Source organism: Geotrypetes seraphini, chromosome 3 (genome assembly GCF_902459505.1).
Source record: "Geotrypetes seraphini chromosome 3, aGeoSer1.1, whole genome shotgun sequence".
NCBI lineage: Eukaryota > Metazoa > Chordata > Amphibia > Gymnophiona > Dermophiidae > Geotrypetes > Geotrypetes seraphini.
The window spans coordinates 36,103,141-36,175,229 of NC_047086.1; positions in this window are offsets into that span (position 1 = coordinate 36,103,141).

Consider the following 72,089-nt stretch of genomic DNA (forward strand, 5'->3'; position numbering starts at 1 on the left):
GCCTTTCAGCATTTTAAAAAAAAGTGCTGACCGCTGCAAGCTGAACAATGACTAGAATGGGCTTTTTTTTTTCCTTGACTTTGCTGAGTTGAAATCCGAAAGCTGTCCCATCTGTCCAGAAAATAAGGACATAGCAACCCATCAAGTTTCAAGATTAATCACTGTAGACTTAACTCCCAGAGCTTACACAAAATGGGCAATTCTACAACTGCATATATGCCTTGTACATTAACCCCTACATTGTGTCAAAAGCACCCAAAATTGCACGTATGGTTTTGGTCAGATACCCGAATTATGTATACAATTTTAATGGAAAAAGCTAATTTGTGCTGACAATTGGCATTTTAACAAGCAAATTTACATCTGAGTCAAAAGAGGGAGTGCGGAAATGGGTGGCTGTCGCTTTAAATTACGCACGTAATTATAGAATAGAGGCATCCATACTGGACTCAAATCTTCAAACTGGCTATTGATGAGAAGTAATTAAGCCCAAAACATCACTAGCCAGACTCATGTGCTTTAAAGATAGATGTATTCACTTTCGTGGCCTTCAGAAGCGGCATTCAAATAACATGAATTCAATGGGCTGGGCAACGGGTCAAAAGGACACTACTTTAACGCCCTCTTTTACTAAGCGATTAACACACGCTAATCTAATTAGCGCACTAAACACTAAACGGAGGAGTGTGTGGCGCAGTGGTTGAAGCTACAGCCTTAGCACCCTGGGGTTGTGGGTTCAAACCCCACGCTGCTCCTTGTGACCCTGGGCAAGTCACTTAATCTTCCAGAGCCCCAGGTACATTAAATAGATTGTGAGCCCACCGGGACAGATAGGGAAAATGCTTGAGTACCTGATTGTAAAACCGCTTAGATAACCTTGAGAGGCGGTATATAAAATCCTAATAAACTTGAAACTAACGTGTCCATAAACTAACATGCATTAGTGTTTACCATGCACGCTAATCAGTTAGCGCACCCTTAGTAAAAGAGGGCCTAAGAGTCAACTTACTCCTTCTATTATCACTTTAGATCAAGTCTTTTATTTAAAAAAACCCAAAAAACTCCCCAGTTACTTTTGGACCAAGTTTCTGTAAAACCTTTTAATATCCCTCCTGATGTTGTTCTTCCCTAAATGTTTTTTCTTTTTGGTTATTTTATTTTAAACAAATGTAATTTATCCTTGTATTCTTTATGTATCTTCAAATAACTATAGATAAGATTGTATGTTTTTATTGTTTAAATGGTTGTTATTTGTCCCCCCAAAATTACTATTGTTAAACGCATTGAATTATTTGATATTGCGTTCAAATCAAAACCTTAATAAAACTTGAAACTTGAACATAAGAACATAAGAAGTTGCCTCCACTGGGTCAGACCGAGGTCCATCTCGCCCAGCGGTCCGCTCCCGCGGCGGCCCATCAGGTCTGCGACCTGTGAAGTGGTTTCTGCCTACTTCTATAACCTACCTCAAGTTATATCTGTACCCCTCTATCCCCTTATCCTTCAGGAACCTATCCAAACCCTCCTTGAACCCCTGTACAGAGTTCTGGCCTATCACATCCTCCGGAAGCGCGTTCCATGTGTCCACCACCCTCTGGGTAAAAAAGAACTTCCTAGCATTTGTTCTAAACCTGTCCCCTTTCAATTTCTCCGAGTGACCCCTAGTGCTTGTGGCTCCCCACAGTTTGAAGAATCTGTCTTTATTCACTTTCTCTATGCCCTTAAGGATTTTGAAGGTTTCTATCATATCCCCTCTAAGTCTCCTCTTCTCCAGGGAGAACAGCCCCAGCATTTTTAACCTGTCAGCGTATGAAAAATTTTCCATACCTTTTATCAGTTTAGTCGCCCTCCTCTGCACTCCCTCGAGTATCGCCATGTCCTTATTGAGGTACGGCGACCAGTATTGTAACAGTACTCCAGGTGCGGGCGCACCATTGCGCGATACAACGGCATGATGACTTCCTTCGTCCTGGTTGTGATACCCTTTTTGATGATGCCCAGCATTCTGTCTGCTTTCTTTGAGGCTGTCGCACATTGCGCCGATGGTTTCAGTGATGTGTCGACCATCACCCCCAGGTCCCTTTCAAGGTTACTCACCCCTAGCAGTGTTCCCCCCATTTTGTAGCTGAACATCGGGTTCTTTTTCCCTACATGCATGGCCTTGCATTTCTCTACGTTAAAACTCATTTGCCACTTTTTTGCCCAATCTTCCAGGTTCGTTAGGTCCCTTTGCAGGTCTTCACAGTCTTCCGTGTTTCTATCCCTGCTGCAGAGTTTGGTGTCATCAGCAAATTTGATAACCTCACATTTTGTCCCTGCCTCCAGATCGTTAATAAATATGTTGAACAGTAGAGGTCCCAACACCGACCCCTGTGGAACTCCGCTCGTGACCCATTGCCAGTCTGAGTATTGGCCTTTTACTCCAACCCTCTGTTTTCTGCCTGCCAACCAGTGTTTGATCCATCGGTAGATATCCCCTTGCACCCCGTGGTACCACAGCTTTTTAAGTAGCCGTTCGTGAGGTACCTTGTCGAAGGCTTTTTGGAAGTCAAGGTAAATGATGTCTATGGATTCCCCCTTATCCATCTGGCTGTTTATTCCCTCAAAGAAGTACAGCAAGTTCGTGAGGTTCGTGAAACCTGATAACTGAGTTTTTTCTCGCTCCCTTCTCCCCCTACCTCTCTCTTAAGGCCCTCCTGTTATGTCCCCCCCCCGATCCCCTTCTAACCTCCTCTGTAAGTCGCCTAGCGCCTGAATAGGTATGCGCGAAACACAAATGAAAGATTAGATTAGAACTTTAAGACAAGTTTATGTTATTTCACTGCTTGAAAAATAATCAATATTAAGACAACTGGTGAAATGTGGCCAATGAGAAAGTTAGCAGTGAAGACGTTCGTATAAAGAATGTATGTTTGTTTTTTTTTTATTATTTATTTATAATTTTATACATTATTCCCAAGCATAAACATCTTGTACAGTAAGATTGTTTTAAATATACATAAAGAAAAAGAAAACAAATTACAATACGATATAGAAGATATTAAATATCATAACATCTTCTCCTTATAGAGACAATCTCTAGTCCACAATAATTGGATCCTAGACTTCAATAGGGTGGATTAAAACAAAAAGATCATAAGATTAATCTTATACTTAAGAAAATCTAAATGGATGAAATCGCGGGGAGCTAATCATGTATTTCTGTTGTTACTTCTATTTTTTCACCTTTCTCAAGACGTTTCAATGCCACAAATTTGGTTAGGTGTGTCGGATCAAAGAAAACATATTTATCAGAACCATAATGAACAATACATTTACAAGGAAATCTAAGGAAAAATTTCCCTCCCACTGAAATTACACCAGATTTTAATAACAAAAACTGCTTTCTTCGTTTTTGAGTCTCTTTGGTAACATCAGAGAAAATTTGTACTTTCTGACCCAGAAACTCTTTAGTTCTATTTTTAAAGAACATTTTCATAATCCAGTTCTTGTCTGGCATCAATACAACTGTTACCAGTAATGTCGCAGGTTTAACTAATTCTTTCATTGAACTTTCCAATAATGTAGTAATGTCCAATTTTGATTCCTGTTGTCCCTCGTTGATCAATTGCTGATCCAATTTTCTATCAGGCAGGTAAAATACTTGTGTAAATGGTGGAATTAATTCTTCTGAAACTGAAAAAATCTCCAAGAAGTATTTTTTTAACATTTCCCTAGGAGACATAGAAGATATCCTGGGAAAGTTTAGGAACCGCAAATTATTGGCTCGTTGGCCATTTTCAATCATTTCCAGTTTCATCCTGATATTTGTACTATCTCTAATCATAGTTTCTTGTACTTGTTTGACCCCTACTATCTCATTTTTATTTTTATCTGAGGTAGCTTTGACTATAGTCAATTCTGATTGCATTTGAGTCAATTCTTGTTCCTGCTTATCAACTTTCATTTCTAGTGCTTTAAGTTGTGGAGTCAATGAATTTCCCAGTTTGACTACTAAGTCCCAGAGAGACTCCATTGTAATTTCAGTGGGTTTTTCAACCAAAAAGAAGGAAGTCTCACCTGCCATACTTGTAGTAATCGAGTCTTGTTGTCTCTCTCTTTCCTTTGATGTTCCAGCCGCAGTATCTCTCTCCAGACTTAAAAAGTCTTTTGATAGTTCTAATACATCGCTCGAAGGTGAACCAGCCTCCTGGGCTACCGGCACTGCCTCTATGGACGTGCCTTGTGCCTGCGGTGAGCTAGTATGCTGCGGTTGGGGGGGAGTATCTCTTTCTTCCGGGCTCAGCGTGACCTCTAGCCCCTGGATTCTGGCGGCGTCACCCCGTACCGCCAAGTCCTGTGGGCGATTCCCCGAAGTTGCCGGCTCCCTCTGAAGCCGCGTCAATAGGCGTTCAATAGTGAGAGGAGGAGGAATTACAGAACGCCGCGAGGCTCCGGCGGCACTTCTCCCTCTCCTCTTAGGCATGAGGAAATCTTCAGAGCAAGCTGAATATCCAGACAAGGTAAATTATGAAATCTACCGAACGCTCAGGAGACGCTCCGAAATTCAACCACTCGCGGCCATCTTGGATTCCCAGGATTTTCTATAGGAAAACCTAAAGAATGTATGTTAATGTATAGAGTGTTTTGGACTCCAATGAGATTACGAAGAACAGATTCGACACGTTCTAATAAATGTTGGCATTGCCAACCGGAAATTGGAACGTTAGATTATCTTTGATTTCACTGTCCTTTGATATTTGGGTTTTGGAAGTCCATATGGAGCAAAATAATTTATATTCTTGAAGTTCCTATTCCGTTACCATATGGAATAATATTGTTCGGTGCTTCAATTATGAATAGCTCCAAAGATAAACTTCTTCTCATTATGACAGGTGTGGCTTTGCAAATGATTAGAAGAAATTGGAAGAATTGAGACTGGTTAAATATGCTGTTTTGGTGGGAGATTCTTTGTATTTATTATTGATATGAGAAAATGTTAGCAGAGAAAGTGAATGAATCACAAAAATTCATAGGAATCTGGGGTCCATTAGATTCTTTTGTTAAGTAGCTTTAATAGTATTTTTGAACCTGCCAAATCAAAGATTTCCTATTCTTCATACAAATCCAGAGAGGGAGGGAGGGAAGTGCTTTTAAGGAATATTATTGATGGATAATTTGTTGCACTTTCATAAGATGTTTTTACAAAACCAATAAACAGTTTTTTAAAAAAGAATATTTGCAAAGAAAAAAAAAAAAGAATATGTTATCTGAGTCTGCTTCTGAAGGCCATGAAAGTGAATACAATATGGGGCTTATAATCAAAAGATAAAAACGTCCAAAAACTGGCTTAAGTCGGCACGTGGACAAACATTTCCAAAATACGTCCAAGTACCGATAATAAAAACGGGTTTTGGATGTTTTTCTAAATGACCTAAGTCTTCATAGTGCCGCTGAATGACCAAAGCTAAATGGGGCGTTTCGGGAGGAGTGTCGAGGGTGGGAGTTGGGCGGGACATGGGCCGGCTTAGACTTAGTCATACAGCATGTATAACCGAAAGTTATACAGCCCAGGTTCGACGGAACTTGGACGTTGTGACTTAGACCAGTGTTCTTCAACCTTTTTACACCTATGGACCGGCAGAAATAAAATAATTATTTTGTGGACCGGCATCGGTCCGTGGACCGACGGTTGAAGAACACTGGGCTAAGTCGTGGGCCAGACCCTGCCCATCTCTACCCAATCTCCACCCCCATAATAGTACTAATTGTAACATTATTTTTTCCATTCATTTTTCACAGATACACAATATAATCTTATTAACAACACATAATGATTAAATCACAAAATTAAACTACACAAAGCACACTGACAGCAGATGTAAATTCTCAAAATTGACATAATTCAATCACTAAATTCAAAAATAAAATCATTCCCCCCTACCTTTGTTGTCTCCCTCTCTCCATGATATACCTTACCTTCTGGCCTGCTCCCGCCTGGCCATTTTATGCCGCACCCAGTGTTATCTTCAGGCCTGCTCCCTCTTCCTTATTGATGCAGTGCACAAAGCTGCAGGCAGCAGCTCCTTGCGTGTCCTGTGCTTCATCTGGAAGCCTTCCTTCTGATGTTGCAACGTCAAAGAGAAGCTTCCGGTTCAGGCACAGGATGCGCATAGGAGCCACTGTCTGTGATTTTGTGCACTGAATCAGTTAGGAAGAGGGAGCTGGCTCTAAGATAATAGCGCATCGATCACACCGTGGACCAGCGGTTGAAGAACACTGTTTTGGGCATGATGCACATGCTGGCCCTGTGGACCGGCAGAAAATTTCTGTGGACCGACACCGGTCCACGGACTGGTGGTTGAAGAACCCACCTAAAGTGACCAAATAAGCACTGCAAACACATAAAATAGACCCCCACAAACTACCCCAGTGATCACCGACCCCCCCCCCCTAAAAATATTAATCACACCTTTAAAATTCAGCCTCCAGACCATCATCATCACCTGGCAGCCTGGCATAGGAAAGCCTAGTCGTCCAGCACAGAGGGGTGGGTTAGGGAGCCATGGAGAGGAAGACCCATGCCCATAAGCCCCTGTAATCACTGCATTGATACTTAAACATGTGCACTCCTCTATACACCCCAAAACCCTTTTGCACTGGTATATAAGTGGCTCCTGCAGCCATAAGGGCTATTGGGGTGGTAGATAAGTGGGTCTAGGGGATTCTGGAGGTGGTTTTAAGGGGCTCACCATGACCTATAAGGGAGCTGTAGTGAGATGATGACATTGCACCCCTTTTGTGAAGTTCACAGCAGTGCCCTGTAAGGTACCCCACTATTTAGGTGCCATGTCTGGGTGTGCAGTCCATCACTTTGCAGACCCCTCCCACGTCCAACAGGGCTTGTTCTAGGCATTTTTCACTTAGACGAAAAGTTGGACGGAAATGTGGTATAAAGATGGACGATTTAGCGGCTTGGATGATCAGATCGGCAGGACGTATAATTAGACGATTTTCGAAACAAAAAAAATTTTGGACGTATTTTTAGAAAATGTGTCCTAGGCTGTTTTTTACTTTGGACGACTTGCAACTTAGACGTCCCTTTCAATTATGCCCCTCCACATCTTTAAAATATATGATACTGGCTAGTGGTGTTTTTGGATAAATTTAGACATAGGCATTTGAACTGTGTTTTGGTTGGTGCAAATGTCTGCACCAATATTTAAACAGTTCCTGGGATTAAGTGCTTTTCTATAAATTGCTTAGAGAATAGCGCTTTTTCTTTGCTGATTTTTTGAGGACCATATATAGAATTTAGCCCTAAATGCACAATGTGTTATAGACATTATTAACGGGTAACTGCAGAGGGGCATATATGTGGGTGGAGTATGGATCGGACACATCTCCCACCCATGTACGTACTTGCATTATATTATCATACAAGGGGGTGCTGAAAGGTTCTCAGCCCAACCAACCAACTTCCTAAATTCTGAGTGTTATTTTGCCACTGTAGCTGAAAAGAGTGTTATCAGATCATTGATTGAACCCTATCCATGTCATTCTCTTCTTGGTCGGGCTGAGAACTTTTCAGCACCCCTTCATAGTGTGAAGACTTTCAGTCTCTGGTAACCAAAGCTGAGGTTGTGATGTCATAATGCCTCATTCCATCAATAAGAGCCAACCTCATCAGTGACGTCACAATGGCTTGATTGTCCTATACTTGGCTCACTTTTATTACATACAAGGGGGTGCTGAAAAGTTCTCAGCCTAACCAACCAACTTTCTAAATTCTGAGCAATATTTTTCCACTGTAGCTTATATTGTGAAGTGCCAATTTGCAGGAACAAAATTCTATGTTTTAACATTGTTTCAGATCGTTGATTGAACCATATCCAGGTCATTCTCTTCTTGGTTGGGCTGAGAACTTTCCAGCACCCCCTCGTATCTCTTCTCTTCTCCCTTTCTTCCAAAGTATACATCTTGAGATCTTTACTCTTCATAATGGAGACTATTGATCATTTTGTAGCCTCCCTCTGGGCTGACTCCATCCTGTTAATATCTTTTTGAAGGTGCAGTCTCCAGAACTGTAGAAAGGAATCTTCATAGGGCCTCACCAGGCATTTATCCAGAGGCATGATCAGCTGACCATTCCCTTCCCTATGTTTCTGGCTTTTGCCATTGCCTTTCTCCCTATTTGGCTACTTTAAGCTCAACAGATATGATCTCCCCCCCCCCCCCCAGGTCCTGTTCATCTTTTGTAACAGAAGTTCTTTACCCTCTAATGCTCCCTCTGATTTTGCAGCCAAAACACATGGCCCTGCTTTTTTTTTTTTCTTAGGGAAAACACAGTGGAGATGACCAGGGGTGCTATAGATGTTCTATTGTTCAAACTAAAATGACTTAGAATTAGGCCTCACTATGCATCCTAATTTTTAAGCAAACCCTATGACATTTGTCATAAATAGGCACCAAACCCCATTAAAGACGACTATGATCCTTCCCTAACCACGCTGAAAGGGGGAAGGTTTAGAACAAACGCCAGGAAGTTCTTTTTCACCCAGAGGGTGGTGGATGCATGGAACGCGCTACCGGAGGATGTGATAAGCAGGAGCACGCTACAGGGCTTCAAAGAAGGTTTGGATAGGTATCTGGAGGACAAAGGGATTGAGGGGTACAGATAGGAGTAGAGGTAGGTTATAGGGATAGGATTAGAGGATTAGAGGCAGTTAGAAAATTAGTCAGGGGCACTGTTCAGGCAATTAGGCCTGATGGGCCGCCACGGGAGCAGACCGCTGGGCAAGATGGACCTCTGGTCTGACTCAGCGGAGGCAACTTCTTATGTTCTTATGAATGCTCTGCGCTACTCCTACACGCTCAAAGAGTTCCAATGAGTGTTGGGAGGAGTACCGAACATTTAGCGTAGCTCCCTGCGCTGATAACCGCTCATGTGTTTTAGTAAAAGAAGTTCAGCACTTTTAGTCTGGCATGTCTTTGATCAGGACCTGAACTTGTTTATGCATCTTTATTTTAAGAAATCTGCCGATATTTTTTTTTTCCAGACCGAGAATATGGATGTACAGCGCATTCTCGTTATTCGCCTGTTGCGAATTTACGAATCTGCCTGTTCATGCAAGATAGGAGTCAAAACCTGGACTAACCTCGCAGACAATCAGGACGGAACCCAACCCCACCGCATTTCGGAAGAAACCGAAGACCCTTCTATTTGATGACTGAACTCTCTTCAACCAATCAGGGAGTGTATGGTGCAGTGGTTAGAGCCACAGCTCCAGCACCCTGAGGTTGTAGGTTCAAATCCCCCACTGCTCCTTGTGACCTTGGGCAAGTCACTTAATCCAATGCTCCAAACAGCTAGGGGATATGTTCACTTGTTCCCTAATTAAAAGGGATTAACTTTCAATATAGTGTTATGCTAACACTATATTGAAAGTTAATCCCTTTTAATTAGGGAACAAGTGAATATATCCCCTAGTATCTTTTAGCAAGCATGTGTGCTTCAGTTGAAACCATGCCACCGACTTAGTAGAGTGCTGTACTGGCATTGCCGTGGGTTAGGACCCTAAATAAATCTGTCATTCTAAACTCTGTGCTGAGGATTTATAAAGGAAAGCACGATTGGTTCTTTGGTTTTTTTTTTTATTTCTTTGAAACATTTTGATGGGAGCCTGCCGCTGGCTACTTTTCGGGAAGGGGTAAAACGTGGACCTCACGGACCTTATGGACCTCGCGGATCTAAAACCGCACGTCCTTAAAAATCCAAGGTCCATTGACAAGTCCACCTTCGCTTACCCTGCAGCTCAGCCCATGCCCCCGGCTCCCTCGCGGACCTCACGGATCTGAACTGCACGTCACATCTTTAAAAATCCGAGGTCCGTGCCACTTTTAGTCTCTGGCTCTGACAGAGCTCGACAATTTAACTCTGACGGATCCTAGCATAGGGAGGGAAAAGCATTAGGATCCGTCAGAGTTAAATTGTCATAGAGCTCTGTCAGAGCCAGAGACTAAAAGCGGCGCGGAACTCGGATTTTTAAGGATGTGACGTGCAGTTCAGATCCATGAGGTCCGCGAGGGAGCCAGAGGCCTGGGCTGAGCTGCAGGGAAAGCGAAGGCAGACTTGTCAATGCACGGACATAAGAACATAAGAGCTGCCTTCTCCGGATCAGACCTTCGGTCCATCAAGTCCGGCGATCCGCACACGCGGAGGCCCTGCCAGGTGTACACCTGGCTTAATTTATAGTCCCTATATTATAAAACCCGTAGTGGGAGAAAAATGATAATAAAGACTCACAAAATCCCACTATATCAGAAAAAGTGCAAGCACTACTATTCTCTAACTAGAGGGGCCTCAGTTAAGGAGCCTACACAAGTCATAGACTCTGACCGCACAAGTCTGCGTAGATTTCCAGCTCCTTTGCTCCAATCATCGGCACCCTCCAGTCCCTAACCTCCACTCTAATTAAAATTTTAAATTTTATTATGTATATATTCCTAAGAAGTATTTTATCCTAATTTTCGTACAAAATTGTTACTACTGTTCTATAAAATCTAAATATTAAATTCAATTGCACTGTTTCTTGGAAATGAGACTAAATTTTAACGTTAAATTATTCATAGTAGAATTTAAAGGTACTTAGCTCTGCATTTAATATATTTTCACAGCAAATTGCTTCAAAACATGCCAACGTGGCCAACGTTTCGTGGAAACTCATTAAATCCACTGCTTCAGGGCCGGTTAGTAGAGCATGCTGTAGAAAATAGAGCAGAATTAACCAGGAAGAAATCAGTAATTGTTATTCTATACTAATCAACTAAGAAACCACACTTGCCTGCTGGAATGTCTCTACACAGAGAAAGTCTCAGTATAGCAAAAAAATGGCGACAGCCTCTTTTTCAAGGGAGTTGTTGGCGTACTGACGTCATGAATGGGATCAAATTACATTAAAGTCACATAAGCCATGGGAAAAAAACGGAAAAAACCATTGATAAAGTTGAAAAAGGATATTAATAGAAATGTTGCCATTCTATGTGTTTATTAAGGCCACCTGGACATAAAGATTGTAAAGATTATTCCCTGAGGATAGCTTATCGTAGGAATAGGAATCTTAAAGAAATACTATGCCCTTCTATGCTGAGAGAATGTAGAAACACCTACACATCTGGAAATGTAGGGCACCATATGTGTGGGAATTGCCAAATGTGTCCCCTTATGGATTGTAGTGATTTCTTTATAAATCCAAAAGATAATAGAAAATATGTGCTGCAGCATTACTCAGATTGCAAGACTCAAGGGGTTGTTTATATTTTGAGATGTCCGTGTGATCTTCTTTATGTCGGTCAAACTTCGCGTAAACTAAATGTTCGTTTGACCGAACACAAAAGTAACATCAAGAATTTAAATAGAAATGCCCCTTTAGCGAAACACTGTATAGATAAGAAACATGAGTTTTCCTCTTTAAAGGTTATTGTTATAGAAATAGTGAAACCAGATAAAAGGGGCGGGAATTTTCGCCGTAGGCTCGCTCAACATGAGCAACGGTGGATCACCCGTTTACAATCTTTATGTCCAGGTGGCCTTAATAAAAACATAGAATGGCAACATTTCTATTAATATCCTTTTTCAACTTTATCAATGGTTTTTCCCGTTTTTTTCCCATGGCTTATGTGACTTTAATGTAATTTGATCCCATTCATGACGTCAGTACGCCAACAACTCCCTTGAAAAAGAGGCTGTCGCCATTTTTTTGCTATACTGAGACTTTCTCTGTGTAGAGACATTCCAGCAGGCAAGTGTGGTTTCTTAGTTGATTAGTATAGAATAACAATTACTGATTTCTTCCTGGTTAATTCTGCTCTATTTTCTACAGCATGCTCTACTAACCGGCCCTGAAGCAGTGGATTTAATGAGTTTCCACGAAACGTTGGCCACGTTGGCATGTTTTGAAGCAATTTGCTGTGAAAATATATTAAATGCAGAGCTAAGTACCTTTAAATTCTACTATGAATAATTTAACGTTAAAATTTAGTCTCATTTCCAAGAAACAGTGCGATTGAATTTAATATTTAGATTTTATAGAACAGTAGTAACAATTTTGTACGAAAATTAGGATAAAATACTTCTTAGGAATATATACATAATAAAATTTAAAATTTTAATTAGAGTGGAGGTTAGGGACTGGAGGGTGCCGATGATTGGAGCAAAGGAGCTGGAAATCTACGCAGACTTGTGCGGTCAGAGTCTATGACTTGCGTAGGCTCCTTAACTGAGGCCCCTCTAGTTAGAGAATAGTAGTGCTTGCACTTTTTCTGATATAGTGGGATTTTGTGAGTCTTTATTTTAATTTATAGTCCACCATATCCTTATATGCCTCTCTTAAGGAGATATGCATCTAGTTTGCTCTTGAAGCCTAGGACGGTCGATTCCGTCATAATCTCCTCTGGGAGGGCATTCCAGGTGTCAACCACTCTCTGAGTGAAGCAGAACTTCCTGACATTAGTCCTGAACCTGTCCCCCCTTAGCTTCATTACATGTCCTCTAGTCCGTGTCAAATTGGACAATGTAAATAATCTTCTCTGCTCTATTTTGTCGATTCCTTTCAGTATTAAGGACGTGCGGTTTTAGATCCGTGAGGTCCGTAAGGTCCGTGAGGTCTGCGTTTTACCCCTTCCCCTACTTTTCATAAGGTTCTGTTTCTGATCCAGCTCAGTCTGAAACAGTTTGCTTCACTGTCTTTTAAAAACAAGGGGCCTGATTTTCAGCCGGCAGAAGTCGGTGTTTTGATGGCCGCCATCGGTGTTATACCCAGAAATGCAAATGCTGGGCTATATCTGGGTTCCAGCATTGAATTTGTGGGTATACGGGGGGGGGGGGGGGAGACAGCAAAAACAGCCGGTAAAGTGCAGTATTCATAGGGTTACTGTATGGCTCCGGAAAAAGGAGGACAGATTGAGACATCCGGGTTTTACTTCCATTACTTTCAATGGAAGTAAAACCCAGATGTTTATCGATTATTAAAATTTGCTATACTGCCTCAGTTGCAGCACAATTCAAGGCAGTTTACAATAAAATACATTAAAAAAAGAACGCCATTAAATATAGGAAAGTGCACCACTTTCATACAAAGAAATAAAACCCAAACACGGTCCATCACTGCAAAAAGTGTTCTCTGCTGCTTAACAATTTAAGAGAAAGCCTGTTCAAAAAGATGAGTCTTCAAAAGGACACGGAATCAAATATATGAAGGTTCCAAACGTAAATTAGTCTAACAAATATCGATCGAGCACCCCCGCCCAAGCTCCGCCCCTGACCCCACCCCCATAATAATAGCGTTTACTTATTTAAAGCATTTATAATCTGCTTTAAACCAAAGCGGCTCACAATTTACATGCACAGCTTTAAGCGTATTCAGTTATAACAAACCGAATATAAAACGGACAAAAGGCCGGGGCAAGGGTTTCAAACCCTTTACCATATTCATCATAAAGAGGGGCATATGATGATAACTGAAATCATGGGCAATTTTTTCCATCCATTTTTCAAATACACACAATATAATCTTATTAATGCATAATGGTAACCACAAAATTTTAAAAAATACTAAATACACTATACGCAGAGAAAATGTTAATTATCATTTCTATTCTTTTTTTTTAAAGAGGTCAAGGCAGATGACTTTAAAATATGCAATGTCACCTTAGGAACAGCTATTAAAAAATAGACAAATATAGTGCAAAATATAGACAGTAGATATAAATTCTCAAAACTGATGCATTTCGATTACTAAATTGAAAATAAAATCATTTTCCCTACCTTTGTTGTCGGCTGATTTTATTAGTCTCTGGTTGCACTTCCTTCTGACTGTGCATTCAACATTTCTTTCTTTTTGTCTCCTACATGCTTCCTCTCCTCTGGACATCATTCCCTTCTCCAACCAACATCTCTTTCTCTGTCCCTCCTTGAATCCAACTTTTCTTCCTCTCTGCTCCACCCCCATTGTCCATCTGTCTCTCATTCCCTCCCTTGCTGCAAAGGGAGTGGGGAAAGAGAGAAATCCATGGTGCATCTTTCCCTCCCCCCCCCCTCTACTGCCACATCCAACATTTCTCCCTCTCTCATCCGCTGGATCATGTGCAGCATTTTTCACCACAGCCCACCAGAACCATGCCCAACATTTCTTTTTCTATCACCCCTCTCCAGCACATGCCACATCTCTCCCTCCATTCCCTCCACCACTATGTCTAACATTCCTCCCCCTTGCATCCCTTTTAATCTGTCCCACTGTTCCCTCTCAATGACCATATCCAATATTTTTCCCTCATCCTTCTCTTCCCCATATTTCTCTACCTCGCTCTTCTCTCTCTCTATGCCCAACAGTTTTCCTCTTTCTTCCTTTCCCCATTGGCACCATCTCTTTTCCTCTCACTCACACACCCATGCCCAATAATGCTCCCTTTCTAGTCCCTCCCTCTCTCCCTTCTGTGTCCCAAGTTCATGCCCCTCCCTTCCTCCATCCACATGCATCTTTTCTCCACTTCCTTTTCCCTTCCAGTCATGTGCATTTTTTCTCCCTATTTTCTTCCATTCCACTTTATCCATGTGCATCTTCTTCCTCTCTCTTCTTTCCTCTTTATCCATGTGCATATCTTCCCTTTCTCTTCAGTTCCCCTTCCCTCTCCTCCATCTATGTGCATTTTCTCCTCTTTCTTCCCTTCCTCTCCATCCCATAAGCATATCCCTTCTCCTTCATCCATGTACAGCAATTCTCCACACCCATCCAGCAGCCAGCCAACCAGCCAGCCTTACCAACTCTCTCCATTTCCCCACATCCCTCAGTCTAACATTGCTCCCTGTCTTCTCCCCCCTCCCCCCAGCAAGTCAAGTGTTTCTCCTCCTCTAATCTTCCTCCTTCTACCGCACTACCACTGCCTGACCTGGAATCTGGATTCCATGCAGGACCCGACACCGGTACTAACTTCAACAAAGAGCCTTCATGTCCACGTGCTCAGGAAGGCACTGTCAGCTCCACCCATTTTGACCCATTTGCATCAGAGGGGTGGTACCAACAGGGCCTCACAAACAGACAGACTTGAAGGCTCTGCGTCAGTTAAGCTAGCGCCAGTGCCAGGCCTTGTATAGACTCTGGACTCCCTGACAGGCTGTGGGAGGGAGGCAGAAGATGGAGAGCTCTTCATTGCTGGAGTTAGCTTGCTGTTGCCCGGACTGTAGGGTCACCCCAGTTGACAAGATGTGTTTTTAATAACTTCTTAAAAGATGGCAAAAAGTAAAACCAGAGTGGGGGGGGGGGATTGCCATTCTGTTTTTGTAGGGTTTGGGTTATTTTCTTTTGATACTTCTATATTCAGATATTGCCATAAATGTTAGTGCAGGGGTTTGAGCTACAGCTACAGGCTGTGGGTTCAAATCCCTCGCTGCTTCTTGTGACTCTGGGCAAGTCACTTAATCCCCCCCCCATTGCCCCAGGTACACTAGATAGAGTTTGAGCCCACCTGAATGTAAAACCACTTAGGATATAAGTGGTATATAAATAATTAAATTAAATAAATAAATATTGATTTATGTTTATGTTAATTTTTTGGTGAACCCCCTCTAATATTTTGTGCACAGTTTTTATTGCATGAGCCTCTTAATTGTCTAAACTATGAGGCTCTGCCCCAGTGGCTTTAGCATGACCCACATTGGTTATGAACTGAGATGTTGCAAGGTTTCTGAACTCCAGTCTTTGATTTTATTTAAATGACTTTGAAATGCATTTTCTTTTGAGGCATTTGAAACAAAATGTACAAGAAGATAGCATTCTGTTTGAAACCAAATTGGAAATGCATTAGTGGAGCTCTACATGAGATACTAAATCTACAATCATGCACAAAGTATCGTGCAATAATTGTATGGTGCAGAAATTACATATGGTTATTATTCTGATTTTGATTCTGCCCGGTTATTAAGATGCTACTAAAAAAACACAAAGCCTTCTGATTAAACAACAGCAGAGGGTTATTTTCTGCTATTATGAACAAAACTCCAAAGTACCATGAAGTTAGACATAAGTTGATTGATTGTGGTTTGAAGGGTTTCTGATTAATACAGAGAGATTCGGCACATCGTCAGTCAAAAATCTCAAACTCAACCTTATATTCTTACTTTCTTCTGGCTTTAGAAAAGGTCAGTGTTGAATGCCCAATTTCTTTACTAAAATAGAACATATTAACCTACAAAGTACAACATCCAGCCTAATCTCCAAGAGAAGCAATTTGTATCCCAACAATGAATATTTCAATATTGGTGCTTCTTAAAAAAGATCAGTAGAGTTAAATGAACATTAGTCATTACTCTTCCCATTAGAAAGTGCAAGAAAAAAAATGGCATTGTTGGGCCAACCTGCTGAAGTAGTATTACTGTGCAAGAGACTTGGGTTTAATTCCAAGGCTGATGATGGTGGTGTTGAAGCAGCATCCAGAACCCCAGAAGAGAAGAGAAAGGATAAAGAATCTTGTACATTGCACCACTGAGTAAGCTTGCATACTGTATTTCAGATGGAGCTTTAGTCTGTGGCTCCAAGACTCACTGTGATAGGCGACCAGACGTTAAAAATGGGGATCGGTAGCATGGAATGTTGCTACTCTTTGGGTTTTTGGCCAGGTACTAGTGACCTGGATTGGCCACCGTGAGAACGGACTACTGGGCTACATTGACCACTGGTCTGACCCAGTATGGCTATTCTGATGTGTGCCAAGTATAGGACAATCAAGCCACTGTAACATCACTGATGAGGTTGGCTCTGAGGCACTGTGGAATGAGGCATTATGACATCACAATCTCAGCTCTGGAATGTTGCTCTCATTGGGGTTCTGGAATCTTGCTATTCTTTGAGATGCTACTCTTTGAGTTTTAGCTAGCTACTAGTGACCTGGATTGGCCACCGTGAGAACGGGCCACTGGGCTTGATGGATCACTGGGCTGACCCAGTAAGGCTATTCTTATGTTCTTAACCTGGATACTTGTGAGTCTACACACATACCGCAGGAATGTCTCCTTCATGACTCTGTACAGCGCTATGTACATCTGATATTTATTTATTAAGTTTTCTATACTGTTCTCCCAGGGGAGCTCAGAACGGTTCACATGAATTTGTTCAGGTACCCAAGCATTTTTCCTTACCTGTCCCAGTGGGCTCACAATCTATCTAATATACCTAGGCATTGGATGACCAATGCCACAAGGTGCAGCGTGGGTCTGAACCCACAATCTCAGGGTACTGCGGCTGTAGCTATAACCCCTATGTCATACCCTCAGATACAGCGTGGTAGGAGATAGCTGGGCAAGCATTATCTGACAGAGATGGCAGACACGGCGGCACTTTATCTTCTCTGTTACAGCTCCTCAAACTTGGAACTCCCTCCCTATTTATCTCAGAGAAGAAAAGAACTTAGATAAATTTAAAAGTAAACTTAAGAGCTTTTTTTTCAAAGACGCTTATGATATTTAGGAGGATTTTGCTTATTTTCATAAGGCTTCTTCTTTTATTTCCCTCCTAGTGCTTTTTACCACAATCGTCCTTCTTTCTATCATTATTATTGTATTTCCTTACCCTGCCTTTCCCTTTGTTTTCCTTTTCTGTTTATTCTGTTAGTCGTTAATTTAATATGTTTTGTTCAGTGTCCATCTGTCTTTTATAACCCCTGTATTATCTGTAAATTGAACGATTTGTTCTTCGCTTAGATATTTGAGTAAGCAATTAATCAAATACTTAATGAACTTGAAACTTGACATAGTTAACACAGCTTGGCAAAACATAACACGACAAATATGGTGTGGTGAGACATAGCACGGTGAGCATGACTAACATAGTATGACATGACTTGGCAGAAATGGTAGGGCAAGGGTGCATGATGAAGCATAGCATGGAACACATGGAACAGCAAACAGTGTGTGGCATACATGGTTTGAGAGATTGCAGCGCTAGAGATTTGATTAATAGTGGTAGTAATACTGCAAATTCTATAAACTTGCATGCACAATTTTAGGATTAGCACCAAAAAATTGCAAGAACAGGTTATAGAATTCTACTAATAATAATCACTTATATAGCAATGAAAGGCATACGCAACACTGTACATTTTGACATTTATAGATGGTTCCTGCTCAGAAGAGCTTACAATCTAACCTGGACAGACAGATGTGACATATAGGGTTGGGGGTGCAGAACGCAAGGTGAGAGGAGTCAGGAGTCAAAAGCACTAAGAGGTGGGCTTTTAACTGAGCCTTGAACACTGCCAGTGACGGAGCCCACCGTAGGAATTCGGGCAGCTTTTTCCAAGCATACGGCACAGCAAAGCAGAAGGGACAGAATCTGGAGTTGGCAGTTGAAGAGAAAGGCACAAATGGGGGGGACGGGGACTTACCAGCTGAGCAGAGCTCACGGGGAGGGGGGGAACATGGGGGAGATAAGTGAAGAGAGATAGTGAGGGGCAGCTGAGTGCATCTGTAGGTCAGTAAGAGGAGTTTGAATTGTATTCGGAAATGACTGGGAAGCCAATGAAGTGAATTTGGGAAAGCTGCTCTCCCGGAATATGAGTCATGCAGCAGAATTCTGGATGGTTTGGAGGGGAGTAAGATGGCTAAGCGGACATAAAGGGGAAACGACCAGCGAGGGAGGAGGTGGGGCCGTTGGACGATGGGGATAGGAAGGGAGTGATTAAGGAGGATAAAGAGGTAGCTGAGAGGTTGAACACGTTCTTCTCGTCGGTTTTCACGAGAGAGGACACATCTAATATACCGGACTCAGAGGAGCTCATGAGTGGGGAACAGGCTGAAAAATTGGAACACATAGAGGTAAGTAAGGAGGATGTCCTCAAACAGATAGACAGGTTAAAATGCGGCAAATCACCGGGTCCGGACGGGATCCACCCAAGGGTTCTGAAGGAACTAAGACAGGAAATAGCGGGCACAATCCAGCATGTTTGTAACCTATCCTTGAAAACTGGAGAGGTACCAAAGGACTGGAAATTGGCAAATGTCACACCTATCTTCAAGAAGGGATCGAGGGGTGACCCTGGGAACTACAGGCCGGTGAGCCTGACTTCAATTGTAGGGAAGATGGTGGAAGCTATGATCAAGGACGGCATTTGCGAGCACATTGAAAGAAATGGTCTACTGAGAACAAGCCAGCACGGATTCTGTAAGGGAAGGTCGTGCTTAACGAACCTTCTGTACTTCTTTGAGGGAATAAGCAGTCGGGTGGACAATGGGGAACCCATCAACATCATTTACCTCGATTTTCAAAAGGCTTTCGACAAGGTGCCACATGAAAGACTGCTTAGGAAGCTGTGGAACCACGGGGTGGGAGGAGATGTGCACAGATGGATCGAGCACTGGTTGTCGGGTAGACTGCAGAGGGTTGGAGTAAAGGGCCAATATTCTGACTGGCGGGGAGTCACAAGCGGTGTGCCACAGGGATCGGTGCTGGGGCCGTTACTCTTCAACATATTTATCAATGACCTGGAAAAAGAGGCAAAGTGCGAGGTCATAAAATTTGCAGATGATACCAAACTGTGCGGCAGAGTTAGGTCCAGGGAAGAGTGTGAGGACCTGCAAAGGGACCTGGAGAAGCTGGAGGACTGGGCAGACAAATGGCAAATGCGCTTCAATGTGGAAAAATGCAAGGTCATGCATATAGGGAAAAAGAACCCGTTGTTCAACTACAAAATGGGGGGGGCATTGTTGGGAGACAGCAGACTTGAGAGAGACTTGGGTGTGCTGGTGGATGCGTCACTGAAGCCATCTGCACAGTGCGCAGCAGCCTCGAAAAAAGCCAACAGGATGCTGGGCATCATAAAGAGGGGCATCACAACCAGGACGCGGGAAGTCATCATGCCATTGTATCGAGCGATGGTGCGTCCGCATCTGGAATACTGCGTGCAGTATTGGTCGCCATACCTCAAGAAGGACATGGCGGTGCTTGAGAGAGTCCAAAGGAGAGCGACGAAACTGGTAAGAGGGCTGGAACACTGCCCATACGCCGAGAGGTTGGATAAGCTGGGGCTCTTCTCCCTGGAAAAAAGGAGGCTCAGGGGAGATATGATAGAGACCTTCAAGATCATGAGGGGCATAGAGAGGGTGGATAGGGACAGATTCTTCAGACTGAAGGGGACAACAGGTACGAGGGGGCACTCGGAGAAACTGAAGGGAGATAGGTTCAAAACAAATGCAAGGAAGTTTTTTTTCACCCAGAGGGTCGTGGACACTTGGAATGCGCTGCCGGAGGAGGTGGTCGGGCAGAGTACGGTACAGGGATTCAAACAGGGATTGGATGGATTCCTGAGGGATAAAGGGATCGTGGGATACTGAGAGAAGTATCCAGGAAATAAGTATAGAAACCCGACCAGGTCGTGCATGTGCAAAACCGGAGGGTTAGGACTTCGATGGGAAGATAGGACTTCAATGGGAAACCAGGGTGGCAAGGGGGCCCCTTCTGGTGATTCAGACAGGTGACCTGTTTGGGCCGCCGCGGGAGCGGACTGCTGGGCATGATGGACCTATGGTCTGACCCGGCGGAGGCACTGCTTATGTTCTTATGTTATGTTCTAGTGTGCTACATGCCTAATTTAATTGTCCAATTGGCGCCAATTGTCTGTAAGTACCAATAACGACGGACAATCAGTGTTATTTGACACTAATTTGAAGTTATGCATGCAACTGCACTTAGGTGATATATTCTGTAAACATCGGGGCCTTTTACTAAAGCTTAGCACATGCTAATGAGCATTAGGACGCACTAGGTGCTAAGAAGCACATCATATAACTATGAGCTTCTTAGGATTTGGTGCGTGCTAATTCTGTTAGTGCATGCTAGGCTTTAGTAAAAGGGCTCCATAGTGTCTAAATGCTATAGTGTGCAACTGCAAAAGAGCACATGGGCAGATCAGGGGCATGTCTTGCAGTTGAGTGTATAAGGCAGGGGTGCCCCATACGTCAATCGTAATCGACCGGAAGCTCAGGAAGGCAACTTGAGTCAATCGCGGAGCCCATCCCGGGCTCCGAGATAGACTCGTGTTGCCGTCCTGATCTACTGAGCCGATCAGCCTTCCTCTGTGTTCTCCCTAGGGCCTTTTAGCTGGGCGGTCCGCCCAGCTGTCATCTGCTGCTGCCGCCGCTGCTGAACATTAAAAAAAAAAAACCAGCTTGGAGATTTCAGCCCATAGCGAACTTATGCTCCGGGCTCTAACGTGTGCGTGCCGGCTTCTCTTCTCTTCCCTCTGAAACCGGAAGTTATGTCCGGGGGGGGGAAGAGAAACCGGCACGCACATGTTGAGAGCCCTGAAGCAAGCGCTCGCTACGGGCTAAGGCGGGAGCAGGTTAGTGAAGCATTTCCTCTTCTTGCTGCCGGTTCCTGCCTACTTTCTGTTTCCGCAAAGGCAGGACCCAGCAGCATTTCCCCCAATAGGTCGATCGCGATGCTGGTCGGCTGAAGCAGGAAAAGCTTGGGATGGCGAAGGCTTTCGGGCCTGTTATTGGTGGTGGTTTGGGTCCTGGTCCCCGATGGCAGTTTGGGTCCTGGTCCCCAATGGCAGTGGCAGTGGCAGTGGCTTGGGGGAGGGCAGGGAGAAAAAGAAAAAGGGCAGGCAGGGAGACAGAAGGAAAGAAGAGAAACCCCCCACCCCCACTAAGATCCAGGCAGGAGGGATCCCAAGCCCTCCTGCCCTTGGTGCACCCCCCTCCCACAATCACCCCCCCAAACCCCGATTGCCCCCCCCCCACCTGCCGACCCCATGACCCCCTGCTGACCTCTTGACCCCCCACCCCACCCCAACTCCCCTCCCCATACCTGTAGATACATTGGCCGGACGGACGGGTCCCAAGCCCATGTTAATATATTGGGATATACCATGTCAATATATTGAAGAAAACATCATCAATATATCTCATCCACTGTTGCACTTGTTCTTGAAATGGAGAACTTTTTAGCTGTAGTTCTTCAAATTTTGACATGAAAAGATTAGCCACTGACGGTGCCATGGCGGCACCCATGGCGACACCTGAAGTCTTTTTAAAGTATTCACCATTGAACATAAAGACATTTTCACACATGGCAATTCTTGCCATATCAATAAGGAAGTCTGTGGGTATCCCTTCCCTCTATTATCTGCATTTTGCTTTTTCTCGAGAACCAAAGTCCTTTCTGTTCTCTGTCTTCAAACTGTTATATTCTACAAAGTATGTGACCTGCTCTCACCAGCTTTCCTTGTCTCTCATTCTTTGTTATTAATGGAGCAAGAGGCATTATTCTCTTAAGGACAATTGGAGGATCCGTTTCTTTTTCCCCCTTCCCCATGTTTTTCCCTTTTATGTTCTTTTAAGATTGTAGTTCTTCCCTTTTTTCCTTTTGTTTACGTACGTCCAAAATGTACTGTTCTATCATACAATTAGCACCTAGTGCCGTCTGTATCTGTTAATTTTAACTATAATGCATGTATGTTATTTTAATGTACACCGCCTAGAAGCCTAATTAGGCGGTTTAACAAATTTTGAATAAACTTGGAAACTTCTCTACAATTTTGCAAAAATTTGGTTGGATTTCTATTTTTTTGCTAGGTTGTAAAAACAAAATAAGAAAGCAAAACACCAGGTAGCAAAGTACAGGCAAAGAGATCACCTCCCCCCCCCAACCTTTCAACTCTACCACCACTGCCTAAGCAGCAGCGAAAAATAAGCAGACAGAAAAGGAACACAAACATTAAACGTAATCCCAATTGTTGCTTCTCGGAACAGCTTCACTTGAAGAGCATGCCATCAAATGCTGATAACAGAAAATTGCACATACCCTCAACAAATCAAAGAGTAGCGGTCCGTGCAAGAGGAACCGACTTGCCTGCAGGTTGGAATATTTTCTTCGGCATTGGCAAACTCATCCATCAAGGGACTATCTGCAGTGCTGATTATAACCAGCATCTCACTCCTTTTTGTGTGTGTGTGTGCTGATGGGCTCAGAATTGCTAGTTTCCTTTCTGGAAGCAAAATACATTAAAAAAAAATATATAATATAGTCTGGAAAAGAGAGTGCAAATGATTGAAAATGAGGCTTTCAAACTTTTGGCAGAAATAATCTTCCTCCCTTTCCCCTCTGCCATAATTATGCATTGCTTTCTGTTGTGAAATTGTTACTTCTCCCGTCCGTAAGCCATTCTGATCAAAGTAAGTGCCTTGCAGAGCCGGTGTTCTAAAACTCACCACGCTGTCATAGCTGTATCAGAGGAGTCTATCAATTCTGCGTGCATTCATTGTTTTTCTTTTGGAACATATCCAGGAAAGAATAGATGTTTGGGGAGAGGACAATCTTTTCTCGGGGCTTTTGGAACACAATGAATGCATCAAAGCTTCCTTTGATACCATATATTTTGATACAGAGCATAGGATGTATTTTTATCTGATGGCCAGCTGTATTCCCCCTGACGTTTACCACCTGGTATTTTTTTCTCTTTATGCATTATTTTGAGCAAATAAATGAACCAATATGCACCACCAGCCCACTTTTCTTTTAATTCCATGAAGCATCTTAATGGCAGTAGGCTCTAGTGCTAGACAGAAAACTTATCCTGCTTCTGAAGGAAACCAGAACAGATATCAAGGAAATGTTCTAGTAAGGATAGCTAAGTCCCTTCATATTACAAGGGGCCGCTGAAAAGCTCTCAGCCCAACCAAGGAGAGAATGATGTGGCTATGGTTCAATCAATGATCTGAAATAATGTCAAAATTGGCACTTAACGAAATAAGATAACACTCTTTCCAGCTACAATAGCCAAATAGCACTCAGAATTTAGGAAGTTGGTTGGTTGGCCTAAGAACATTTCAGCACCACCTTGTAAGTCCCTTCATATTAGGTTCACATGCCTCAATTCCAGTCCTTAAGAGCGACAGGCAGGCCAGGTTTTCAGGATATCCATAATAAATATGCATGAGATAGATTTGAATCTCAAGGAGGCAGTGCATGCAAATCCATCTCATACATATTCATTGTGGATATCCTGAAAACCTGACCTGCCTGTGGCTCTCGAGGGCCAGAATTGTCTAGACAGAGGGGAAAAAAAAGCATATATGAGGCTTGCCAACTAGATCTGTTATGACATGATAGACAGATCCAGTCCTGGTTTTACCCTGCTTCATGCAGAGCGTTTAAAATGTTTTATTTTATAACATTTTATTGAAGGAATCAAATATATATACAATAAAATTAAACAAGAAGATATTCATTACAATTTGATTCACAATTATAATATATCCATACATATTTCTATCATTCCTCCAAAATATATTTCCATAAGACCTATTTTATTCCTCTCTACACCCCCCCCCGGTCCCTTCCCCCTTCTCCCCCCCCCCCCATTCCATAGTTTAATTTTGTTTGAGGTTCGTAGATTTCCTAGACAAACTCGTCTCTTTTGGAAAATTTGGGACCCCTATATTCAAAATCTTTCCTCTAGACTAGAGCATTTACATTGAAGCTTTGGAAACATTAATTGCATTCCAACATCTGGTAATTGGTGTCACCATCCATTCAGGGGGAGGGGAGGGAATAGGGGGGATGATTGTAATTTGTTTGGAAATATTTGAATGGTATATTTGTTTATTTCGTTCAATACAATGCAGAGCGTTTTAAAATGGCTTTCCCTAAGAAAATTGGAAGCATAGGAGAGAAGGATAAAACCAGAACTGGACATACCTTTCTAGATGATATACACGTGGCTTCCTGCATTTTGCCGACTGTATTTTTGCCTTCCTTCTGGGCTGGCACAGGCACTGCTTGATTGGTCGTCTTTTCTTCCAACACTAATTGCATGCCAGAATTTTGGCTATTGTTTTTGCTTCTATTTCCATTGCAGGAAAAGTGTTTTTGCACATTCCTTTCTTCAACTTCTCGTTTGCCATTTTGGGGAATAGAAGCCTGCGCCGGGCCACGTGGTGCCACGGCAGGCATGGGTACTAGAGGCCGGCGCCGGGCCACATAGTGCCAAACTTGATCATTCGCGGCCGCCGCCCCCTCCCGGCGTGAGGGATTGAAAGTACGGAGTGGCGATTATAAGTAGTTTAGAGGCCGCGAGCTCCTCGCTCACTTACCAGATTTTTTTTTTTTTTTTTTGCACAGAGAGGAGGAAATTTGGTGTCTCGACGGGCCTGGCTTTCAGCACACGTGGAGGGCGACTTGATAAAGTTAGTCGCGCCGCTCAGCCGACGATGCTGGAGATGGGATGTGCAACCAGGTAAGGCGAAAAAACGCTGGAGGTGGGCTGCTGTTCAAGTCGCGTCGATCTCCCTGGATCGCTGTCGGGAAAAGGGGCGACCTCCCTTCCGCTTCCCCCTCTTCTCCTAACCCCCCCTCCCCCCAGCTTCCCTCGCTGATTGGCGTTTCCCTATCCTCCTCCCTTCCCCCTCCCCCCCCCCCCCATCTTCTCGCTCCGGCTTCGGCCGATTTGGCCTCGCTCCTCCCTATACGGAATCGGAGCTTGTTCTTTCTTCAACTTCTCATTTGCCATTTTGTGGAAAATGTTACCTTCTTGATTTTATTGAATGTTTATACTGTATTTATTTATTTATTTTTTTATTTATTTATTTGGATTTTTATCCCGTCCTCCCAGTAGCTCAGAACGGTTTACAAATGAACATACACAGTGGGGAGTAACTAGACATATAAGTAGTACAACAGGTTTAGTGATTGGATTTATAGATTTTGGAGAGAATTAAATACAGGGAGAGTATAGCAGAAAGAGAGAAGGGGGAAATACAGTAGTTTAGTTTAAGGAAAGTTATATGCGTTTAGGTACAATTTGTTAGTGGGTAGAGTAAGAGAGGGTTATACTGGAGTTCGGGAAAGTGATAGGAGAGTGGAGGGGTGGGGCGTAAGGGGGGGAGAAGACAGAGGAGATCTTTAGTTGAAGAGGAGGGTCTTTACCGATTTACGGAATGTTAATAATGAGTTCTGTTGTCTAAGTTAGTTAGTTCGTTTTCTATACCGTTCTCCCAAGGGAGATCAGAACGGTTTACATTAATTTTTTCAGGTACTCAAGCATTTTTCCCTGTCTGTCCAGGCAGGATCACAATCTAATCCCTCCTCTTCTTATTCTTTCTGCTAGATAACACCTTTTTAGCTCTTTGATTTTCTTTGTGTATAGCTTATAACATTTTAGAGACTGTATTTCTTATCTCTTCAGCTCTAATCTACAGAAAGACAAGTCAAAGCAAATTGAAAAATGAAAGATTCTCAAACAGCATGCAGAATAGTTGTAAATAGCCATACAATTTTCAAAACCTATTTCAGAAAAGCAAGCCTACTGTAGACGTGGTCTCCACAAAGAACACAGTACAGTACTCCCCCCATATTCATGGGGGTTCCGTTCCAGGAACACCGGTGTATTTAAAAAAAAACACGAATACGGTTTTTCAGCTAATCAAAGGCAGGAGAGGGCAGCTGGGGTGCCGGCGGGTGCTTAAATTGTACTTATGAAGCTAGGCACTTTTTCCAACCGCCTCTTCCTGGTACAAAAGTCATGGTTACACCAATCAGGAGCTGCTTTGATATGCCAGATAGCGTGTCAAAGCAGCTCCTGATTGGTGTAACCATGACTTTAGTACCAGGAAGAGACGGTCAGAAAATACCTCAAATTACTGAGTTCGCGATTTGCGAACCACAAATTTGTGGGGGTTTACTGTATTCAAAATGGGTCTTACCAGAGAAATAGCATTACTTTTCACTTTCAATTAGCGAAACCCCATTTTGGGGGCCTATTTACTGATTATGGTTCTTGGTTCATTTATAATTCAGAAGAGCATGGGATGAACACAGAGGATCTCTAATCAAAAAATGAAGAGTATAATTGAAAGAACCAAGGCCAGTACGGGGCAGACTTGAACAGTTTGTGTACTGTATATGGCTATTCAGCTTAGGATGGGCTGGGGAGGGCTTTGATGAGAACTCCATTGATTTGGGATGGTCTAGATAGGCTGTAGTGATCTTCTATGGCAGTTCCAATAGTTGGAACCTAAGCACATTACTGGGCAGACTTCTACAATCTATAACATGGGTGTCAAAGTCCCTCCTCGAGGACCACAATCCAGTCGGGTTTTCAGGATTTCCCCAATGAATATGCATGAGATCTATTAGCATACATTGAAAGCAATGCATGCAAATAGATCTCATGCATAGTCATTGAGGAAATCCTGAAAACCTGACTGGATTGTGGCCCTCGAGGAGGGACTTTGACACCCCTGATCTATAACCTAGAAATATCAATGAACAAAGAAATTGAATTTGATAACATAACATAAAATTGAATTTCTAGACTGCGTAACCTTGAAGTTCAAAGCGGTTTACAAAATATTAATAAAGAGATAAATTGAGTGAACATCATCTGGAGGGAAATCTAGTTAGCTATAAATCTAGAAAAAAGAAAAGTTTTTCATTTTATTTTTATTATCAAATTATTCACAAGTAATACCACTTGTTAAAGTAAAGCAGAGTCATAATCCAACATACAAATAACAATCAAAACAGTAATCAAATCAAAATAGAATCATAATGGAGATAACTCTTTCTTAGACTTCAAATTAACAGGGAGAATGATCAAAAATACAGAGATATAGGGCTCCTTTTACGAAGGTGCGCTAGCAAGCAAACAACAGTCCTGGTTGGGTAATTATATCAGCGGAGCCATGGTGTCCTATGGCGCTTTCAGAAAAGAAATTAAGACAGTATTATTTGACAAATTTATCCCTCAATGTGTGCTTTTATTCCTAACACAATAATTTTACTGCATTAATTTTAAATTTTTAATGTCTTTTTAATGTAACAGGCTGTATTCCTTTTCTTATTATTTTGCATTTCACTGATTGTCCAGTTTTTCTCTTCTGTGGAAACCGCCTAGAATTCTTTTGATTAAGGCGATATAGAAAAATAAAGTTATGTTTTTAGCGCACGCGCTAGCTGAAAATCTACCGCCTGCTCAAAAGGAGGCGGTAGCGGTTAGCGTGCGTGGCAATTTAGCGCACACTATCCGCGCATTAAGGCCCTAGAGCACCTTCATAAAAGGAGCCCATAATCTAGGTATACTGAAAAAAAAATTTAAGTAAAGGCTTCAATATCTAAAACCCCCGGATTTTAACTTTTGGAGCTAGATTCTCCACCCCGGATTAACCTCTTGAGATCCAGAAAGGATCTTAGATGATCAGGTACATAAAAAAACATATTTTAAACCCATATATTAAGGGCTCCTTTTGCAAAGGTGCGTTAGGGCCTTAACGCGCGGAATAGCGCGTGCTGAAATGCCACGTGCGCTAGCCGCTACCGCCTCCTCTTGAGCAGGTGGTAGTTTTTCGGCTAGCGCACGCTAAAGACGCTAGCGCACCTTTGTAAAAGGAGCCCTAAATCATGCACTTGCAAGGATCGGCTAACGTAAAAATAGCCTCCCAACTTCTTTGTCTCTTCTCGCATTGCTAGGAATAGTTCGCACCTTTCTTGTGTAGGTCTTGTAACATCATGGTATAACCATGTACGTTCTCCAAAGAAAAGCGAATTTTAACTTTTTTGACGAATAGTCTCATGATCAAACTGAGATCCTGCTCATAAATGAAATTTACAATTAGTGTAGCTCTTTCCATAATATCAGCGTAAGACGTTTTCAAAACTGCTGTTAAATTTTTGTAGGTCGATATCAGCTGGTAAGTTTTCCACCATTGGCAAATCTTCTGACCCACTACTTTTTTTAACAGTTTGTAAGTAGTAAGCCTTATTTATAGGTGGTATTTGTTCTGGTGGGAAAGATAAGTTCTCCATCAGAAACTTTTTGAAAACCTATGTCGGCTGCAAAGTTGGAATTTTAGGACAATGTAAAACTTTCAAGTTCAGCCGACGGTTGTAATTTTCTATCATTTCTATCTTACGTGATCTAGAAGATTGCTCTCTAATTATAGTTGTAATGGATTTTTTTAAGAGGAATAGTCTCAGAGTCTATTTTGTCTAGGCATTCCTGTTTCACCTTTTCAAAAGTAGAAGTAAAGGGAGTAGCACAGGGGTTAGAGCTTCAACCTCAGCACACTGTGGGTTCAAATCCCTCGCTGCTTCTTGTGACCCTGGGCAAGTCACTTAATCCCCTCATTGCCCCAGGTACACTAGATAGAGTTTGAGCTCACCAGGACAGATAGGGAAATATGATAAAGTACCTGAATGTAAACCACTTAAAATATAAGTGGTATATAAATAAAGGAGTCAACTTTCTTCATCAATACCTGCACATCAGAAGCAGTTTGTTTCACCTTCTCCTCTCTTCTCCGTATGGCCGCAAGAAGAATGTCCAAGGTGTTTGTAGGGGTTTTTGCTAAGCATTCAACTCCCTCAGCGTCCTTCCTCCCCTGCTCTCCAGCCAAGATTGTAGCTCCACCTTCAACTTGCTCCGGAGTCACTCCCTCCTCCCCTCCGGAGAAAGAATCGCTACTCTGCCCGCCTGCTGGACAGAGCGGGGCAGAGATCGGTGGCGACAGAGATGTCTGTAGCTCTAATGGCTCAGGTGCTTCCTCACTCTGAGCCAACGCGAATGTCAGCCACCATTGAGAAGACCGGGGGTCAGTGGCAATCCGTGGCTCAAAGAAACGCTGTAGCATCTGCTGTATCGGCGAGAACGTAAAGGCCACAGGCTGCGACACTCTCATGGCTCCTTTCCTCTTAGTATGGGGCATATTAACAAGAAGAATAGTAGCGTCCCAGAGCAGGCAGATGCAAGCAGAGGAACCAGAAAAAAAATGTTTGGATTGTCACAGCTAGACGTCCACCATCTTGGATGGTCGAATATATGCCTAGATAGACTTTCCAATTGTTAATAAGATGAAGATAGACGATGTTGAAATTCCTTATCATAAAAAGCTGCCTGAATAGCAAGAGTACGATCGTGATATTTATCTCTTATACAGCCCTTAACATATGGAAATACAAAAAGGGCATTAGATCTTCTAATATTTCTCAGCGAGGCAATGGAAAATGAACTAACCAAATAAAGAGAAGCTTGACCATGAGCAACTTTATAATACAAAAAGTCTAATTTGAAATTTATACAGACCTCCACAGGGAGCCAGTGCAGTTCCCGATAAAAAGGGAATTTCTTTAAGCCATAAATAAACCAAACTGCAGTATTCTGAATGATCCTTAGTCTAGCAATATTTTTCATAGTGGTTGCGAGTAAGATGATGTTACAATAGTCCAGTTGACTCAATAACAAAGACTGGACCAGAGATCTGAATGCAGAGATGTCAAAATAAGGTCTGATGGTTCGCAGTTTCCATAACATATGGCATTCCTTTTGGACCACAGCATCAACCTGGCTCTTCATAGATAATTGTTAATCCAAGATAACACCTAGAATTTTAATCGAGGAATGAATTTGATATTGAATAGTATTTAAAGTTAGAGATGGTTCAAAAAACATCTTTTGAGGCGAAGCAAAGAAGAATTTCGTCTTTTTGTGATTTAGTTTTAGCTTAAATTCTAACATCCAAGCATCCATTAATTGTAATGTCGTCGGCATAACTGAATAGTTTTATGCTGAGATTGCTTAGTCTCGAACCGAGGGAAGAAAGATCATGGATTTGTAATGCATGTACCTATTGGGCAGACTGGATGGACCATTCAGGTCTTTATCTGATGTCATTTACTATGTTATAGAAGATATAAGTACTGATAAACTTGGAGTATGAACACTATGGGAACAGACACCCAGAAAAATGTTGTGTCATTTTCATTTGGAATTTTTTTCTTTGCCAATGAAGAACAGAAGAATAGCCTTACTGGGCCAGACCCATGGTCCATTTAGCATGGGTTTGAGCCCACAACCTCATAGTAACATAGTAGATGACGGCAGACAAAGACCCAAATGATCCATCCAGTCTGCCCAACCTGATTCAATTTAAATTTTTTAAATTTTTTCTTCTTAGCTATTTCTGGGCAAGAATCCAAAGCTCTACCCGGTACTGTGCTTGGGTTCCAACTGCCGAAATCTCCGTTAAAACCTACTCCAGCCAATCTACACCCTCCCAGCCATTGAAGCCTTCTCCAGCCCATCCTCACTCAAACGGCCATATACAGACACAGACCGTGCAAGTCTGCCCTCAGGGTGCAGTTAGATCACAGTTTCAAATATATAGTTACAAGTACAAGTAGGTCATTGTTGGTTCTTTGTTTTGTCCAAGGAGTTGCATTAGACAGTTTGGAAATGGGCTTTTACAATTATCATTTAACACATTAAAGGGGGCCATTATTAACGTGAGCTACCATTAAATTGTGCTATTTCACTGTTAACCCAAGTTGTTGGTTTTTGGGTTTTTTTTACTAGATATCATTGTATAAAATGGAACCTGTGGTAAAACAAAACAAACAGGGAAAAACAGTACGACTGGACAAAAAGCTTTCCACAAGAGCCAGCGGGATGAAATCAATTATGTTTATTTCAGTCCAACGTATAAAGTAGTGATAATGGCAGGTGCCTCGTATAGAATCAGCCCCTTTGAGTGAAAAGTAAAAGAATTGTAACTACAATGAATTCAACTATTATTGATGTTTTAATTCCAATAATTTTATTGCTCTACAATTCAATCCACTTTGCTTTTAGTAAAACTAAATTTTGAAAATGGCTGTCACTCATGCAAGTGTGCTTGCGAGTCATTATTAAACCAGCACAGCTAAAAGGTGGTTCAGCTACTGCACTGGCAGAAAGTGGATTGTTCAGTCTAAGTAGAAACATCCTTCAGATCAGGTCAGGCTGCAATTTGATTGGTCTTTTGACTGGGTCTGCAGATATTGATCAAGAGAATCTCTATCTAAAACACGTGACGTCCAAGAATGGGAGCTTTTTCTTGTGCTGGTCCAGATGCGTGGAATGCCATTCTCCGTGTGTCCATACTCTTCATTGTGTCTCCTAAATTATAAACTGCTTTTCAACTCTGGCAAGTAAAATGTAATATGAAATATACAGTGCAATAGGTTATTCTATATGTAAGACTAACATACTGAGTGTGCTAAAATTGTCGAAGTTTTGCCCTTTTCTGAGCTTACTGTGGCAAGAAAATTAGTCCTAAAGGCTGTGTTTAACGATAATTTCTGCTCTTTTATCACCCTTTTTCTTAACAAGGTATGAAAAGAAGACAGAAGTAGGTCTATTTACTCATCAAGTTCATGTTCTGTCATCTCAGCAGCCAGTTCCCTTGGAAACAAAGAGCTTAGGTGTAAATCTGACCTTGTTCGGTTAGGATGGATAGATAGATAGATAAGAACTTAAGAATAGCCTTAATGGGTTAGACCAATGGTCCATCAAGCCCAGTAGCCCGTTCTCACGGTGGCCAATCCAGGTCACTAGTACCTGGCCAAAACTCAAGGTGTAGCAATACCGATCCAGGGCAAGCAGTGACTTCCCCCGTGGCTTTCTCAATAACAGACTATGGACTTTTCTTCCAGAAACTTGTCCAAACCTTTCTTAAAACCAGCTACGCTATCCGCTCTTGCCACATCCTCAGGCAATGCGTTCCAGAGCTTAACTATTCTCTGAGAGAAAAAAAATTTCCTCCTATTGGTTTTAAAAGTATTTCCCTGTAACTTCATCGAGTGTCCTCTAGTCTTTGTAATTTTTGACGGAGTGAAAAATCGATCTACTTGTACCCATAGTAGATGACGGCAAATAAAGACCCGAATGGTCCCATTCTACTCCACTCAGGATTTTGCAGACTTCAATCATATCTCCCCTCAGCCATCTCTTTTCCAAGCTGAATAGCCCTAACCATTTTAGTCTTTCCTCATACGAGAGGAGTTCCATCCCCTTTACCATCTTGCTCGCTCTTCTTTGAACCTTTTCCAGCGCCACTATATCTTTCTTGAGATAAGGAGACCAGATACACATGATGCATTTCTTTCTGGTGAAAAAGTTGTTGGTACTCAAATACCAGACCATTCTTCAGGAGTGGGGGTGATCACTGAGGGCCAGGCCCCTTGCAACCAACCACAGAATCCATGAAAAGGCAGGACTAAGAGTGCAGAATCTAAACTCAATACTCCTGAGTATCCCCTCAAGAAAGCTATACAGTATATATTATATTATATGCACGTAAACATATACATATATATGAGGGTTGATTCATAAGTCATGGGAACAATTTTTTTTTCTCTAGAAAATGCACCAGCAGCACTGCAAATCTAATGTATACGTTTTAATATATACAGTATATAGCAGTGGTTCCCAACCGTGTCCTGGAGGACCACTAGGCCAGTCGGGTTTTCAGGATAGCCCTAATGAATATGCATGGAGCAGATTTGCATGCCTGGCACCTCCATTATATGCAGATCTCTCTCATGCATATTCATTAGGGCTAACCTGAAAATCCGACTGGCCTGGTGGTCCTCCAGGACAAGGTTGGGAACCACTGATATACAGTACATTTGAAAGTGTGTGACGTGTACTTCTTAATGCTGCCACCAGAAAAAATTTATTTATGTATTAAATCTCCTTGCTACCACATGAGATTCAGTGTGAACTTTTCTGTACCTCTGACTTAAATATACTACTACTATCCCTTCAGTCATGTCCAACCCTTTCTAAAATCTGGAACACTCTCTTACGTTTATTCACCTGGAAGACAGAGACGTGACTTAAATGTAAACTTCTAGTTTATACCTACGCATTTGTACCTTCCGCTCCCCTGTCATGGTTCTCATTCATACACCTGTGCCGATGACTTATTTTTAGTTTTCCCTGTCTACCACAGTTCCCCAGACTTCTCTAATATTCAGTTTTGCCTAAAGTCAATGGCCTGATGGTTTCGTAATCAAACTTGTTCTTGATCCAGGAAAAAAAAATCGCCTGTTGCTAGACAAAGAGATCAGCTGGTCAACCAATTTCGGTTTCAGGTCAAAAGTGCGCCGAGACAAAGGCGCACCCAGACAATTGAGCGCAGCACGCGCTGCTCTAAATTACTGTTTTTAGTGCTCCGATAGGGGGGGTGTGGGGGGGGACCCCCCCCCACTTTACTTAATAGACATCGTGCCGTGTTGTGGGGGCGTTATGGAGGGTGTGGGGGGTTGTAACCCCCCACATTTTACTGAAAACTTCACTTTTTCCCTGTTTTTAGGGAAAAAGTTCAGTTTACAGTAAAATGTGGAGGGTTACAACCCCCCAAACCCCCCATAACGCCGGCGCGATGTCTATTAAGTAAACTGGGGGGGTACCCCAACAAAACCCCCCGTCGGAGCACCTAAAAACTGTAATTTAGAGCGACGTGGCGGTGAGCGCTGCGCTTAATTGTTGGCGCGCGCTTTTGTCTTTCGCACCATTGTCTATGAACCCCAATTTCCCTAGTCCTCTTTGACTCACCAGTAAAGGTCATAGAGTGTTTTTACATATCTAGAAGTCCATCTTTACATATCTAGAAGTCCATGGTTACTTTTCATAACCATGTGTCACCCATACTCAAATTGGGCTTTTTAGCCCTCTACCTCCTGAGACCACTGAAGAATATTCTTGAACATCAAGCCCTACACACCCTTCTAAATGCCTTCATCCTTGCCCATATCATTGATTAGGTCTTACACAATCTGAATTAAAACATCTTCAAACCCTCCAAAATCGTTCAGCCATGCCTCTCTGCCGTGCAGACCCATACCATCACTGACTGCACCCCTTTTGTAAAGTCCCTTCACTGGCTGCCTCTCCCTGGTTTCAATTTAAGATTCTTTGCTTGGCCCATAAGGCACTTTACCAAGGAGTCCCTCCCTATCTCTCAAATATGATACTTCTTACCACCCCAAGATCTCTTTGGCCCCTGGATTGGGCCTTCTCCCCTCCTCCCCCTTTCAGAACCCATTATGAGGCCACCAAACATTCAACATTTTTTCTTTATTGCACCAAGGCGTAAATTTGGGGCTGGAGTTCTCATCACTGATATGTTTGAGCATATGTATTTGCTTCTAGTATCTTTGATAAGATTTTTTTGTGTCACAGCTTTCTGTTGCAGTGTTTCTGTTTGTTGAATCTGCGCTCAGTTAAAAAGGATTTAAACCTAAATGGTGTCCAACTCAGATCACCATTTATAAAATAGCACGCAATATTCATTTTTTGGGTATCCAAATTTGGGTGCCATTTATAGAGTCTGACCATATATGTAGAGTGTATTAAGGGCTGGATTCTTTATAGGACACCTACATTAGGCTCCACTAGGCACCCTTAGCACCGCCTAACTTTGGGATCCACACGCAACATTTTTTAAAATTGGCTTAATTGGCATGGCAATTGACCATGCCAGTTTTCAGCCAATCAAAAATATATATGTAAATCACCAATTAAGAGTTCAGTACCTGAAAAGTAGGCATGGTTAGGGGCAGAGAATAGGCGTGTTTGACTTAGGAATCATTAGGCATCTCAGTTAGGTGTTGATAAATTAGGCCAATTAAAACCTGGCCTAATGTACTGGCGCCTGCCTCTAGGACACCTAGCAATACCTATGAGGGGGCCGCTGAAAAGTTCTCAGCCCAACCAACAAAGTTGGGGCAGTCTCCATCGAGGGCTATAAACTTAGGGCTCCTTTAACTAAGGGGTCCTTTTACAAAGCCGCGTTAGGGCCTTAACACGCGGACTAGCGCGCGCTAAACTGCCACGCACGCTAGCCGCTACCGCCTCCTTTTGAGCAGGCGGTAGATTTTTGGCTAGTGTGCACTATAGTGCACGCTAATCCGGTGCGTGCGTTAAAACCGCTAGCGCGGCTTTGTAAAAGGAGCCCTAAGGCACGCTAGCGTTTTTAGTGCACGCACAAAATTACCGCACGCTAAACCGCGCATTACGCTTTTAGAATAACGCCAGCTCAATGCTGGCATTAAGGTCTAGCACACGCGGCAATTTAGCGCGCGCTATTCCGCGCGTTAAGGCCCTAATACACCTTTGTAAAAGGAGCCCCTAGTTCAGTAAAATTTTCCACTTTTTTTTGTTCCATATTTTTCTGACAGTATGAAAAAAAGTGGAAAATCACTGGCCTAAGTGTAAAGCCTTCGATGGAGACTGCCCTAACTTTGTTGGTCGGGCTGAGAACTTTTCAGCGGCCCCTCGTAAGCATGCCTAGGCACCGCTAGGTGGGATTCTATGAGCGGTATCTAATGGTTGATTGATAACCATGCTGAGCAGTGCCTAATGTAGGGACCACTAGACACTGTTTCTATAATCAGGCCTGAACTGGCTAATGCAGAGTTAACGTGGGAGCAATTAGCGTCTCCTAAATAAAGGGGCCCTGGATTTGTTATTCCACCTTTCTCTGGTACAAACAAAGCAGTTTACTTTATTATAGGCGGGTTCTTTCTCCAAGTTTCCAATTTTATTATAACATTTGATTAATCGCCTATTCCAAATTCTAAGCGATGTACAGCTAAAAATGACAAAGTTAGGGGAAACATACATGACTAACAAAATTATTACTAAACATATTAAAATATCATTAAATACATAACATAATATAACATGACTAAACATAACTAACAAGACTATTTTTACATACAAGATCAAGTAATGGGAAAGTTACAGGAAGAAATACAATTGAATATGAAAGAAACAATTAAGGTTAATAACACATTGGGAAAAGGGGAAGAAATTTATTGTAATTTAAGGAGAGATTAGAAACATAAGGAATTCAGTTAATCACTGAAAGCGTCTTTAAAAAGGAAGCCCTTAAGTTTGCTCTTAAATTTGTCTAGAACTCTTTCCTCTCTTAAGTAAATTGGTAGGGCATTCCAAGCTTGGGGAGCCGTAACCGAGAAGATAGAATGACGTCGTGTACTAATAACTTTTAAAGAAGGAACGACCAATAGATATTGTTCTGTTGACCGTAGTACTCTCGAAGTAGTATAAGGAATTAAAACTTTATGAATAAATGCTGGGGTTTTGAATAGTATGGATTTGAGAGTGAGCAGACATAATTTATACATTATTCGATAAGCAACTGGTAACCAATGTGCTTTCTCAAGTAAAGGAGTAACATGATCAAATTTCTTAGCTTTCTCAATAAGCTTGATTGAGGCATTTTGAATAATTTGTAAACGTTTGATTACTTTTTGAGCTACTCCTTTAAATAAGGCATTACAGTAGTCGATCTTGGAAATAACCAAAGAGTGAACCAATATATTCAAGGATTTGGGGCATAAAAATTTTGCCATTGAGCGAATTTGACGGAGCCTGTAAAAAGTAGATTTTTCGACATAACTAACATGATCGTGGGCTCACAATCTATAGTTTTGGTACCTGGGACAACAGAGTTAAGTGATTTGCTCAGAGTGACAAGCAATAGCAGTGGGAATTGATCCCAGTTCCCCAGGGTCTTAACCCACTGCACTAACCATTAGGCTAGTCCTATCTAAACATCCTGCAACCAGTGTGTGTTAATGGTAAAATTAATGCGCAACCAAAGAGCATTCTTCGAAAAGTTTTCGCATGTTCATATTTTTGCAAGAAACCGTTGGGGGCGGGAGAAGTGGTAAGATGGCATGTCGTAGAACGTCATGTGACTAGTCAGTTGGGCAAGTCAGCTCGCCTTGTAGGTAGTGATGTAATTTCCTTTTGAGGTATTTAATAAATAACGTCTAAGAAAACAAAAGTGCGGAAGCTTTTTGAAAATCACTCAAAAGGTGCTATGCTAGATCTGGGTTTAGCACACAGTAAAATCATGCATTACATGCATCATGCATTTAGGACTGGTTTTGGTTCATAGACAACGGCGCGAAAGACAAAGGTGCGCGCCGACAACTGAGCGCAAGACGGAGGCGCGCGCCGAAGAAAATTACAGTTTTTAGGGGCTCCGACGGGGGGTTTTGTTGGGGAACCCCCCCCCCCACTTTACTTAATAGAGATCGCGCCGGCGTTATGGGGGGTTTGGGGGGTTGTAACCCTCCACATTTTACTGTGAACTTAACTTTTTCCCTAAAAACAGGGGAAAGTGAAGTTTTCAGTAAAATGTGGGGGGGTTACAACCCCCCAAACCCCCCACAACGCCCCCACAACGCGACGCGATGTCTATTAAGTAAAGTAGGGGGTTACCCCCCACGCCCCCCCCATCGGAGCCCTAAAAACAGTAATTTTGAGCGGCGTGCACCTCCGCGCTGCGCTCAATTGTCTGGGCGCGCCTTTGTCCCGGCGTGCTTTTGACCTGACACCCTGGTTTTAGCTGGCCTAAATGGGTGCACCTAAAAGTTATGGGGCTCATAATCGAAACTTAAAATACGTCTAAAAACCCGCCCAACTCAGCACTTGGTCGTCCTAAAAGAAAGGTCATCCAAGTGCCGATAATCGAAAGGGCTTTTTGGATGTATCCAGGGACATTTTAGGCCGCTGAATGCCGCTGTGTACCCAGAGCTGAAAGGGGCGTTTTTGGAGGAGTGGTTAGGGTGGGATGTGGGCCAACTTAGACTTAGTCATCCTGCAGGGATAATCAAATGTTTGATGAGACTTCCTAGACGGAACTTATACATTGTGAGTTAGATGATGTAAAGGCGGGTATAAGTGCTCAAAAGGTATCCAAAGTGATCAGATAACCACTGTAGAGACAAAGTAAAGACCCACACACACTCCTCCATGTTCACTGACCCCGTCACAGCCCCGCAAAGTTTAGAATAAAAAAATACCTACCTACCTCTGGAATATCAGCACCTAGCATAGGAAAGCCTAGTAGAGCTGCACAGAGGTGGCTTAAGTAGTCTGGAGGGGTGGGCTAGTGAAAAATAAACAGGAGAAACCATAGAGAGGAGGACCCAGGCCCATAAGCCACTCTAACCAATACATTCATGGTGGAAAATATGAGCCCACAAAAAAAAAAACCAAAACCCCACTCTACTGCAATAGAGGTGGCACCTGCATCCATAAGGGCCACTTGGGATGAAGACAGGTGGGTATAGTGGGTTTGGGGGGTGTTTTGGGGGGCTCACCATAATCTATAAGGGAATTCTGGTGAGATGTTTATCTGGCACCATTTCTTGTGAAGTTGACATCAATGCCCTATAAGGTTGCAATGTCTGGGTGGCCAGTCCATTACAAGATTGACCCTCCCATGTCCAAATGGTCTTGTTCTAGGCGTTTGGGACTTGAACAAAATTTTGGTCAAGAATGTGGTATAAAGATAGACGTAGTGGCGGTCTGGACGATCAAACACCTGGACGTACAGATAGACTATTTTCGGGGGAAAAAAACCACAACATATTTTAGACACTTTTTGAGAATGGACATTTTGCCACTGCGGACTTTGGGAGACTAGCACCCTAAGTCCAAATTGGACTTAGACGTATTTTTTTATTATGCCCCTCCATGTGATGCAGTGGTGGTTAGCATGATTCACAGACAACGTTAACTAATAAAGCAACATTTAGGAGATAGCTGGCTAGTCCCCATTAGGAGTACAACATAGAATATGATACAGGTATTGTGTGTGCAAATAAGTAGGATTTAGTATAAACATAGTATACGATACTAATATTATATGTCTATACAGTCTACGTAGGTCTGTATTGAAAACCATCTCAGAAAATGCTAATTCTGTATTGTAACACCTTTACAGAAGCTCATGTAAACCGCTCTGAATTGACTCCTCGGTCATTAATAGCGGTATAGAAGCTTTCAATAAACAATGCTTAACTTGTAGAACTGTACTAACCCCTTCTTTTACAAAGGTGTGCTAAGATTTTTAGCGCGCTAAATATTAGCGTGTGCTTAAATATGCTAGACACAAACGCATGCATGTTATCCTATGGATGCGTTAGAGGTTATTGCACGCATTGATTTAGTGTGCGCCCTCCAGGGTTTCAAGACAAAGTTGGACAAGTTCATGTTAACTGGTGAGACTGGACTCATTTGGAGCACTGGTCTTGACCTTTTATTTTACTGTGTAGGCACTGCGCAGCATGGTTGTCAATCAACCATTAGACACCGCTTATGGAATCTCACCTAGTGGTGCCTAGGCATGCTTACGAGGGGCCGCTGAAAAGTTCTCTGCCTGACCAACAAAGTTAGGGCAGTCTCCATCGAAGGCTTTACACTTAGGCCAGTGATATACTTCCAATAGAACGTTGAGATCTAATGAACAGTATTTATTGATGATTCCTTCTCTTAAGGTTATTAATACAAGATGGCAATTTATTTTTTCTGTTACGGCCCCTCAAATTTGGAATTCTCTTCCTATTTATTTGAGGGAAGAGCGTAATCTGGAGAAATTTAAGAGTAATTTAAAAACTTTTCTTTTTAAAGATGCCTTTGATGACTAATTAGCCAGTTTTCTGGCTAATTCTATTTCTGTTGTATAATATTATGGAAATTTTCTGTTTCCCCTGCCTTATGTATTTTCCTTGATTGTTCTGCTTTCTTTTAAATATTTTGTAGTTCACTTCGCTTTCCTTCCTTGTGTTTATGGGTTTGTTAAGTCTGTTAATAGTCCTATAGGACTTAATTATTGTTAAGTATTGTATTCCCTAAATATTGTAATTTTATTATGTTCATCGCTTAGAAATATGATTAAGCGATTAATCAAAAACCTTATTAAACTTGAAACTTGAAACCTTGAGGCAGCAGCGGCAATTCTTATGTTCTTTGTAAAAGAGGGCCTAAGTGTCATTCTAATATGTGCCAATGTTTTAGGCACTATATAACTCTTATATCTTGGCATCCCAAGTCCTCTAAATATTCTTCTCACTTTTACCTCTAACCCTTTGTTGTAATTCCTTCCTATTTCATCTACTGTAAACCGCGCCAAGCTCTACGAACGTGGAGATGATGCGGTATACAAACCTAAGGATTAGATTAGATTAGATTATATATATAATCAGGCCCTTATTTTCCATGAATACTCAATTTGAAGATGAAGTGCAAGCTGACCAGAGTTTTTATTTCTTCCTCTCTTCTTCTGCCCAAAATATCAATTATCATTTGTATTAGCTTTGCTCAAATTAACATTTAAATTTAGGTCTGTTGGACTGATGAAATAAAGAATGAATTTGGCACTATGTTTATTGAAACTTTTGTTTAAAACTAGGTTTATTGCTACTGGCCTAGAACTGTCACTTATGGACTCTGTACATTTCAGTTATTACCTTCATGCCACCGGACTCCGCCCTCCTCCTGTTGTCACGCTGTCTCACCTGCTCCCTACAGCTGCTACTGCGTGGCGATGGACCTCGCGACGTCATTTCTCTACTAAGGCTTCCCCATACTTGGCCATCCGTCGCAATCCCCAGTTTTCTGGTGGGCACCACCTCTCCAGACTTTCATCGCCGGACACAGAAAGGTATCCATTATCTCTTCCACGTCCTAACAGAGGAGGGCAAGATGAAGCCCTTCTCGGAGCTGCAAAGAGAGTTTTCTCTCTCTCCTCGGGATATCTTTCCTTATTTGCAACTCAGAAATTATATTTGCAGTCTCTGTTGGACAGATTTAACGGAGGATGTCCAGGAGGAACTGGGATTTCTTTTTTACTTTGCGGACTGAGAATAAAGTTCCTCTGCGATACCATCATAGAGCTCTCCTGGACTCTTCTCCTTCTATTTTATATCGTGCTTATGCTGCCACATGGGAGTCTGATCTTAATATTTCCCTTCCGGAGTCTACCTACAAGTCCTTTGTTCTTGCAATCCGTAAGGTCACGGTCAACGTGGCCTGTTGGGAGCTTCAATATAAATTTGCGCTTCGCCTTCACTTGTCTCCTCGCAGAGCCTATCTGGCTGGGGTGGCCCAGCTTCCCATTGTCCCAAATGTGGGTTTCATGAAGCCACCCTGGGCCACATGTTTTGGCAATGTGATCCTGTTCAGCGCTTTTGGAACTTGTTGTTGAGGGCCATATCATCTCTATGGCAGTGTGGCGTGAAGTTGGAGGCTCCGATTCTGTTTTATGCCTTTTCTCTACAAGCTCCGACGCCTAAAGGCCATGCCGCTTTTCATGAATGTGCAGTGCTCATGGGAAAAAAGACTATCTTGTTGTTATGGCTGGAGCGTCAAGCCCCTACTCTCCAACAATGGAGACAACATATGACCTTGTTATTGAAAACGGAGCGCACACAGCCGGGACGGAAGTTTGTGCATCTTTCTGAGTTCTTTTCCCCCCAACTGCGAGGAGTAGACTTTTGAACTTTTAGGAGCCATAAGAGGTTTCGCTGTTGATTTGTTGCATCTGATTATAATTTCATGTCCCCCTTTTTGTTGCTATTTCTTTTATTTATTTCTCTTCTCTTTCTGTCTTCTTTTTCTCTTTTTTTGTCTTCTTTGTGCTTTGGTGTGTGTTGGGAGGGTGGGAGGGTTTGGGTGGAGTGATTGTTATTGACAAACTGTTTGAGCCGGCGAATTGTAGTTTTGTTTGTTTGTTTTTTTTTGTTTTTTTTAATGTTCAAATCTATTTTATTAAGCACAACAGCAGTACAACAACATTAGAAACAGGGTATACATTTCCACCCAACAACCGCGGAGGACTGGACTCTGATGTCCTCCACGATCAGGCACCACCCCCACCCCACCCCACAAAGAGAAATTCCCACCCTCCCCGCCCCAGGTCGCTCTGAATTTTGTACTACTGGTTTTGCACTTGTTCCATTTGCTTTGTTGTGCTCAATAAACATGACTTAAAAAATAGGTTTATTTACCCCCTTTCCTAATTAACTTTTATTTTTATGAAAAAAATTATACCTTATCACCGTTTTAAATGCAGTTTTTCTCACAGACTAGTTGAGATCTCCCTCTTTTCTCTAATGCAATAACTTACGATGACTTCCTAGAGCTGAAAGTTTTCCCTTTATAGAGATAACCGCTAGCTCCTCTGGAAGAAGAAAATTACTTCTACAAAAATCTAGGTCATTCTTTCTAGCCCTAGCTTCCCTAGACTATCAATAAAGTTTGTTATTTAAGCAGGAAGGAAAAGAGGTCAGAGAAAGAAAGGAAACATTCTACTGCTTTGTGTAGGTTTTCATTAACACGACTTCCATTCTGTTCAACAAAATGGTGGCAGCTGTGTACCACCTCAGAACTTTGCCAGTCAATAAAATGACAGATTGACTTTTTCAAGTTTTTTTTATGTTCACCCTGTCTATGAAATAATAAACAGGTAGTAAATTAACAGAAACACTCTGTAATATCAAATCAAAAATAAAATAAAATGTTATTCTGGTGAGAAATAGAGGCCCTCTTTTATTAAGCCACGTTAGGGTTTTTCTATCGCCAGTTACTGTGGTAAAAACTCTGATGATCATAAGAACTCTATGAGCGTCAGAGCTTTTACCTCAGTGGCCGGTGATATTAAAAAAAAACTCTAATGCAGCTTTAGGCCAGAGTGTTAGAAAGACATTTATTCCTGTTCCATTTGCTTAATTAGAAGCTCTTTTAAACAGCCATGTTAAAATGTGGCCGGGCAGAATATGGGAATGAGGTACATACTCAGGGCCGGATTTAGATGAAAAGAGGCCCTAGGCTATTCCACTTATGAGGCCCTTTCACCTCCCATTTTTAAGTTTGTAAATTACATGAGAGATAATAAAATACATCATTACTGTGATATATATCAATATGTTAAATGAAACATGTTGTTATCGGTACTAATCTTTATAAAAAATGTGACACGGATAATAAATTTTTTAAAAAGTCAAGAACCTGAACCGGAGGCAGGATCGGACCGGGGACTGGCGCGCGCCCCCTCCCGGGGCTGAGACCGATTCCCCTCCGGAGCCGGGAAAGGGGTGGGGGGGGGAAGAGAGGAGCAGCGGGATCTGATCCGGAGCTGGAGCATGTGTGCAAGTCAGATTCACCACCCCCGGCTGAATTTTGATGAGTCGCTGGCGCAGGCGCCGTGAGGAGTGACACAGAAGCACACCTCATGCCACCAGGACTCAGTGTTTTAGTGTTCACTGTTTTTAGAACAGTGTAATTTTAATTTTGCTAACAATTTGAATGTAGGCCCCTCTTGATCTTGAGGCCCTAGGCTGAAGCCTAGTTAGCCTATAGGAAAATCCGGCCCTGTACATACTACACCATTCATGGAAGAATATTTATGAACACCTTGCATAATTGAAAATGAACAAAGACCTGGGACCCAATTAGATACATTTCAGCACACTGAAGAAACGCAGTGAAGTTTTTGTAGATTCTCTAAAGCAGTGATTCCCAACCCTGTCCTGGAGGAACACCAGGCCAATCGGGTTTTCAGGCTAGCCCTAATGAATATGCATGAGAGAGATTTGCATATGATGGAAGTGATAGGCATGCAAATTTGTTTCATGCATATTCATTAGGGCTAGCCTGAAAACCCAATTGGCCTGGTGTTCCTCCAGGACAGGGTTGGGAGCCACTGCTCTAAAGGATGTGCTTAATAGATCCTAGAAATAGATAAGCTTCTGCAGGATTGAAGAAAAATCAATATGGTCCCTCTTCACAAAAGCAATAACAGAGAACAGCTAGGAAACTACACTTAGAACAGTGGTGGGAAGATAATGGGGATGATACTGAAGAAAAGGATGGTGACCTTCCTACAGTCTTAGGTTTCAAGTTTTATTTAAAATTTGATTAATCGTTTAATTATACTTCTAAGCAATGAATATGGCTAAAATATTTTTTGGCGCTTAATTTGCGACATGCTTGATATTGTCCCCTGAGGAAGGCAGTGCTGTCGCCGAAACTTGGATCCTAGTCGGGACTTTGTTTTTCCATATTTCAGTCATTTCACTTTAAATAAAAAACTTGTATCCATCAGTTGGCTGTGACATCTCCAGTGCCTCTTGTTCTAAAAATAATTTTTTACAATGTTCGGGGAAACAATACATGTGAGGTAGACTTGACCTACAGGAAAAAAAAAGGGTTAGAAATACAATAATTGATATAAAAAGAGACAAATAAGTGATAAGACTGAAGGAAAGGTTAAGTGAGAAGGGTTAGGAGAGATCAGAGGTCAAAATTTGAGGGTGCAATCCTAACTTGGGGAGCTAACAGTCAAAAGCATTTTAACTTTCTCTTAAATCTGTCTATAAGACGCTCTTCCCTTAAGTAAATGGGGAGGGAATTCCACGCTTGTGGTGCCGGGACAGAGAAAATGTATTGTCATAGAAACATGACAGCAGATAAAGGCCAAATGGCTCATCTAGTCTGCCCAATAATTTTAAGGGAGGGAACAGTCAGTAAATGTTGGTCATTAGATCTGAGCAATCTAGTGAGAGACTAAGGAATCAAAAGTCTGTCAGTGAAGGCTAGAGATTTATAAAGAAGTGACTTAAGAGTTAACAAGCATATTTTAGAGGTTTTTACGATGAGACACCGGGAGCCAATGAGATTTTTTGAGGAGGGGCGAAATCCATGACAACGTAACTTTACCAAAAGCGTATTGCGCCAGATGAATCTTATTATTTCACTGACTGGGTAACAAAAGAGCTAGATCAAGGGCATACGCTGCATATGGTTTACTTAGGGCCCCTTTTACTAAGGTGCACTAGAGTTTTTAGTACATGCAGGATATTACCATGCACTACACCACACACTACGCGGCTAGAACTAACGCCAGCTCAATGCTGGTGTTAAGGTCTAGTACGTGCGGCCATTCAGCGCTTGCTATTCCGTGCTAGTAAAAGGAGCCCTTAGATTTTAGCAAAGCCTTTGAGACAGTTTATCATAGGAAGCTCTTGAGTACATTAAACAGTTTTACTAGACCCAAGGTTGTAGACTGGATCGGAATTTGGTTGCCTGACAAGTGACAGAGGAGGGTGTAAAATGGAATTCACTCTGAGTAAAACAAGGTGAGCAGTGGAGTGTTTCAGGGATTCATCCTTGGGCCAATTCTGTTCCATATCTTTGCAAATGATATTGCTGAAAGGTTAGAAGAAAAAGTATGTGCTTTTTTTTTTTTTTAAACAGATGACACAAAGATTAACAACTGAGTTGGCACCCTAGAGGGAAAGCAAGAGAAGTAATCTATAGTTTTAGAAAAATGGACTAATACCAGACAATTTAAACTGTAATGTGAAGAAATGTAGACAGATGCTTTTGGGGTACAGAAATCCACAGGAGCTGTATACAATAGGAGATGACAAAAAAAAAAAAAAAAATGGCGCTGTGGAAACCGTGTTCTTGATATAAAAAGTTTATTAATGGAATAATATTATTCCCAACAGATTCAAAAGCTTGTCCAAGCGATGCAGGTAATGTAAAATCAAGAAACAATAAAAACACAGTCAAAGTATGTCCAGGCAATGCAGATAATGTAAATCACTGATGTGGACACAAATATCACAATAAATATTTTAAAAAACCATAAACTATGGCATATGTGGCATATGTATATTGGTCAAATATAATACCGTATATACTCGAATATAGGATGAGATTTTTGGGCCAAAAAAATTTGGGTACAAAAATGGGGGTCTCATCCTATATTTGGGTCATCACCAATGATCACCCAACCCCCTCCTGGACTTGTTGCAGGCCTCAACAGGCCTGCCGTATGACCTGGTAGGCCGGGACATGACGGATCCCTCCCATCCCGGCTGACTAACAATTTTTTAAAACCTTCCCCCTCCCCCACCGGGTGTACCTTTTTTTCGCCGTTTTTAATCCCTGGTGGTCCAGCAGTTTATGGTGCAGGAGCAATCTTTCTGTGCTCCTGCCCCATGCTGAGCCTCTCCTTCCCTGGATGTCTGCCTTTGATTTTGCGGCCAGCGGCGCACCCAACAGGACTGAGCTTTTGTGCTCCCTGCCCGGCTCCGGTGCACTCTCTGAATGGCTGCTGCCAGTTTTCAGGGCCAGACAGGGAGCATGAAAAGCTTGGTCCTGTCGGGTGTGCCACTGGCCGCAAGATCGAAGGCAGACTTCCAAGGAGGCAGAAGCTCAGCATGGGGCAGGAGCGTGGAAAGATCGCTCCTGCTCCATATAGAGATTTAAAATGGTGAAAAAAGGTACGCGCAGGGGGAGGGGGATTTTAAAAATTGTTAGTCGGCAGAGACGGGAGGGATCCTTCCTGTTCCGACTTACAACTAGACCACCAGAGGGGGTACAGGGTAGGAAGGTATGACAGGGTGCAGAGCATGGCAGGGAGGGGGGCTGAGTGGAGAGCCTTGGAGGAGAGCACAAGAGGGAGGGGACACTGGGAGAAGATCCTGGCAGGGAGTGAGGGGGGCTGGGTACAGAGCCTGACAGGGAGGGGGCTAAGTTAAGAGCCTGGCAAGGGAGGGCATGAGGGAGGGGAAACTGGGTACAGAGCACAGCAGGCAGTGAGGTGGGATAGGTGCAGAGCCTGGTAGGGCAGGGAGAAAAGAAGGCTGGGTGCAGATCCTGGCAAGGAGTGAGGGGGGCTGAGTACAGAACCTGGCAGGGAGTGAGGGGGACTGGGTACAGAGCCTGGCAGGGAGTGAGGGGGGCTGGTTGCAGAGCCTGGTAGGGCATGGCATTTGAATATTAAGCCCCTGTCTAGTCAGCCATTTTTCCTCCTTTTGGGGGGGAAAATGGGGGTCTTGACTTATATTCAAGCATATATGATAATAAATAACTATAATATAAAAATAAGGCTCCCATACAAAATTTAACATGCGCTAATGAAAGTGAAAAATGTAATTGCATAAGATAATAATATAGCGCAAAAGCATATAAAAGGGACATATAATGATGATATGAACAAATATATTGATTAGAACTTATAATATACATTAAGCAAAACAAACATTACAGCGAATGCAAACCTTGGAGTAAATTCATAAAATATAAAAATGTATAGCTTACATACATAAAAATGATTGAAAATTAAAATAACATAACTGAAAATTGAAAACTAAAAACTCCCAACATATATGTAATATATAAAAATATTCATATGAGAAACTTAATAAATATATGTATTAGTGTTACGCATTGGCTGTTACTTATTTTTGTATTATGCATCCTTGGATCTTGTTGTATGCCTTTTTGCTTTATTGTAAAACTAATAAAACTTTTGAACTGAAAAATATACTTATGAAATCTTTATGGTAAGAAATGAAACCTCATAATATATAATAAGAAATATGACAATTTCTTTGAAGGTGTGAATAAACACATAGATAAAAGTGAGCTGGTTGATCTAATATATCTAGATTTTCAGAAAGCTGGGAAAAGTTCCTCATGAGAGATTCCTGAGAAAATTAAAGAGTCATGGGTGGGAGGCAATGTTCTGTTGTGGATTAGGAATTGTTTATTGGACAGAAAACAGAGGATAGGGTTAAATGAACACAGAGGATCTAGAATCTGAAAATAATAGTAAATATTGAAGAACTAAGGCCAGTACCGTATTTTCACACATATAACGCGCGCGTTATACGCGTTTTTACCTACCGCGCATACCCCTCGCGCGTTATACGCGTGAGCGCGGTATACAAAATTTTTTTTACATAGTTCCCACCCCGCCCGACGCCCGATTCACCCCCCCCAGCAGGACCGCTCGCACCCCCACCCCAAACGACCGCTCGCACGCGCTCCCACCCGCACCCGCATCCACGATCGGAGCAAGAGGAAGCCCAAGCCCTCTTGCCCGGCCGTCTCCCCAACTCCCCGACAATATCGGGCCAGGAGGGAGCTCAAACCCTCCTGGCCACGGCGACCCCCCTACCCCCCCCCCCCCACCCCGCACTACATTACGGGCAGGAGGGATCCCAGGCCCTCCTGCCCTCGACGCAAACCCCCCTCCCTCCAACGACCGCCCCCCCCAAGAACCTCCGACCGCCCCCCCAGCCGACCCGCGACCCCCCTGGCCGACCCCCACGACCCCCCCACCCCCCTTCCCCGTACCTTTGGTAGTTGGCCGGACAGACGGGAGCCAAACCCGTCTGTCCGGCAGGCAGCCAACGACGGAATGAGGCCGGATTGGCCCATCCGTCCCAAAGCTCCGCCTACTGGTGGGGCCTAAGGCGCGTGGGCCAATCAGAATAGGCCCTGGAGCCTTAGGTCCCACCTGGGGGCGCGGCCTGAGGCACATGGGCCCAACCCGACCATGTGCCTCAGGCCGCGCCCCCAGGTGGGACCTAAGGCTCCAGGGCGGGTGAACGGAGAGTCGGGACAGCGCACGGAGAGTCGGGGCAGTGCACGGAAAGTCAGGGCGGGTGAACGGAGAGTCGGGACAGCGCACGGAGAGGCGGGGCAGTGCACGGAAAGTCAGGGAGGGTGAACGGAGAGTCGGGACAGCGCACGGAGAGGCGGGGCAGTGCACGGAAAGTCAGGGAGGGTGAACGGAGAGTCGGGACAGCGCACGGAGAGTCGGGGCAGTGCACGGAAAGTCAGGGAGGGTGAACGGAGAGTTGGGACAGCGCACGGAGAGTCGGGGAGGGCGAAAGGAGAGTCGGGGTGGCCAGAGGAGAGTCGGGGCGGGCGAAAGGACAGTCGGGCTGCATGCGCGTTATACGCGTGAGCGCGGTATACAAAAGTTTTTGTACATAAAATTGTGGTTTCTGCGCGCTATACCCGTGTGCGCGTTTTACACGGGTGCGCGTTATCTGCGTGAAAATACGGTACTGGGCAGACTAGCACGGTCTGTGTCTGTATCTGGCCGTTTGGGGGAGGATGGGCTGGAGAGGGCTTCAATGGCTGGGAGGGTGTAGACAGGCTGGAGTGAGCTTTGACGGAGACTTCAGTAGTTGGAACCAGTCTGTGTGTGACTGTGGTTGTGAGAGGAGCTGAAGAGAGAGCTGCAACTGAGAACCAGAGGCCTGTGGGAGCTGGGCCTAGCTCTGTGCCCCAGGCAGAGCTATGAAGCCTGGGGTCCCTTCCCAGGGAAGGTCCTGGTTTGGAGGGCCTACTATGGAAGGAAGGAGGAAACCAGATGGTGAAAAGCCTGGGCCATCAGGCTGGAGGAGGCCAGAAGAGCAAGACCCCAGAGCTCCTAGAGGAAGAGTTTCTGTTTCAGAATTGATACCAAGGAGCATGAAGGTACAACAGGGGTCTGGCAGGGCCTGGGAGTTGGAGGTGGAGATGGGCAGGAAGAAAGCCCAGGCTGTTACAGTGGTGGAGGATATGGAGGACTCACAAGGGTCAGAGGAGGATATTTTCAGTGAGGAGGAGGAGGTGGAGAAGGACATGGATTTGGCCACAAGAGCCATACTAACAGTTAAGGGAATGGCTGGACTGGAGAAAAAGCTGCAGGATTTACAAAAGAAACAACGTATGTTGTCCACTCTGTTTAAGCTGGCTCCAGAGCAGCAAAAGAAAAAGTATAAGAAAGAACAGCAATACCTTCAGCGGCAGGTGGAGAACTGCATAACAGAGATGGCTGGTATTACAAAAGATGTGTCTAACCCCATGGCTGAAGTGTATCGGAACAGAGAGAGAATGGCAGGGCTGCAGGGACACCAGGGAAAATTACAGGCAGCAGTTTCTGCAGAAGAACCCTGTGCAGAAGTAGGACAGTTGGAAGAAGTGCAGGAAACTCCCCCAGCAGTGGAAGAAAAAGCTACCACAGAGGCTACTGGAGAAAAGTTGGGAGACAGCCTGAATTGGTACAGCTGGGAAAAGAGTGCAGACACAGCAGAAACCAGAGTGGAGGAGGGGCGGACAAAGGAGTGCAGGAAGAAGAAAGCCACATAAAAGAGTGAACTACCTGGAACAAGCAGGGACTGAAAAACTTCATATAGAGTTTGAGCAAGTATTAGCAGGGACTGAGAAACCACAAACAGAAATTGAGCTACCACAAACTTTAATAAAAGCACCTGAGGGAGTGCTGGAACAGCAGGCAGCTGAGACTAGTTTGCCCAGTAACATGCTAAAATTCTTGGAGGAGGAGGAGGAATGTGATTTGAAAGTGATTGAGCAGCAGCCTGGATTGGAAACACCTGAGTTCCAACGGCAAGGAAAATCCCAGAATGCAGCTCAGGGGAGGAGTTCCCAAGAACTGGTGGGTGGAATCTTTTGTGTGACTGAGAATGTGACTGAGAAAGGGATGGAGTCTTCTCTGAGCTGTGCTGAGGGAACTCAGCCTAATTCAAAGTGCAGAGTACAGCAAAGAGGTGTTTCCAGTGTGTTGGAAGGAGTGGAGTCAGGAGCTGAAACCTGAGAAGAGAAGAGATTTCCCAGTTTACCTGCATAGAGAATACCACATAGAGAGGGAAAGGATAGTTTATATCTTTGGGCGGGTCTGGTGGAGTCAGGACTCGAGGAGTTAAAGGATAGTGGGATTAGGGGAGGAAGGATGCCGTGAATGATCTTAAAAGCCAGGCAGGAGCATTTGAAATGGATTCTGGAAATCACTGGGAGCCAGTGAAGTTTGGCTAGGAGTGGGGAGACAAGGTCAGATTTGCGTTTTGCAAAGATCAACTTGGCTGCAGTATTCTGGATAAGCTTTGAAGACTTTTTTTGTTAGGCATAAGAAAATGGCATTGCAGTAGTCAAGTTTGGAGAGGATGATGGATTGGACGAGGACGGCAAAATGTTTTTGGCGAAAGGATCTTACTTTCCTCAGCATGTGGAGGCTGAAAAAGCATGATTTTGCCAAGGAGTTGAGGTGGTCGTTTAGCGTGCGCCAACGCGTCCCTAGAATATAACGGGCGTGCTAATTGTTAGCATACGCTAAATCAATTAGCGTGCGCTAAATCGGCTAGCACACCTTAGTAAAAGAGGGGGACAGTGCGCATGGATCCCGGGCAGGTTTCATCACGCCTGCTCCCTCTGTGGAACCCCCTCACCCAGCAACACAATGCAGGATAGGCATTCTCCAACTTAACACCTCTATCGCTGCCAAGAGGCACTTGGCTCCGTCCCCAATTAACCACACTCAAAATCCACCCACAATCTGCCCCCTAACCGCGCCTACTTTCTGGTAGGCACCTTGGAGTCAGTGGCAGTAAGTTAGGCGCTTACCAGCTAATTAACCCCTTTTACAAAACTGCGATAGCATTTTTTAGCCGAGGCCGGCTGAAAGCTGAAAGCTCTGCGCTGCTCCCGCCGCTCATAGAAATGGGATCAGCGCAGAGCATTCGGTGCGCCAGCCTGCGCTAAAAACTGCTAATGTGATTTTGTAAAAGGGGGGATAATTATTTTTTAAATCGCTTTTCAATGGCATTTTTCCAATTAATGGTGCCGAGTAAGGTAATTAAGGCCCCCCCTTTTATGAAGCCACATTAGGCTTTTTTTTATCACCAGCCGCAGCAGTATTAGCTCCGATGATCATAGGAATTCTATGAGAGTGCAACTTTTACCACATTGGTCGATGATAAAAAAAAAGTCTAACGTGGCTTCATAAAAGGGGAGTAAGTTAGGTGCCTAAATTGGCTAGACACATCGATCTACTGCAGCGATCTCAAAGTCCCTCCTTAAGGGCCGCAATCCAGTCGGGTTTTCAAGATTTCCCCAATGAATATGCATTGAAAGCAGTGCATGCACGTAGATCTCATGCATATTCATTGGGGAAATCCTGAAAACCCAACTGGATTGCGGCCCTCAAGGAGGGACTTTGAGACCCCTGATCTACCGTGTTTCCCCGAAAATAAGACCTACCCTGAAAATAAGCCCTAGTGTGATTTTCGGGGTAGGTCTTAATAGAAGCCCTACCCCCCCCAAATAAGCCCTAGTTGCCGGCAGCAGTGTTTCCCGCCATGCCCCACTCCCATCACGCAGCCGAACCCCCGCTGACACTTCCATCTCTCCCTCCCATTTAAACGCCGCCGACCGCGAAACTGTGTCAGCACAAACCTAATCAGCCTACTTCGCGGCCTTCTCTTCTCCCTCCCTCCTGCATTAAACAACTATATGGGTTCTGCTGCACAAGGGATGGGATGGAATGGGAGGGAGGGAGGCAAGGCACAAGGGGATGGGTGAGAGGGGAGGAAAGATGCTGCACATCGAGAGGGGGGGGGAGAGAAAGGAACGAGGAAGAATTGAGGTGGAGGAGAGGAAGGGAGAGATGATAATTGTACATGAAAAAAAGAAGACCTACCCTGAAAATAAGACCTAGTTTTATGGGCCCAAAATTAATATGACGGTGCCTTATTTTGAGGGAAACACGGTAGGTACCTAAATTCAGGCAACGTTCATTTTTCTTTTTCTTATTCATAAACTTTGGGTGCCATTTACTGAATAAAGCCTTCACTGCCTAGGGTCCTTTCAGTAGGTTTCTCCGCATGTGATACAACTCAGAATCTTGTTATTTTTATTTGGTGTATAGATGCATCAAACAGCTCCTACTGACAGGCAATTGTCCCTAACATTTTATCTGCAGTACTGTACACTGCATTTCCCATATCTATTACTCCTAAAAATATATATATGTGATAGTAAAGCATTCTGGAAATTGGAATGTAAGGCAAAGCGCACAGGGAAAACAATTTATTAGAAAAAAAAATGGCAAAGCCATTTCAGGTCTTTGCAGGTATTGTATCTAAATAGTGTACAGAGTACAATTTTCCAGAGAGAAATTTAACTAGGCTCTATTAAAATGATACAAGAATCAATATTGGTCATAATTCAGTACATTTTTTTCATAGAAAAACACCCTCGAGACAAAAATGGAAATGGAATTTATTTGTTAGGAAGGAGCATTCAGGGACTTTGAAGCCTTGTTCTTCGGAGCAGGATTCGTTGGAAATAACTTACAGATGCAGTTTGCTATATGTATCCCCCTAAGATCGTAATTGTTTCCTAATATGCTTCTGAAAAAGAAATCATTTAAGTTTGTGTTCCACAGTTTTTATATTTCACCTCGTCCTCCCGTGCTGTATGGTACACCAGAATTTGACAAAGCTCCTCGTGGGAAATTCTGGAGGAAATTAACAAAAATACGTATGTTTATTTTTGTTTTACCCTTCACAAGCGCTGTTTATAGAATTTCCCCCTTTGTGGAAGACACACACAAATCCAAGAGTGAACATGGCCGTTTTCAAAACTGCGAAAGTCTACCTTTTTTTTCGAAGATGACCATTTTTTTTAGAAGTGTGTTTATTTTTGAACCACTTAAAAAAAAAAAAAAGTCCAAAAGAAAAACATACAAAACAAGAAGCCATTGGGATGTAAGAAGGGCTGGGATTTTTAGCAGACCGGCCACACAGACATCTCAGCAGAGCAGTAGGGCACTGCAGTGAACTTCACATTAAAGGTCCCAGGTACATATCTCGCCATAACAGCTTTATATTGTGTGGTGAGCTCTCCAAAACCCACAGGACCGAACTGTATACAACAACAATAGCCCTTATTCCTGCAAGTGATACCTCTTGCCTAGATTCTCGAACTGACACTGATTTTCTAAGCGCCGGTAGGCACCCATATCTCCATTAAAAATGCTGTCCAAACGGACTTAAGGTGAAACCGACATAAAAAATCCAAAAACCAAAGTGTGATTACCAGAGTGAAGCCGAAGAGAAAGGAACACCAAAAAAAAAGGGGGGGGAGGGGAGGAATGCACATAAGCAAAGCTGAGCCATGTAACACAAAACAAAACGGGCCATACAGTGACTGGAACCTAAATAAAAAACCCAGAGAGTGCATGCGGAGAAATAAAACAAATTGGTTTTTGGATTTTTTATGTCGGTTTCACCTTAAGTCCTTTTTGTTGGCAATTATTCTTTGTGATTCTTCAAGTTTTTTCTTTCTTTTCTTATTTTGATTACTGCAGGAGCAACGGTTTGATCGTTGTGTTTTAAGCGCGCGCGCGCGCCCCGCCCAGCGGACGGGAATTCCGCGCGGGGTCGCAGGCCGCCATCGCGCCTGGTTCGGGGCAGGAGCAGGGCGGCTGGGAGACAGCGATGTGGCCGCCAGAGGTCGGAAACCCCAATCCCCCCTCCCACACAGCCGGATTGCTCAGGGAGGGGAAGGACACCAGCCACGCTGAGCGGGTGAGACGGCGGCGGACATACTACCCCTCCCCCTCCCCCCCCCGGCGACAAGGTGCTGGGCCGCCGGAGACGCACAACCCCCCCCCCCTCCTCCCGTGGCATTTGCGGCGGCCCTTTTGAGACGCTCTTACCTCGCAGGAACCGAGGGAGCATCTCGGCGGGCTCTGGCAGGCCGCGGTTCAATAAGGGAGATTCGGGGGGGGTGTGACGCGACTCCATAGGAGCGAGTGCATGCCGGCAGCAGAGTGAGCCGGCGAAGCACATGGGGAGACAAACCTGCAAACTAGGAGGCATGCTGCCATGGTCTCCAGCGATCCCCCCTCCGCTCCCCTTGGGTCGGGGACTGCCCCTGGCCGCGTGTGCAGCGGCCCCACGTCCCAGCCCACACTCGCTCACAGGACACTGGAGCCGGAGGCGCCCCAAAGACGCCCTGCCAGGCTCCAGCTCCGCAGGAGCGCTCCAGCAAAGTGAGAGGCAAACAAACCGCCGTAGTGGGCGAGCGGAAGGGAAGCCGCGTCCACCTCGTGTGATGCTGGATCGAGAGGGGCGACCTCCCCTCCGCTCATCCCTAATCTATCCTGCCCTCCTCCCCCTCCCCCCCCTACCCCTAGCCGATTGGCCCCAAGGCTTCGGCCGATTTGTCTTCGCTCCTCCCTATGTGGCTCGGAGCTTGTTTTTTCTTCAAGTTTTTTCTTTCTTTTCTTATTTTGATTACTGCAGGAGCAACGGTTTGATCGTTGTGTCTTAGAGCATATTTATCCAATTGATACCCAAAGACTCCTAAGGTATAATCTTTTTTTGTATTTTTTCATTTTTGCTTTTTTAACAAAAGTATGTCCCTTGATCGTTTTATTGAACAAGTTTATATGTGTTTTATATAATATAGGTTTTGTATACCCCCCTTTTTTTAAATTTTTCATACATTTACTATTCTTTCCATTCATTATGTGTATTAATACTGGTTTTCGTTTATCTCCTAATATTGAAAATAGTTAATTCTATTTTATATGGTTGCTTATTCATTGTTATTTTATGTTTTGGCTCATTTTTAACATATTCACAGTATTTTTGTCACACATATTCTTTATCTTATTGAATTTATAGGTTATTCATTATATTTTCATTATATATTTTTGATTGTTTGATAATCAATAGTTTCAATGCAATTTTTATGTAAGCATGATTAGTTATATCTTTTTAGTGTATTATTGATGCAGAGTTACTATATATTTGGTTAATTCATGTTTTACATAAAGCCTTTTTTGGTCTTTATAATCTGTGCAGATATGGATAGGTCTTTATTTTTAACCATGCTGGTCTTTATACGTGTTTGTTGTTTGGATTCTTTGCTGTTTTTACAATATATTTTACACATAACATTTTTTATATAACATCATTCATATTTTTAACATTTGTTGTTTTTATACATGATTATGGTTATTTATTCATCATTATTTATGTATAAAATTTATAGACTCCTGATGCAGGCCGGGTGGCCGAAACATGATCATGTCGAGTCATTGAGTTACTTTGGATGAAAGAGTTATTTTGGATGAATAAAGACATTTGGATTTATCAGATGAGTTGAAAGACACTTTTTGTGCACCATTCTGATTGGACATTTCCACTTTTGCTCTTGCTTGTTTGATTTTTGTGGATTTGTTTCCCCTGTTTTAGTGTGTGAGATATATAGATGACATATTTTTAATATGGAATGGTGGACAGGATGAACTATTGAGGTTTTTTACCTATTTGAATTCATGTCACCCTAAAGTAAAGTTTACTCACTCGTATAGATTTCTTTTCTGGATGTGAATGTTGAAATAAGAAATGGTGAACTTCATACTGAAATATATACTAAACCTACTGATTGTAACTCGGCTCTTCACTTCTCTAGTGCTCACCCTACTTCTTTGAAAAGTTTACCATATTCTCAACTTTTGCGCATTAGAAGGATTTGCTCTTCAATGGCTGATTTCAAGAGGCAGGCTAATATACTGAAAGAGAAATTTCTGTTGCGAGGATATCCTTCAAAAGTTGTTTCTGCAGCTTATAAAAGAGCATGCTTTAGTCATCGAGAAACCCTACTTGCCCCTAGAAAATCTGAATCTGAAAAAAATAGGAGAGCAGTATATGACCTGTATAGTGACATATTCTAATCATAGTTATCAGGTGGTTCGTTCACTCAGAAGACACTGGGGGATTTTACAGACCTCGGGGATATTTAAAGAATATCATCTGAGGATAGCTTATCGGAGGACTCGCAACTTAGAAATCTTATGCCCCTCTATTCTCCCTAGTGGTGAATCCAATTGTGCTGAAGATAATCTGGGCCATCGAGAATGTGGAGCATGCCAAATGTGTAAACTTATGATGTGCACAGATAGATTTTGCAATCCTAAGGATAAGAAAGAATATATTTTGAGACATACTTCTGATTGCAAGACCCAGGGAGTAATCTATATTCTAAAATGCCCCTGTGATCTAATATATGTAGGGCAGACATCTAGAAAACTGAATGTCAGGCTTACAGAACATAAGAGTAACATCAAGAACAAGGTGGTTGGGGCTCCTCTTGCAAAACATTGCATAGAAATGAATCACGACTTCATGTCGTTAAGAGCTCTAATACTAGAAGTGTTACGTCCGGGAAAAAGAGGAGGGGACTTTAGATGATATCTTGCTCAACGAGAGCAGCGCTGGATTAACCAGCTAGATACATTGTATCCAAATGGCCTAAATAGAATTATTGAATGGCAACATTTTTACTAGCCTTGTTTTCCGCTCTAATGGGGCGGATAGACAATAGTGATGTCACCAGGTTTGGGTTGCATCATGACGCATGTGGATTAATATAAGAAAAACGCTGTCGTCATCTTGACACTGTTTGAAAATCCTTGACTGAATGAGCTGTGGTTGTGAGTAGTGCTCTGTGAAAATTGTGTAGTGACTGAATTTGGAGAGTGAATGTTTTAATCATTTGTTTTATTTGTAGTGATAATGCCTTGGTGGCCCTGACGCAGCGGATGAACACATTTCCCGCGAAACACTGGCCGCGTCGGCAGACAGGCATTTGATGTGACATTAATGGTCCAAAAAAAATGTTTCTTACAGTGAAGACTGCTAGAGATAAGTTAGAACAATTTTTTGTCAATTTTTTTCAACATTATGAGCAAGTACACGTCGGGAATTTTGAGCACGTTCTGTTGCTGAAGAAAGTTGTTTCGACAAATAATGAATAGTGTTATGGAAATTTTAGAAAAATCATAAACTTAAAGAATTGTCTGGTGCAGGGTATAAAAAGCAAATATGTATAAAAAGCAAATATATATAAAAATTATTGGCCAATGACTGGAGCAGGAGCGGGAACACTACGCTGACCATCTCAGTTTGTGATTCAACAACTGTGCGTAGGCTCCAACTCTGAGGCCGCTAGAACAAAGCCTGGAAATCCTAGGGCTAATAACACTGATGTGCACTGTTTAAAAGAAGTGGTGTTACTATATATTTTGTGATATACTATCTTAACCACTTGGGTTAGCTGTTTTAGGCTAGCTAAAGCGATCATAAAATCAAAATTTTTTTAGATAATAATGGTATTGAGACATCTGGATTAGATGGACTTATAAGACATGGGCACTTCACTGTTATTCATGTGAATTATAGAAAGAATTCTGGACCAAATGCCTGACCAACCTGTAGGTTAGGACTTGTATAAAGAAGGTGTAAGAGAGTCCCAGAAAGCTGTCGGCAGGACCAGCAAAGATCTGAAACGAAGGGCTCTCTTCACGAAGGTGCGTTAGGGCCTTAACGCGCGGAACAGTGGTGGCTAAAATGCTGCGTGCTAGCCGCTACCGCCTCCTCTTGAGCAGGCGGTAGTTTTTCCGCTAGTGCGCGCTATAGCGCACGCTAATCCGGTGCTTGCGCTAAAATCGCTAGCGCACCTTCGTAAAAGGAGCCCTAAATGTAGCACTGTTGCCATTCTAACAGGAGTCCAACAAGCCCTATGCAAAATTAAAATATGCAGATTGACAAATAGATGTCGACAAAGTAGGTCTATGAGGATGTCCAAAAGGATTTCCAATTTATTTTCCTGGGGTTTGCATTAAAATCGGCTGCCCACATGTCATCAGAGGAGATTTCCTTTTCATCCTCAATCCCTCTTAAGATTTTATAAAGTTTTGACGTTTTTTTTATTTCCCAATAATAAGAGACCTATAATCTTAGAGAAATTAGAGAGACCCGAGTCCTTATATAAAGACATTAATGGTTTAAGTGGTTCTAAAACCCTCTGCCATAAATTGATATCTATGCTATGATATCTCAGAGTATGTTCTAGCACAGGGGTAGGGAACTCCGGTCCTCGAGAGCCGTATTCCAGTCGGGTTTTCAGGATTTCCCCAATGAATATGCATGAGATCTATTTGCATGCACTGCTTTCAATGCATATTCATTGGGGAAATCCTGAAAACCCGACTGGAATACGGCTCTCGAGGACCGGAGTTCCCTACCCCTGTCCTAGCTCATTGATCGCTTATTCCACCCTTTTTTTAACCATTCTTTTGATTCTCCCAAGTCAAGAGCAATGCATGATGGACAGCGTGGCCAGGTTCAGAAAAAATAAACAGATCCATTCCCCATCGGAAGCCATTTGTTCCTTTTTCATTGAAGACTTCACACAATGATACAAGTAAAGGTCAAATGTATTGGACAGATATTTGATCAGTAAACTTACATAGTACATAATTCTGTACACTTCTCCCTCCGTATTCCGTGGTTTCAGCAATCGCGGTTTTGATTATTCGCGGTTTTTAGCTTGCTGGCTCCACCCCCCCCAAATGACATCAGCTTGCCTAGATAAATCGCTGATTCCAAGCGTTGACAGAGAAAATCGCCGATTCCCGGCATTTCTTCTCCGTGTTTTCCTTCTCCTTCAGGAACAGGCCAGGTCTCCTGCCATGTTATTCGCAGTTTCACCACATTCACGATGGTTTTTAACAGAAAATAGTGAATAAGATATGAAAAAGCTATTTGCAGTTTTTCTGTATTCGCGGGTCTGTTAATCCCCTAGCACAGGGAATACGGAGGGAGAAGTATAGATATTTTAGGATTATCCTCAGTCATTATAACCACAAAGATTGTTCCTGTTCCATGTCCACACTTAAAACATACTGATTGCAAAGGAAGTACAGTGGTGCCTCGCATAACGAACGCCTCGCACAACGAACGCTGCACACAACGAACTTCATGTCTTGATTCACACAACGAACTTCGTTTCACACAACGAAGTCGCCCGAGCTGCCGATGTATTGCATCCTTCCGCGCAGGCACTGCAGGCAGTCGTTAGTCACTGCGCTTAACTGCCCTCTCTCACTGTATACAGTCGTCCTTTTAAGATAAACTCAATATTTTTTATATATCATGGCTTCTAAAAAAAGCAGGAAGGTGATTTCTGTTGAAATGAAACGGGAAATAATTAGAAGGAGTGAATGTGGGGTAAAACAGTGTGACCTCGTCAAAGAGTTTGGCCTCAGCAAGACCACCATTTTCACCATTTTGACAAATTTATCTTTTTTTATGTCATCTTAGCATATTTTATGCTGCAGAACGAATTATTTTTTTTAACATGTATTGTTATGGGAAAACGCGTTTCACATAACGAACTTTTCGCATAACAAACTTGCTCCTGGAACGAATTAAGTTCGTTGTGTGAGGCACCACTGTATATCATTAACTTCAAAATCCCGAATACACACTCTTCAATAAATTCTCCTGCTTCAAGATTACAATGCCAACATATATTAGACTTAGAGCCATCTAATGTTTGTAAATGAACAGGGGTCCAGAATGTTCTATGCAACAGGAAAAGCCATGTTTGTCTCAAACATGCAGACATTGTACATCTTATCCACCAAGACCAAATTCGTGGCCATTGAGACGCAGTAATTTGATGCTTAATCCCAATGCTCCAAATGTCTCTAAGACCACTCTTTGGTTTTTTTTTTTTTCATAAATCCAGTTATTAATTTGTACCACTGTGCAGCCTGGTGTCCCAGGAAGTCCGCCTGAAAGCATAAGAACTCTAAACTATATTGATTATTAAGCAGGGACTTTAGATCACCTATTATTCTATTGTCCATTTATTTTGGATTTTTGGAAATCAATTTGGAGCCAAATAAATTGTCTGTTAGAAAATCATGTAGCATTATCGTATGATACAGTATTATTTGGCATGTCTATGAGGGCTAAGAATCAAATATCTTCCAAAAATAATAAACTTTTATTTATTTTGACAGGAGTTACCATACAACAAATAACATGTAATTGGAAAAATTGGAATAGATTTAACTACAGTTTTTGGTGGAATTCAGTATGTCATATTTATAAAATGGAAAGATCATTAGCTATTCAGAAAGGGAATTTTAATAAATTTCAAGATGTGTGGAGGCCATTAATAAATAATTGCAATGAATGTATTTTCCCTGATTTGTACAAATGAAAGAATGGGGTGGAGGAGGGGGACTTTATTATATGGTATGAGATATTGAAAAGATGGGAGGGAAAGGGATACATTTTATTTATATGAAGAAATGTAGAATTTCAAGTGATGTATTTAAGTTACTTTTTGATGTACTTGATGTAAGTTATAAAAATGAATAAAGAACTTTAAAAAAAAAAAAATATATATATATATATATATATATATATTTTCCTGGAAACGATGGATTGCATGCAAGTACAGCTGTGTCTCATTCAAAACCAAGCTTTGTTTTTTGATAAATGGCTTTTTTATTCCCTGCTTTAATTCTATCCCCCCTCCACCCCCCACAGACACACATTTTGCATAAGGCCTCAACACAGAAGATGGGGCATCCAGGCTGGGATGCTTAAGTTTCCTGTGCTTTTCATAAAAGCCTCTACTGAAAGTGGAACCTTAAACGGTGGTGTAGTAAGGGAGGGGGGCTCGGGGGGGGGGACCACCCTGGGCGCTGTCTCAATGGGACTGCTGGCATCTCTCTGCCCCCCCATGCCATGCTAATGCCCTCACTTCCCCTCCCTCCCATACCTCTTTAAAATCTTTGCCAGCACGAGCAACTGTCTAGCCTGCTGCTCGCGCAGGCCTGGTTCCCTCTAAAATCACTTCCGGGTCATGGGGCCAGGAAGCGATAGCGGTAGGAAATCCAACACTAGCACAAGTAGCTGGCTGGAGAATCTGCTCAAGCTGGCAAAGATTTAAAGAAGTACCTAGGTGGGAAGGAAGGGCGCGAGGGTGGCATAGGGGTGCGGAAGGAGGGGGCCTGGAGAAGGGTGCTGAGGGATTTGGTGCAGAAGTGGGGGGGGGGCGGAAGGCACGAGAGGGTGCCACCTACCCTCACTACGCCACTGACCTTAAGTAAAATATATATAGGGAAGCTAATATATACATGTGCAGTTCCCAGCACATACAACTGCATATGCAGTTCCCAGCATATACAACGCAAGCATCAGCTTCACATGTTTTTACTGACGCTTTCATGAACAAGTGCCAGAGTTTGCAAAAAAAAAAAAAAAAAAAATACACATAGAAGGGAATTCAATAAATGGTGCCAAAAATTTGATGCCAAAAAAAAAAAGAGTGCTAAGCACTATTCTATACAGTGAAAAGGCCCTTTAGAGAATAGAATTGGCGCGGATCCGGCGCCTAATTTTTGGGCACTGTACTGCTAAAAGCTTTGGGGTGAATTCTGTAAGTTAGGGGCTGTGTTTCATAGAATAGCATTCAGCGAGATGCATGCGCAAATTTTTAAGACTGCCAATTAGCGTCAATAATTGGTTGTTAGTACCCAATTATTAATGTTTCCAAACTCATTTGCCAATTTATTTGCATGTGCATCTCTGATGCCCGTACTAAGTTGGGCATGATGGGCAGAATTTGGGGGGTGGGATAAGCCAATTAGAGAGCTGAGTGAGTTAATATTTTTTTTTTAATTTAATTTTTAAAGTGGTGGTAGACGCCATTCTGCAGATTTTATAAAGGGTTCTCAAATTATTTGAGCACGATGCCGACATGCACGCACAACTGAATTGGGTAGCGAGCCAATCAACATCAATACTTGGTCTCCCTGTTTCAACAGTAAGAGCCTCCTTCTTCCTCACATTCTGAAGATAAATTGTTGCCTGGAAATAAAATCATTTAAATTAGTGAGGCTTCTTGCCAATCGTTATTCGGTGTTTAACAATATGGGGAGCACGCCTGCGGAATAACTTGCCTGTTGAAATTAGAAGTTTGCCTGTACTCCTTCAGTTAAGGAAACACTTGAAGACTTTGATCATATTTATCAATCTAATATAATAAAACTCTAAGTCGCGCATGTGCACTCTCACCTGCGTGCGCCCGTTTTCTGTGAGCTGTAGGGCACCGCAGGTAGGAGTGCGCATGCGCGCGAAGCTCTCTCTCTCCCTCCCCCCGAGGCGGATGTCGGCCACGGCGGCTGCTGGCCATGGCAGCTGTCGGCAGCTGCAGGCCGCCGCGGCCAAACCCGGACGGCATTTTAAAATAAAACAGCTAAGTTTTTAAACAATGACTTTTCAAACCCCACCACCACCACCGCCGACGCAATACCTTTTAAAACCCTCCCCCCAGCTTTGTGGTTAAGGCCTGGCTTCTTCGGGCAGCAGCAGCGTTTAAAATTTGCTGCTGTTGCTGGCTTCAGGCCTTCCTCTCTGGCAGGTCCTGCCTACTTCATGTTTTCATGAAGACAGGACCCGCCAGAGAGGAAGACCTGAAGCCAGCAACAGCAATTAATTATAAATGCTGCTGCTGCTGCTGCCCGATGAAGTTGAAGGAGGAAGGGGAGAAAATGGTAGGGCATGGAGTTAAGGAGGAAGGTATGGGGGGAGGAAAATACTGTACAGGGAAGTGGAGTGGGAGGGAAATGCTGCAACACACGGAAATGGAGGGGAAGAAAAAGGAAGGGAGGCATACTGCTGGGCAGGGGGACAAGGAAAAAGGGGTTGATGGACAGGGGAAGAGGTGCTGATGGACAGGGGGGGCAGAAAAATGAAGGCAGGCCTACTGCTGGACAGGGGGAGCAGGAAGGAGGTGATGATGGACAGGGGGAGGTAAAACAAAGGGAGAAGGGCTGCTGCTGGATAAGGTGAGCAGTGATGGGGTGGTGGAGGACACAGGGGAGGTAAAAGGAAGGGAAAATGAACAGGGGCAGCAGGCAAGGGGTGGCAGTGGACAGCCAAGGAAAAAAAAGAAAGACAGACAGAAATACAGAAAGCGGCTAAGGAGAGAAAAAAAAAAATAAAGACAGACATATACACATATATTCTAGCACCCGTTAATATAACGGGCTATAATACTAGTGATATATATTACTATAAGTAGGCATCATCTTCTAGTTCTCTGTTATTTATTTTTCCCCCTCTTTTACTAAAACGCTAACGTGTCCATAGAATATAACGGACGCGTTAGCGTTTAGCGCATGCTAATATTTAGCGTGCGCTAAAACGGCTAGCACGCCTTAGTAAAAGGACCTCTTTATGACTTAACTATCCTCCCTTTTTATCAAACCGTGTTAAGGTTTTTTTTATTGAGGTTTTATATCTCCGACAACTGCATTGGCTGCCAGTTGTATTTAGAATTCAATACAAAGCAATCATGTTATGTCACCAATTTTGACATGATACGATCCCTGAATTCTTTAGAAGTTTGATGTCTTAAGATCACTGCGCTCCGAAAGTTCAGCACTGCTGAAAACGAAGGCTAATCCTAAATAGGTGGAAACGAATGCCATGACTTTTACATGCGCGGGAGTTAAGTTGTGGAATAGCCTTGGTCAAATTCAAAAATATAGAGGCAGGAATGCTTTCAGGAAAATGTTAAAAACACAACTATTTGTAGATACATTTCTTTGAGCAATCGACCTTATGTAAAGATTGAATCTGTCTGGTTTTGTTCTTATCTTGTTCTGATTTTTATAATATTTTATGTATGTAACTTTTTGTAAATTTTTTAAATAAATATTGCAAATCCCCCCCCCCCCCCACCCGATTGTGAGTCCACTAGGGACACAGAAAGTACCTGCCTTTCATTTGTACAGAATTGTGTATGTTTAGTAGTTCTACAGAAATGATTGGTAGAAGTATTTTGATTGTTCTTGTTCCTGTCTTACATAGAAACAGAGTATGACGGCAGAAAAGGGCCATCGGCCCAACAAGTCCGCCCACTCGAATAACCCTCCCCCCCCCCTAAACACTCCCTCAAAGTGACTCCCACATGTTTGTCCCATTTTTTCTTAAAATCGAGCACGTTGTTGGCCTCAACTACCTGAAGTGGAAGATCATTCCAACGATCAACCACCCTTTCGGTGAAGAAATACTTCCTGATGTCACCATGAAATCTCCCACCCTTGATTTTTAACGGATACCCTCTTGTAGTCGTAGGTCCTGTGAGGAAAAAGATATCTTCTTCTACCTTTTGCAATTGGTGGTGCTGATGTTCGTATTATACTTTTTCATTCTTGTACCAATTAAAAAACATAATTAAAAAAAAAAAAAAATGAGTGTGTGAAATGAACTGAATTAAAAACACCTGAAAATCAGGGGAAAAAAACAGAACACATGAATATGAACCAGAAAAAAAATTTGGGCTGTGTACATCCCTAGTACGCTTTTCTATCTAGGATTGAAGAGAGCAATAAAGAAAGAAAACACGATCTTAGCTGGAAAAGGAGCAAGTTGTCAAGCTTTTTTAGCTGGCAACCAGAATGTATTCTTGGCAATGAGGACTTTTGTAACTGGCAGGCGGAAGTTTCCAATTGGTCTTTATCTGCCATCATCTGCTACGTTAGTGTATGTTGTTTTTATTTGCTAACACGCTGAAATGTTCTGTGCATGCAATTATTCTGAATTTGAGCCCTAAATGATTGATTTACCCAGTATGAAAATGTGTTATGGAAGACCCTCCCTCCCATCTTACAGGATTTTTTTTTCCTATATAGATATGCTGCACAGACACTACGTTTGGTGGGTAATACATATTTTATGTAGGGCAGGATTAATTCTTCGAGGGCCCGTAGGCACACAAGTACAATGGGCTCCCTGGCCATGCCCCCCAATTTTAATAAACTTTAAACTATTTCTTTATTTCCATTTGTATTTCTTTTTTTCTTTTATTTTAAAATTCAAAACAATAGACAAATATAGTGCAATATACAATAGACAAATATAGTGCAAAATATAAACAGCAGATATAAATTCTCAAAACTGACACATTTTGATCACTAAATTGAAAATAAAATAATTTTTCCTACCTTTGTTGTCTGGTGATTTCATGAATCTCTGGTTGCACTTCCTTCTGACTGTGCATCCAATATTTACTTCTTTCTGCCTCCTGCGTGCTTCCACTCCTCCAGGCCTCATTCCATTCCCCAACCAACATCTCCCTCTGTCCTTTCAGGAGTCCAACTTTTCTTCCTCTCTCATCCCCCAGATCATTTTTCACCACTGCCCACCAGCCCCATGCCCATTTCTCCTTCTATCACTCCTCTCCAACACGATGCCACATTCTCCCTCCATCACTATGCCTAACATTCCTCCCCCTTGCATCCCCTTCAATCTATCCCTCTGTTCCCTCAGCACCACCATATCTAACATTTCTCCCTCTCATCCTTCTATTCCCCAAGCATCTCTACCTCACTCCTCTCTATGCCCAACTTTCCTCTTTCTTTTTCCCCATGTGCACCATCTCTTTCCCTCTCACTCACACACTCAGGCCCAACAATTGTCCCTTTTTGTTCTATTCCCTCCCTCCTTCATTCTTCCTTATGTCCCCAGTCCGTGCCATCTCCCTCTCACTGCCTTTCAGCCTTTGTCCTTCATCCTCCCTCCATGACTGCCTGCCGAAGCCTGCCTTCCTCCCTCCCTACCGAGTCAAAGCCTGCCTACCCGCCGCTGATTTCTCCTCCTCTGCCCCTGGTCCTCCGCCGCTCGCTGCATCTCCAAGAAGGTAAGGTAAGGGCCAGCGTGCAGCGTGCAGCGATTGCACGCCACCGGCCCACAACCCTCCTCACGACGTCAGTTCTGACACCGGGGGAAGACTTGTGGGTCGTCAGCGTGCAATTCCTGCACACTGGCCCTTACCTTCCTGGAGTTGCAGTGGCGGTGGATAGCAGTGGGCGGACACGGAGCAGTGGCCACAGGTGGGCGGGAACCAATGAAATCATCCGAGAGTGATAAGCCCCCTTGAGGCAGCCAATGGGAGCTGGTATTGGCCTCCCCACACCCAGCTTGCAACAGACTCTGCATGCATGTGAACTTTTTCTAGGGTTTAGCATGGGATGGTGTGATTGCGCCTTGTGCAGGTTGCCGCTGGTTATTCTAGTTTTCTGGGGGGGGCCCACTTTGCCGATTTTCGGGGGGGGGGGGCGGGGGGCATCGTCATTTGAAATCCAAAAAATTCAGAGTTGTCTATTACTTGTTGTTTCCTCAGTGAGCCCTCCTGACAAGTTCAGGCCCTAGGCACGTGCCTACTGGGCCTATCTGTTAATCCAGCCCTGATTTTATGGGTAGTTAATAATTTTAAATTAGGCATGCAGTGTCTGACATAGTATATGAGCACAGTCTTCTTACCAATTACCATCACTCTAGCTTTAAATAATTTGGAACACTCTCACCCAATTGTCCAGCTGTCACATCATAATGGCCTGTTGTAAGATGCACAACACAAATAAGCAAAAGGGTAAATGCTATAACACCAGCATGAAGCAAAAAAAAAAAAAAAGCATCAGGAAATAAATAAGTCCAAAGAATAACACCAAAAAATAATTTGAAATTCCAAAAGTTTATTAATAATGTATTGGTTACTAATAAATCTTTAGAATGTCAAATTACCGTATTTTTTGCACTATAAGATGCACCTGACCATAAGATGCACCCTAGATTTAGAGGAGGAAAACAAGAAAAAAACATTCTGAACCAAATTGTATACTAATATATACCAGGCTCAGCCCCCAGCCCCCCCCCCCTCACTCCCTGCCAGGCTCTGCACCCTGTCCCCCCTCTGGTGGTCTAGTAGTACATCAGGACAGGGTACAGGGCAGGTCTAAGTGGTAGGCAGTCCCAGTTCCAGCACCTTTAAATTCTGCTGGTCCAGCAGTGTATCGGCAGGAGCGAGCTTTCCACACTCCTGCCCCTCCCTCGCTGGACGGCTGCCTCCTCATTATGTCAGGGTCAGCGGCGCACAAAGCAGGAGCAAGCTTTTTGCATTCCAACCTGGGCCCGCACTGCTTCCTGAATGGATGCCGTCAGTTCTCGTGAGTTCCATGAGAACTGATGGCAGCCATTCAGGGAGCAGCGTGGGCCCAGGCCGGAGCACGATAAGCTCTCTCCTGCCTTATGCACCACTGGTCCCAACATAATGAGGGAGCCGTCCAGCGAGGGAAGGGCAGGAGTGCAGAAAGCTCGTTCCTGCCGATATACCGCTGGACCAGCAGAATTTAAAGGTACCGGGTGAGGGGGTGTTAAATTCGCTCCATAATATGCACCTGTATTTCCACCCACTTTTTTTTTGGGGGGGGGGGGAAGTGTGTCTTATGGAGTGAAAAATGCACTACCTTTTAGACTCTATTCTTTGGACTCATTTGTTTCCTAGTGCTTTTTTCTTTTTACTACATTGTTGTATGATATTCCAAGATCTGGTTGCTTTTCCCCTCTCTTGTCTTACTCGACTCCTTTGAGGTCTCAGCTGAGGATCTGGAACTCTCCAGTTGTCCCTGTTGGGATCTCTTAGGACTCTTCTTCCTGCTGTGATCTGTCCTTTAGTATCCTTTTCTCTATTGTGATGTCTCCATCAACTACGCATGTGTTTTATAGAGGGTGGGCAGTGCCTTTAGGGCCTGAGATTTACAGTTGTGATGGCAGATCTACAATAAGAGGGAGAGAAACAGAGAAATATTCATTCATTCAATTTTCTGGTTCATAGACAACAACGCGGAAGACAAAGGTGCGCGCCGACAACTGAGCGCAAGAACAAGGTGCGCGCTGAAGAAAATTACAGTTTTTAGGGGCTCCGACGGGGGTTTTTGTTGGGGAGCACTCTCAGTTTACTTAATACAAATCGCGCCAGCGTTGTGGGGGGTTTGGGGGGTTGTAACCCCCCACATTTTACTGTAAACTTAACTTTTTCCCTAAAAACAGGGAAAAAGTAAAGTTTTCAGTAAAATGTGGGGGGTTACAACCCCCCAAACCCCCCACAACGCCCCCACAATGCGGCGCGATCTGTATTAAATAAAGTGGGGGGGTTCCCCCCCACGCCCCCCCGTCGGAGCCCTAAAAACAGTAATTTTCTTCGGTGCGCGCCTCCGCGCTGCGCTCAATTGTCTGCTCGCGGCTTTGTCCCGGCGCGCTTTTGACCTGACACCAATTTTCTACACTGCTCTCCCAAGGGAGCTCAGAACAGTTTACATGAATTTATTCAGGTACTTAAGCATTTTTTCTTGTCTGTCCTGGCAGGCTCACAATCTATCTAATGTACCTGGGGCAATAGGGGGATTAAGTGACTTGCCCAAGTTCACAAGGAGCAGCATGGGATTGAACCCACAACCTCAGGCTGCTGAAGCTGTAGCTTTTAACTACATGCCACATTCTAAGAAAAAGCCAAATGGCCAATTTAGTTTTCCCATCCACAGAATCCACTATCTCCTCCTCTCCCTAAGAGATCGTGCCTGTCCCACGCTCTCTTGAGAGAGAGAGAGAGAGAGAGTCTGCCTTTCTCACTGATCTAATAAGAGACTCATTTACTGCAAATGTCTCACTTCCATTACACACAAAAAACAAAAGAAACTGCAGACAAGCATACAAGATGCAGGCTATGTTTATTATATCAATTGTTAATTGCAGTTAATGTTACCATCTTTTTACAATTGCATTAGATTAGGATATTTATATCCGAAATTCACCTCAAGGGTTCAGAGTGGCTTACAAAAGTGAAGAAACTGAGCATTACGCAGGAAATACGTTGCTGAAACAATAACATAGCTAATTATTAAAAGTCATCTATAACAACAAAATTCTAAAATAGTTATTACATTACATTACATTAGGGATTTCTATTCCGCCATTACCTTGCGGTTCTAGGCAGATTACAAATGGATTGTCCGGAGATTAGAAATATTTAGGGAGATTACGGAGCAGAGCTCCCTCTTCTCCTCTGGTTGACTTTAATAAAAATGATTTGCAAAAAAAGAAGAAGTATTTAGGGAGTAGTTTGTACATTTCTTTGAGTTGCTAAGGATTACATCCGAGTTGTCAAGATATTGGAGGTACATATGTAGTAGTTGCAGGTGATGCTTGGGACATTCCCGATGTTAGTTCGGTTTTATGTGTTTTTTGAATAGAAGGGTTTTTATTTCTTTCTTGAAGGTTTTGTAGTCTGTGGTTGAGGTCAATAGGTTGTAGAGTTGGGGGTCGAGTGTTGCAGCTCAAGTGGCTAGGAGGTTGTCGTACAGTTTTTTTCTTTTGGACGTTTTTGGTTGGAGGGTGTGTGGGTTCTCCACCTCTGGTTGAGGTGGATTGAACTAGTCGATTGTTCCAATAGGCTGGGCTGTCTCCGTTTATTGCTTTAAATAGTAGGCAGGAAAATTTGAAGTGTATTCTCGCTTGTATTGGGAGCCAGTGTGAGTCATGGTATGCCTCTGTGATGTTATCTTAAAACAACAAATCTCTAAAATAATTTACAGGTCTTTTTATAAATCTGTACTGCCGAGAAGCGCACGCTAAATGCCGAGCCACCCGTTCTATTCTATTTATTTATTTAAAAGAGTTATCAACCGCCTATTCCTAAGCGGCATTACAGAAGTAAGAGACATAAAGTCAAACAAACACAACTTATACACATATCTTAAAGTACAAGTGACGAGTTACATCTTAAAACCAGGATTTCATAAACCCTCACAGAATCATTCCTCTTAAAACCAGCATTAAACAACATATCATTTATTTAAAAGCTTAAGTATTTTTTTAAACATCTGAATATCAGATAGAGCCCTTAATGGTCCAGTTAACTTGTTCCACGGCGTTACTCCCATTTAGCGTGTGCTGCTCAGCAGTGCAGCCTCGGAAAAGCCCGCCTAAGGGCTCCTTTTACTAAGGCGCGCTAGCGTTTTTAGCGCATGCGGGAAATTACCGTGCGATACACCGCACGCTATGCTTCTAGAACTAACGCCAGCTCAATGCTGGCGTTAAGGTCTAGCGCGCGCGGCAATGTAGCACGTGCTATTCCGCGCGTTAAAGCCCTAACGCACCTTAGTAAAAGGAGCCCTAAGTCTTTATGAAATCGGATATAATTAGTTTGACATCTTGGTCAGGTGGTGACGTTCATTCCACCCACTTAGCAGGTTGATAGGAAAACACTGCTGAAAATATTGTTTTATAGATAATTTTCCCTGGATTTGGATAATGTACAGCAAAGCAAATCGCTAGAAGCTGGATCAGAATTTCTGAGTCTTCACAAATAATAAACTCTTTGATTTTGTAGGCTTCTATCCCTTTTCTTGTAACCCCTGAGTGCAACTTCCGGGTGCAAACCTTGGAAATAGGGCTACTTTTTGCTACCCTGGGTCTCCTTCAAAGGTACTACAGTCCAGCCACCGCCTTAGGAGGATTCCTTCCCTCCCAGTCCTCCTCCAAAAGTCCTCTATATTTGGGATCTTGCTCTATGAGACCTCTTCTCTCAAGACCTTTTTGATCTACTTTGTTTCAGGGTAACCTAATGTATCTTATTACTTACTTATAATTTTTATCTCATTTTAAATTGTTTGTATCTTCCCACTCTAAGCTTTTAACTTTGCCGAAATTTTAGATGATTTCAATTTTAAATATCTATTTGTACTGTATGTATAATGATTGATTGATTGATGTGAACCGCCTAGAACTCCCGGGCATGGCGGTATATAAAAATAAACTATTATTATTATTTAACCACCTTCCAGCTTGAGCCACACTCCTCTGACTCATCCTCTGAACGTTGCAGGTCAGCGCCACCAGCCATAAGGTGACTTAACTGCAACATTAGTTGAGGGAGTGTTCTCAGGGACACCTGCCAATATACCCCCCTCCCCTTTACAATATTTTAAAAATAATATTAATATATTCAACCCACACCTCTTAAAATTCTACCTCCATCTCCTATTACAACCAAGCCCATGTAACACAATTTAAAAGCTCTCAAATGGCTCCCACACCCTCAAAATTCATTTTAAT